The 71,878-nt window shown below is 44.8% G+C and overlaps 3 protein-coding genes across 3 annotated transcripts; all 3 read left to right on the top strand.

The window, feature by feature from the left end:
- Positions 1-21,499: 21,499 nt before the first annotated feature.
- On the top strand, positions 21,500-31,971 carry LOC116969396 (nuclear factor 7, brain-like). The gene is made up of 5 exons (XM_033016269.1): positions 21,500-21,547; positions 25,552-25,647; positions 25,737-25,970; positions 31,732-31,754; positions 31,836-31,971. Exons 1-5 carry the CDS (start codon positions 21,500-21,502, stop codon positions 31,969-31,971), a joined length of 537 nt encoding a protein of 178 aa, XP_032872160.1.
- A 6,624-nt stretch (positions 31,972-38,595) lies between these two features.
- Positions 38,596-45,191, top strand: LOC116969397 (nuclear factor 7, brain-like). The gene is made up of 4 exons (XM_033016270.1): positions 38,596-38,680; positions 38,770-39,003; positions 44,952-44,974; positions 45,056-45,191. The coding sequence occupies exons 1-4, from the start codon at positions 38,642-38,644 to the stop codon at positions 45,189-45,191; spliced, it is 432 nt and encodes a 143-aa protein (XP_032872161.1). The 5' UTR covers positions 38,596-38,641.
- A 6,626-nt stretch (positions 45,192-51,817) lies between these two features.
- Positions 51,818-52,278, top strand: LOC116969398 (nuclear factor 7, brain-like). The gene is made up of 2 exons (XM_033016271.1): positions 51,818-51,902; positions 51,991-52,278. The coding sequence occupies exons 1-2, from the start codon at positions 51,864-51,866 to the stop codon at positions 52,276-52,278; spliced, it is 327 nt and encodes a 108-aa protein (XP_032872162.1). The 5' UTR covers positions 51,818-51,863.
- Positions 52,279-71,878: the final 19,600 nt, after the last annotated feature.

Genomic DNA, 71,878 nt, shown 5'->3' on the forward strand with positions numbered 1-71,878 from the left:
TTGAGATCAGAGGAAAGTCAAGCGGTCAAAACTCACACAGAACTGACAGCTGATAAGCTTGTTGTTTTCATTGCATATGTAATCAACTGTACTGATCAGGTTAAACACAAAACAGAAAAAATAAAATCATTGTTAAGGGAGCAGAGAAGTTTTTGGGTTTAAAAGAAGTATCATGGGAGAGTATCAATAAAAAGCTTGAAGCAGATGGAAGGCAGGAAGGTTCTGGTGATAGGTCAAATTGATTATATTACAATGGAACGCAAGGAGCATAATAGCAAATGGACAAGAGTTTAAAGGATTCATTAAAGAGTTAAAGAAGAAACCAGACGTCATATGTATTCAAGAAACCAGGCTTAAGCCTTCATTAGACTTTGTCATCAAAGGTTATGATAGTATCCGTAGAGATAGGGGGGAAGGGAGTGGAGGGGTGTGTGTAATATTTATAAAGCAAGGAATACAGTGTAGATTGTTGGTGAAAGGAACAGAATTAGAATATTTAGTGGTTGAAATTTGGACAAGAGAAGGTAAGGTTAAAATTGTTAATTTTTATCATCCGTGTAAAAGGCTTTCAATGGAGTTGATGGATGAACTTGCTGGGTATTTAGGGGGGAAAGTTATATGTTGTGGAGATTTTAATGCTCATAGCACGTTGTGGGATGATTCTAATGATGAAAATGGGATGGTGATTGAGGATTTAATGGAGAATAAAAACCTTGTGTGTCTTAATGATGGAAGTGGGACACGAATCAACATCAGAACAGGGTCAGAATCAGCCATAGACCTCACACTAGTGTCAGACTCATTGGCGGGTGTTTGTTCATGGGAAGTAATTCGAAGAACAACGGTAGGAAGTGACCACTACCCGATAGAAATAGTAGTAGGAGTGAGTTTAGAGGAGTATAATACAGAGAGAATACAGAAGTGGTCTTTTAGTGGTGCTGATTGGGAGAAGTTTAAGATTATTAGTGATCAAGAAATGGGGAAAATTGATATTTATGAAGATGTGGATAATTTTAATATTTCTGTTTGTGAAGCCATTTTAGAGGCAGCAACGAAGTCCATTAAGAAGAAAGGAGGTAAGCACAACAAGAAGTGTGTACCATGGTGGACTAAGGAGTGTGACAAAGCAAATAAGTGTCGAAATAAAGCTTTTAAAATTTTGCAAAGAAATCACAATTTTCAGAATCTTATTGAATACAAAAGGTTGCAAGCAAGTGTAAGAAGAGTAATAAAAAATGCAAAGAGGGAATTTTTTTTAAATTTTTTATTTATTTATTTTTTTATTAGAAGTACGGTAAATTATAATAACACACAACACATATATCTTAATACATTTTTTGTACCGCTTCATTTTTTTTTTAAGCTTTAAGAAAAAGATAGAAGTAAGGAAAGTAAAGAAGGTGCGCAAGAGTCGTGAAGTGCAAGAGAGTGTTGGGAAAAGAAAGCCCCTTAGAAAAGAAGTTAGAGAAGGAAGTAAAGTAAGAAAGTAGACCCTAGAAAAGAAAGAAAAAGAAAGTAAGGACAATCGCTCTATTATAACATTAAACTCCGCAGAAAGACTACCAACCAAGTCTGTTTTTGTTGTTTTACCTCCCATTACCAGGTCCTGATACCATTTATTTATTTATTTATTTTTAAAATTACTATTGCACCTCATGCTTGTAATAGGTCCATAAACGTAGACCACGTCTTTTGGAATTGGTTTGCTTTTCCTACTAAGAGGAATCTCATCTCTTCCAGATGTAATGTTTCAAACATATTTGATGTCCACATTTTTATTGTTGGTGTGGGCGCATTTTTCCAGAATTTAAGTATGAGCTTTTTCCCCATTATTAGCCCGTAATTGAGTAAATTCTTCTGATACACGTTTAATTCAGGGATACCTTCCGATATCCCAAAAATGATCCATTCTGGTTTTGGTACCAGTTTTATTTTAGTTAATTTTGAAAAAATATCAAATATTCCATGCCAGAATTTTTGGATTTTTGTACAAAAAACAAAAGAATGCGCTATGGTAGCTTCTTGACACAGACATTTATCACAGATTAGTGAAACATTAGGAAAGATTTTATTTAATTTAGTTTTTGAATAATATAGTCTATGTAATGTTTTGAATTGGATAAGCGTATGTCGTACATTGATCGAGCATTTATGCACCTGTAGTAAATGATTATCCCAGCTCTCTTTTGAAATTTTTATAGCTAATTCTTGTTCCCAGTCTCTTCTAATTCCATCTGTTGTGGGTATTTCTATGTTTAAAATGATATTATATAAGTACGATATTAAATTAGCTGATTCCGCCTTTGTCTTCATTGCTTCATCCAGTAAGTCGGAAGGCATATTATGATAGTCTTTTGTGTATTTTTTCAAATAATCACAAATTTGAAGATATTTAAAATATTGGTTATTTTTCAAATTATATTTCAGTTGTAGTTGTTGAAATTATAGTAATTTTCCCACTTCATACAGATCTTCGAGCGTTTTGATTCCCATTCTTTCCCATTGTATAAATGATTTGTCTATGATTGATGGTTTAAACGATGTGTTATTGGCTATTGGTATTGAGAGAGATAGGTTTCTTAATTTTAGGTTCTGTTTTATTTGTTTCCATGTTCTAATTGTGCTATATATAATTGGGTTTTTATTATAATTTTTATTATTCAGATTTATTGGTGAGAGGATAATCGCTCCTATATTACTCGGGGAGCAGTCCCCTTTTTCCATTACAATCCAGTCCGCCTGCTGGGCAGAATTGTCCAGCAGGTGAATCATATTTTTAATATTTACTGCCCAATTATAATACATAAAGTTAGGGAGCGCTAGACCCCCCCACTCTTTTCGTTTATTAAGGTGTGTTCTTTGTATTCTATGGGGTTTATAATCCCATATGAAATTTGTAATATCTGAGTCCAATTTTTTGAAAAACTTTTTTGGGAGATATATAGGTATTGATTGAAATAGGTATAGAATTTGTGGTAAGAAAATCATTTTTATAGCGTTTATTCTGCCTATTAAGGACATCGGAAGTGTTTTCCAGAATTTAATCAAATTATTTAATTTCTTAAGTAAGGGATTATAATTGGCTTTAAACATATCCTGGTAATTTCTAGTAATTTCAATTCCCAAATATTTGAATTTTTCTGTAGCTATTTTAAAGGGGAATTTCCTGAGGTGTGTTGAGTCTTTTGGTTTTATCGACATAATTTCACTTTTGTTCCAATTTATTCTATATCCTGAAAAGGATCCAAAGTCCTCAATTAAATTTAATATATTCGGTATACTAATTTGTGGTTTTGTGATGTACAGTAGTACATCATCGGCATATAGGGATATTTTGTTATTTGAATATTTTGTATTGTAACCGTAAATATCCAGGTGTGTTCTTATTTTTTCAGGAAGGGGTTCAATTACCAAAGCAAATAACAGCGGAGATAATGAACAACCTTGTCTATTGCCCCTTGATAGTTCAAATTTCGAGGATAATATATTATTAGTTAGTATTCTAGCCGTAGGTTTGTTATATAATAGTTTTATCCATGCAATGAAGTTCTCTCCCAATTGGAATTTTTGCAATACTTTAATCATATAATCCCATACTACTTGATCAAACGCTTTTTCTGCGTCCAGTGAGATGATAGCTAACTCTTGGTCGTGAGATTTATGTGAGTGCATTATGTTAAGCAAACGTCTCAAGTTATTGAATGAATGTCTCTTAGGTATAAATCCTGTTTGATCCTCATTTATTAGTCTACTAACATACCTGCTTAGTCTACTGGCTAGTGTTTTCGCTATTATTTTTTGATCCGTATTTAACAAAGCGATAGCTCTATATGATCCTGGTTCTTCTATATTTTTATCTTTTTTAAGTATTAATATGATCGTTGATTCTGCTAGTGTTTCAGGTAAGCTTTGCTCTTTAAAAGCATATGTATACATTTTCTGTAATCGTGGAGTAACTATGTCATAAAATTTTTTATAAAATTCATTACTGAATCCATCTGGTCCTGGTGTTTTTCCATTCTTTAGTGTTTTTATTGTGTCTTCTATCTCCTTAGAAGTAATTTGTGCTCCCAGTTCCTCTTGTTCCCTCAGTTCTAATTGTGTTAGGTTACAGTTATCTAGAAATTCTGAAATTTTATTATTGTCTATTAACGTTTTAGATGTGTATAGATTCTGGTAAAATTGAGCGAATCTTTTATTGATATCCTTGGGTAGTGTTAATAATTCCCCTCTATCTGATTTAATCTTTAATATTGCATTCTCTTTTTCCCGTTTTTTCAGTTGGCGTGCTAAAAGTTTGTGGGGTTTATCCCCGAATTCGAAGTGTTCTTGTTTTGTGATTTGAAATAATGTTATAACTTTCTCTGACAGTAATTTATTTAGTTTGAATTTCAATAATAGGATTTTATTATGTTTATCCATAGTTGGATCTTTAGCATTATCTGTATCTAATTGTTTTATTTGTTCTTCTAAATGTCTTTGTTCATTCTTATTCTTTTTATTTTGATAAGCTTGAAATGAAATAATGACTCCTCTAATAAATGCTTTGAAGGATTCCCATAATAGCGTGGGGGATATATCTGGTGTATCATTTATCTCAAAAAATAGATCCATCTGTTTTTTTAGATATATACTCCCTTGTGGGTCTTTTAAAATTTGCGAGTTAAACCTCCAGAACGATTTATTCATAGACATTCCTTCTAGTTTTAAAACAAAAGTTAACGGAGAGTGGTCTGAGATCGCGTTAGTGTGGTATTTAGGGTTCATAGTGTGCGGAATTAATTTTGTATCCACAAGAAAATAGTCTATCCGTGAGTATGTTTTATGCACCGTTGAATAAAACGAATAATCCCTTCCCGTCGGGTTTGCAATCCTCCACACATCTACTATATTTGTGTTTTCCATATATGTATGTAAAAGTTCACTGGTTTTAGATTTCCTATTACCTTTTTGTTTTTGCATCGATTTATCTAGATAAGGGTCTAAAACACAGTTAAAGTCTCCTCCAATTATAACATTTTGATAATTACATTCTGCAATTATATTCAGAATTTTATTAAAAAATTGAGGGTTATCAAAATTGGGCGCATATATGTTTACCAGCGTAATTGGCATATTATTGATCTCTCCTGCTACTATAAGGTATCTCCCTTCCTTATCTGAAATAATATTCTTTGATTTAAATGGAATTCCTTTACGAATAATGATAGCAGTACCTCTAGATTTGGAAGTAAATGAAGAGTGAAATGTTTGGCCTATCCAGTTCGCCCTCAGTCTCGTCTGATCTTGATGTTTAAGATGCGTTTCCTGTAGAAACGAAATATCCGTGTTGTATGATTTCAACTGAGCTAGTATCTTGCCCCTTTTAATAGGTTCATTAATACCCCTTATATTCCAACTACATAGTGTGATTCCTCCCATTTTCTTTTGATTGTCGTCATACATTTCTACCTATTTTGATGACCTTATTTATTATGGTGCATTCATACCTCAGGACTCTGGTTATTTTGGGAGCATTTATAATATAGACTTCCTTGGTAGTTCCCCTCTGCGGTTGTCCTTGAAAAGAAAACACATAGATGTGACATATTGTGATAATTTAAAAAAAAAGTATATCAAATAAATTTACGGTGTCTGAGTTTCGGACACCGTAGTGAGTGGCCCACTCGTCTGTGGGGTACGACATCGATATCGCTTCCAGCGTAGATGTTATAAGGTTAGCCCCGCTGCCTTTATTACCCAAAACCTAGGGGGTCGGTACCGTTTCCAAATCAGTTCTATTTCGCCCACTTGCAGTATATATATATATGTTTCATTCCGACTTATCAAATCTAATCATGTATTTAGTTACATATATTCCTCACTCTTTATCTCTTAACTATTTGTAATCGGTTTTAGTATTGTTAAAAGTGAGTTGTTCGCTGAAAGGGTTAACCGAAGTCAGGCTCCTGGAATTATGCCAGGTGCCCGAGTCTCCTCCCCTCCCCACTCGAGCTGCGGAACATATGTGATTACGGTTGTCTGCGTTATAAAGCAGGCAACACATTTTTATCAGTTTCAGTTGCTATTTCTATATTAGTATTGTTAATTCTCAATATTTTGTAAAACTATATAGGGCATGTGATGTTTTTCGCTCTCAGCTCAGCAGATTCACTCCCATGTTATCAGTCTTTCCTCATTTGAGCACAGAATGTCCTTGAGTTAGATTCCGCAATGTTCAAGGCGAGATAATAATGTCTAGACACGTCTCGTGGAAAATCTGTTGCGTGTAGTAATTTTTAAAGATTGGTATTGTTCACTTATTTCACTTTTCTTGTGATATTCTTGTTGGGGGAATAAGCAAATTAATTTGTTCATGACGTCTTGGTGATCAATCTTCAGTTGTTGCTGCCTTGGCCACGATTTCTTGAGCATATTTAAGAGATTCTACCGAGTTAATGAATGTTTTTGAGATTCCCATGAAAGTAATACGCATTCTGGCCGGATAATACACTCCACATCTGACACCCTTGACACCGTAAAGAGCTTCTCTGGTCTGTGAGAACTTTCTTCTCTTTAGCACAATCTCGTGAGGGTAGTCCCGTAGGAGTTTAATAGAATCATTTCTGTACATCATGTTCTCTCCGTATTTGATCTTTTTCATCAGCGCTTCCATTGTTGGGATATCCCGGAGTTTGATTATGATCTGTCGTGGGTGGGCATGTTCTCCTTGAGATCTTGGTTTAAATCTGGGTAGTCGATGTGCTTCTTCAATTACAGGTGCCTCAGGTAGATTGAGTACGTGTTTGATTAGATTGGCAGTGTACTCACGAGCATTGTCCCCCTCAGCTCCCTCTTTTACTCCACGTATTCGTATATTTTGACGTCTTGAGCGAGCTTCTAGGTCAACATATTTATCAGAAACCTTTGTAAGTTGGCTCTTGAGGCTGTCTATTTCTAACTTCATCGTCTGCATCTCTCCAGCCATCTCTTCCACAACAGTTTTTATATCTTTCACTGCAGTTACATTTGCAGAAACAGTTTCATGCACAGCCTCAAACATCTTTGTGGACTCTTCTGCCACCTTATTAATTTTCTCCGTTAATTCTTCTTGCACATCATCAACTCTTTTTTGCAGAGCACCAATGCCCGCAAGTATTTTTTCATTACCGGCATTAATAGATTGTATGTTTTCCATCAAATTTAAGTTTCCAGCTTTCAAATCGTTTTTCAAATCTCTTACCGAGTTCTTTAACTCCTCCATTTCGGTTTTCTCTTTTGTGGTCATCTCAGTCTTAGATCGTGTAGCCATTCCAGAGACCACTCCAGAGGTCAGTTTTGCAGTTTCTTGATGTTCCAGAGTCTTCAGCAGTTGTTTTGTAACTTTCCTCTGTGGGCTCTGACCTGGTGACGTACTTTTCATTTAAAATGCCTTTCCCTCCTTTAAATTCTGCTAACAAAGCATGGCGCCACCGGAAGTCCAAAGAGGGAATTTTGGAGGACATTTTGTAACTCAGTGGGAAGGGAGATAAAAGTAGGTCAAGTTTGGGGAATGATAAGGAGAATGAAAGGAATTAAAAGAGAATACAAATATCCAATCCTAACTGACGGTGAAATTACAGCAGTGAAAGATGAAGAGAAAGCAGAGATGTTGGCAAAATCTTTTGCTAAAATTCACAGTTCAGACAATGTTAGTGAAGAATGAAGAAAAGGAAAAGAAAATACCATAGCGGAGAATAGACAGTTAATACAACATGAGGAAGACACTAACGATGTTCTTAACAAACCATTCACAAAGGCAGAATTCAACCGAGCTCTTAGAAAAACCAAGATGTCAGCACCAGGTAAAGATCAGATTTGTTACACCATGTTAAACCATCTCAGTGAAACATCCAATGATTTTTTGTTAGAATTTTATAATAAAGTGTGGGAGGGTGGGAAATTACCGTAAAGCTGGAAGGAGGCAGTAGTAATCCCAATAGGAAAGCCAGGTAAAGATCTGACAAACCCAGGGAATTATAGGCCTACTGCGTTAACATCCAACATATGTAAAGTAATGGAAAAAATGGTAAATGAAAGGTTAACATATTATGTAGAAAATAAAGGATATTTATCCAATTACCAGAGTGGTTTTAGGAAGGGGAGAAACACCATGGATCCAGCTATATGTTTAGAACATGAAATTAGGAGAGCACAAATTAACAGAGAAAGTGAAGTAGCTGTATTTTTTGATATTGAGAAAGCATATGATATGATGTGGGGAGAAGGGTTATTAGTGAAACTAGGTAAATTGGGGATTAAAGGTCGTATATTTAAATGGATTAAGGATTTTTTATTTGGGAGGTCAATACAAGTACGAGTTGGAAATCAATACTCAGGAACATTAGATATTGTAAATGGAACACCTCAAGGGAGCATAATAAGTCCTTTACTATTTTTAGTGATGATAAATGATGTATATGAAGAAATTGTAAATGAAATGGGAGTTTCACTGTTTGCGGATGATGGGGCAATCTGGAAAAGGGGGAGAAATGTGAAGTTTATTGTGCAGAAACTACAGAGGGCTATAATAAAGGTACAAGAGTGGTCATATAAATGGGGATTTAAATTTTCTGTGGAAAAGACAAAGATAATGTTTTTTACTAGGAAGAAAATTGGTAGTGAGGTTAAACTAAAATTATATAACCAGGAATTGGAGAGAGTAAAATACTATAAATTTTTAGGTTTATGGTTTGATGAGAGGATTACGTGGATGGTTCATATTCAGAAAGTAGTGGACAAATGTAAGAAGATACTTAATGTAATGAGATGTTTAGTTGGATGTGATTGGGGGCAGATAGAACAGCTTTGAAGGCTATATACACTGGGTTAATTAGATCTGTGTTAGATTATGGTTGTATGGTGTATGGGTCTGCATCAAGTACTTCTCTTAAGAAAATAGACAACATTCAATATCGGGCATTGAGAATATGTACAGGTGCAATAAAAACAACTCCAACAGCAGCATTACAGGTTGAAATGGGGAGATGCCTCTAGAGATGAGAAGGATACAGCTTTCATTGAATTACTGGATTAACCTACAGGGCCACAGTCAAGAACACCCAGCACAAGTTACTGTCAAACCATGCTGGGAAAAGGAGAAAAGGGAAACAAAATTTTTGGATGGACAGTGACCCAGAGAGCATTACAAATCAGCATAGCACAATTAAATGTGGTTCCAACGGTTCCATTACCTTCAATTCCACCTTGGATACTTCCAGATGCAACAGTAGACTTTACAATATTAGAACAGAAACACAAGGATAAACAACATATGTATAATTCAGTCATCATACAGGAATACATTGACAGATACAACAGTTTTGTCCAAATTTATACAGATGCATCAAAAGATTCAGCAGATAAAGTAGGAGTAGCATTTATTGTACCAGAATTTCACATCAAAGTAGGGAAGAGGATCAATAATGAGGTCTCAGTATACACAGGTGAAATGATTACAATATTGTTAGCGGTACAGTGGGTCGAGGATACTAGGCCTTTAAGGACAGTTCTTTGTTCAGATTCAAGTTTAGCAATAAAGAGTTTACAGCACAGCCATTCAAACAGTAGACCAGACATTTTGATTGAAATACAACAAACACTATTCAGAATTCAAATGATGGGGCTTACAGTCATATTTTTATGGGTACCAGCACACATTGGCATTAGAGGAAACGAAATGGCAGATAAGGTAGCAAAAGAGGTAACAAAAAGAAGTAAGATTGATTTAAGTATTAACATGGTAAAACTGAAATCAAAGACATTATTAAGCAAAGACTGAAGGAAAGATGGCAAAAGCAATGGGAGGAAGAGCGGAAAGGACAGTGGTTCTACAGAGTCCAGAGGAAAGTGGGAGAAATGAGATGTGCAGGAAAAAAACAGGAAAGAGGAGACAGTAATTTCAAGAATCAGATTTGGACACACTGGTCTGAACAGTACACTTTTTATAATAGGCAAGCATAATACAAGCAGATGTGAATACTGTGGGCAAGAAGAGACAATAGAGCATGTTATTGTACATTGTGAGAGGTATGAGGAGGAGAGAGAACGGATGAGTGAGCAGTTCAGAAAAGAAAGAGTACAATTTGATTTGGTAGATATTTTGCAAGGGAGTTCATATAAGTGCTATCAAATCCTGTTGCTTTTTCTTAGGGTAACCAATTTGTTCGGAAGGATATAGGTTATTAGTATATGTAATGGTGTTGTTTGATCCACACTCCATGCCAGTTGGTGGCGGTAATGCACCAAAAAAGTTGTTTGCCAACCGCCAAAAAACACTACATAGAAGAAGAAGAAGTAGAAGAAGACGACATGCTGGACATTTTGATAGACCAATGCAATTACCGAGAACAGCAATTGAGGATATAAAATGGTGGATTAAAAATGTGGATTGTTCCTACAGGAAAATAATGATTGAATCACCAGCTACCATTTTACAAACAGATGCAAGTGCACTGGAATGGGGTGCTGTGGATGTCAACTCAAGCTGTGGAGGTAGATGGAATGCAGAGGAAGAACCTTTTCTCGAGACACATGGCATTAATTATCTTGAATTACTTGGTGTATTGCATAGCTTGAAAGCTCTTTGCCGGAAAGTACAAAATTTGCATGTACAAGTTCAGATTGACAACACTACAGCAGTAGCATATATCAATCATATGGGTGGAATCAAGTCAGAAGCATGTGACAGATTGGCAAACAGGATTTGGCACTGGTGCATTGAGAAAGATATTTGGCTTTCTGCAGTTTACCTCCCGGGTAAATTCAACATAATTGCAGATACCAGATCAAGAAATTTCAATGACAATACAGAATGGATGTTAAATCGTGACGTTTTCCGAAAAATTGTTAAAAAATTTGGGAAACCAGAAATTGACTTGATTGCATCCAGATTGAATCACCAGTTACCTCAATATGTTTCTTGGGAACCAGATCCAGGTGCGACAGGGGTAGATGCGTTTACGCTAAATTGGGGTGGAATGTTTTTGTATGCATTTCCTCCCTGTAACTGGCGAATTTCATCCTTTACATGATCGTATTGATTTGCAGATTCTAAAGAGACTAAATGTTGGAAGAGGACTATCAGATTGCTCTATGGATATAATTACAGGATCATGGAGGGATAGCACCCAGAAGCAGTACATTTCTTACATTAAGAATTGGGAACAGTTTTGATCAACACAAAATATTTCTTACGAAACTGCAGACACTTCAGATGTTGTAGAATTTTTGTCATAATTACATTTTGATGATAACTTAAGCTATAGTGCGATCAATACAGCAAGAAGTGCTTTGTCGGCATACTTATCGAAACCATCGGAACGTGAAGTTCTAGGATCACACCCTTTGATTTGTAGATACATGAAGGGCATCTTTAATGCTAAACCTCCCAGACCAAGATATACGGAAATCTGGAATGTGAGGGATGTACTATCACTACTTAGGGACTGGGATCCCATCTCAAATTTGTCGCTAGACAAAATCACGATGAAAGTAGTCATGTTAATGGCTTTGGTCTCAGCTCAAAGAGTACAAACATTACACAAGTTAATGATGGACAGAATGGGAATGAAATCAGAGGAAATTACATTCTATGTCTATGACTTGCTAAAACAGAGCAGACCAGGAGTTTCGGGGTGTAAATTGTTTTTTTCAGCATATCCTTCAGATCAAAGGACTTTGTGTAGTTACATATTTAAAATACTACATTGAAACGACCAAACATCTTACAGGTGTAGAATCTGCATTATTCATCAGCCATAAAAAGTCACACAAAAAAGTGACAACACAAACAATTTCAAGATGGCTGAAGAAGGTGCTATTGGATGCAGGAATTGATACTGACAAATTTAAATCTCATTCCACCAGGGCGGCGGCAACATTGGCGGCCAAGGATTTGGACATTCCAATAGACCATATCCTCGCGGCCGCGGGATGGGCAAGTGAAAGGATGTTTCACAAGTATTATCACAAAGAAATTGCAGACCCTGGTGTATTTGGTGGTACTGTTTTGAATTCAGTATTAGATGTCCCTAATGAATGAAATGGGACACATAATGTTTATCATAAAATAAACCGTTAATTAATTAAGCATGTGTGATGGTTTGCATGTTATTGACTGTGTTCGCTCATAGAGTCAAGCAAAATGCAGTGATACGTCGGAACTCAATCTACAGCCTGAAATCACAGAAGCTTTAAAATCTTCACGTAGTCACTCACGTGACTCCGAAGTAAAATAGTAAGATTAAACGAGAACTTACCAGTTTGAAGGTTGACCTTTATTTTATGAGGAGTTACGTCGAGGGACTACGTGCCCTCCGCTCCCACCCTAATAAGATCAAAGGTAAGTTAAGTTTGTATCACGTAGCTTACTATTATGCTTCGGAGTAGACCATCTGTGATTTCACACCGCTGCTTTGAAGTTTGACGCGCATGCGCCTGGACGGCCTTCTTCACGTAGTCCCTCGACGTAACTCCTCATAAAATAAAGATCAAACTTCAAACTGGTAAGTTCTCGTTTAATTTTACTATTATATGAGTCGGCGGACTTTAGGACCCGGGGGAGCCCGGAGCTCAGGACCCGCCGCCCGCGGCTGCTGCTGAACCTGCGGGAAGGGAGATTGTTTCAATCATTATATTTTCACAAAAGTGATTTCTGTTCCGTTGCCGGACGCGGTTAATGTGTTAAAATAAACGGATCGACAGACAGACAACTCTGATTTCAGTTGCTGTTTATTTCACTCTTCCCACATTTACATTCCCCCTGGTTTTATTTCCGCGCTCACTGGGGTTTCACGACGCGGAATTTGGGGTTTAAATGGGAGCCGTTCATTCAGCGCCGACTGTTGTCCACCGGGTTTCTGCCCCACAGCCCCTGAGCCCCGCTCCCGACGCCGGTCCCGGGACCCGACCCTTTTACACACCCGGAGCGAAACCGGAGCAGATTCTCAGCCAGTTTTCATCACAAGGCCAGAAGAAAGGATAAAGTTTTTCCGTGAATTTATTCCCAGTGAAGCTGTGGAGATGGGACTTGGTGTCCGCGTCGTAAAATGAAACTGTCCCGAACTCGTAACTGAGATAAACTCCCACCCTCCCGGGGATGGGACGGGCGGGGAGAGGGGATGGAGGGGAGGTGAGTGCATCAAACTCGTCATCCCACCCCCACCGCCTGATCCTCCAGACTCCAGTCTCCGGGGTCTCTGTGACCCGTCCCTTCCTCTCCACAGACTCTGCGGCGACTCCCAGACTCCAGCACTCACTCCCCGCCACCTCCTCCTCCCAGTAATGTCTCCCCGATGTGAATCCCCCCGATCCCAGCACACACGCACTGTCTGTAAACCTCTTCCCGGTGTCAGGGAGAATCCTCTCGGTCCCGGTCAGTCTCACCCTCTTCCGATCCTCAGACACCTCGAGCTGCGCATGCGCTGTTTCCACATCCAGGGTGACGGAGACTGGGGGGAGAAGCAGAGAATCAGAGAGTCCCCGGGGGTCGGGGGGAGACTCGGGCACAGGCGGGCGGACAACTGGACCCTTGCCTGGGGCTTCAACGACAACAACATTCGATGCACAAGAGACATCTCTCCCGGAGTTTCTCAACCGGGCAGAAGAGGGGGAATTCCGCCGGTTATCGGGAACGGGAGGGGGCGGTGCGGGGGGAAAAAAAGTGGAAAATGTGGATGAACGAGATTGCGGGTGAGGATGGATAAATAAGGCGGGTATTCAAATATCCTGCCAGTAGATGGCGAGGGAGAGACAGATTGGAAGATGAGGGGACTGGTGTGAGTGGTGATTAGTAGTGGTTAAAGAGGATGTAGGGATGTGGGGTGGAGTTGCCGTGATCATACTGAACGGGAGTGGACTGGACGGGCGAGGCAATCTGCTACTGTTTACTTGCTTTCTTTAGTGGAGGTGGATTTCATGGTCTGTACAACCAAGAAGACTCTGATCTCATTGTGAAGTAATATATGAACTTCACCGAGGGAATTGACAATGATTTGCATGCAAGGCTGGTCCAGAAAGCAAAGGCAGGTGGGATCCAAGACGAGTTGGTAAAATGGACCCACAATTGGCTTGGTGGTTGGAGGTAGAAGGTAGCGTAGAAGGATGATTTTTCTGCTTGGAGATCTGTGACTGGTGGAGTGCAGCAGAGATCGGTGCTGCAACCTTTGCTGTTTATTTTATGTTTTCACGGCTTGGATATGAATGTAGGAGGTGTGACTACAAAGTTTGCAGAGAATGGGTAATGTTGTGGATTGCAAGGAAGTCTGTCAAAGTCTGCAGCAGGATAGAGGCTAGATCAGCGAAACGTCATTTTCATGCAGGGATATAAATACTGTAGGACAGTTTTCTTCACACAAAGAGTTGTTAAATCCCTGGAATATTTTGTCAGAGGAGGTGGTGGAATCAGATGTAATCGCTACATGTAAGAGGCATTGTGATTTAGGAAACGACGTGCGGAATAATACGGTTCTAATGTGGGTAAAAGGAATTTGCGTGGCTGGGAAAAAAGGTGGACATGGATGCGATGGGCCGAAGGGCCTGACTATGTAAAGTACTACCCTGGCTCTCTGGCTCCAAGAGCACTGAATGACTGATTATCCACAGGTGTGCGAGGAATTCCAAAGGTTGCCCAGTCTCTACGTGCAGTAATGTCTCCTTGTCTCTGTCCTAAATGGTTCAGCCCACATTCTGAGAGGGTGCCCGCTGGCTCTAGACTCTCAAACAGTGGAAACATCCTCCCATCATCCAGCCCACTGAGCAGTGGAGGAACTTTGTATTTCCCAGAGATCTCCTCAAATACATTTGGACTCTCGAGCACCCAGGCAGAGTCTACTCAATGTCCCCCACACAACAAATATCGTTACGGAACCAAGTATTGTCAATCGTTGCTACACTCGCTCTGTGCAGAGTTTATCTTTGTATAAGTAGAAAAAAAACATAATTCAGGAAGAAAACAGGTGCGGAGTAGGCTCCGCCTCTCAGGCCTATACTCAATGTGTTCAATGTGATAATGGCTGAACGAAGCTGGCTCCAGTTCCTCTTCAGTGTGATTGCCCCATCACCCTCAGTTTAATGATCTTTCCAATATCCAACTATTTTCCCTTCACCTATACCCAGAAACCTGGCCTGTCACCATCAATGACATCACACAATTCCAGATATTTACTGCTATGTTAGAGAAACAACTTCAACCGTCTGCATGGTACGTGGTCTGGATGTTTGGATCAGATCAAATCCCGGAAGAGTTACACAATGGAGCATAACCGTGGCCTGGAGGCAGGAGACAGAGGGTTGGTGGAGGAATGCTTTTCAGACTGGAGGCTCTCGCAAAGGGTGTGCAATAGAGCTCGACTCTATCTCCATTGTTGGTCGTTATTTATACGAACGCTTTGTATGAGTATGTGGGTGGCATGTTAGTAGGTTTGTGGAGGACACTAAAATTGGTGGCGTCATGGAGATTGAAGAAGGTGACCTGACATTAAATGTGACCTTAATTAGCAGGTGTAATGGGCTGAAGAATGGAAGACGGAATTTCTAAAGTCTATAGATTGAGGGCATCAGTTTAAGGTGAGATGGTAAAATTGGAAAAGGCATTGAAAGTCAATGTTTTCAGACAGTGGATGGTAGAGAGATAGAACGAGATACCAGAGGCGGAGGTGAGTACAGTTACTGCGTAATGTTTACATTTGTGGTACTTAAAGGTGTAATCAATAAGAAGAATGGAAACTGAACAAGTTTTACCTCGCTGAATGGCACAGATTTCTCTCCACAGCGTGTTCAACTCAAAGTGGTGATGAATCTTTTCAATCGGCAAGGCACCATCTGTCACTGACAATGTATGAACTTCATCACTAACCCTGCAAATATTTAACAGCTGGTTAGAATCTGATCTTCAACAATTTCGGAGCTGTTCTACAAAAACATGCAGAGTTTCAATCAAGAGCGTGTCCTACCTCGTTCTCCGACCAGCTGCCTCCTGAAAGAAATAAGGCACACGTCTGAATAACTGAGACAGAACATCCACATCCCGACAGCAGAAATGGCACGCAAATTGCCACAAGATTCATATTAACCAACTCTTATTGCGGCAGCCACACTGACATATAAATAATATTTCCCTCGGGACAAAGAACCACGGGGGAGAAACACAAGGAACGTACATGAAAATGATGCCATCATGGAGAGGGTGCAAGTTACGGGATAGAATGAGAAGGTGGTGGGTGTTATCTGAAGAAGATGTCAGGGAATGAAGGAATGGGGCGATTTAAGATTATCTGTGGATTTAAATGGGTGGGGGACAAATAGTATTGCTACTTTTAGGGGAATGGGAGATTGCAACCTGTTTCGATGAATGCAATCAACCTGGCGTGCACAATGAATTATGATCAAATAGAACAAGTTGTCCTACAACTTTAGGCTGTGCATGCCATACGCAAGAAGAAGCAGCTACTTTTAGGGAGACCAAAATTCAAAGATGAAATATGTGATGGCCTTTAATAAATCCCATTAGTCATGCAGCAAAGGGAATGTGGAACTAATTCGCACAAAAGTGGCCAAAGCCAATATTGGAGATACATTGAAGGGGGAGTAGGATAAGCACAAGATATTTCCCCCTGTTGCCCCATTCCCTGCATGTTCAATTCATGGATGACAGATGATAATTGAATTGAATTCCTTTTATTTGTCATCCAGACCGAAGTCTGAACGAAATTTAAGCAGTCATTACATATAATACACTACAATAAAAGACAACAATAAACACATATTAACATCCACCACAGTGAGTCCACCCAACATCTCCTCACTGTGATGGAGGCAAAAGTCTTAGGGCTGCAGTCTCTTCCCTCCTCTTCTCCTTCTGCGCTGAGGCGATACCCCCCGGGCGATGTTCCTCGCGGCTCAAACACCGCGGCCCGGGGTAGTCGAAGCTGCCGCTCACCAGACCTGCTGACGCAGCCGCTGACCCGCGGCCGAACCCCCGGTCTCAGGCCACCGCCACCAGAACTGCCGTCCCAGCCCCCGGATCATCGTTCCCGCCCCGAGCCGGATCGCCCTCACGTGAGTACTGCCACCGTCTCAGCCTCGCGCCAGGCCGCCGCTCCTCCCTCGCGCCAGGCCGCCCCGACCGGGCGCCGCTCCTCCCTCAGGCTGGGCCGCCCCGACCGGGCGCCGCTTCTCCCTCAGGCTGGGCCGCCCCGACTGGGCGCCGCTCCTCCCTCAGGCTGGGCCGCCCCGACCGGGCACCGCTTCTCCCTCAGGCTGGGAACGCCGTACCTCCCCGAGCTCGGCTACTCCGACGGGAGCACCGTTCCTTCCTCGGGCCGGCCGTCACAGCCCCTCACGAAAGCCCTGTTCCAGCCCCGAGCCGGGCCGTCCTCACGGGAGCGAGCTCAGTGCGAGTCCTGGCGGGCTCTGCCTCCTGAGCCTCGAGGTCGCCAGCTCCGCCACTAGGCCTCAGCGCAGACGGAGGCAGAGAAGGGGAATACGACAAAAAAGTCGCATTCCCCCGCAGGGAGAGACAGCAAGCCCCGTTTCAACCCCCCCCCCCCCCCAAAACACAAACTAAAAACCAAAACTAGACTAACCAAAACGAAAATAAACAAACCAAAAAAACACAAAACTAACAGGACTGCCGGAGAGCCGCTGCAGCCAGAGCCGCGCCGCCACATGATGATGTGTGCGCCACATTCCAGAATAATATTAATCCTCACAATGTGGTCATGCCTAATCTTGCCCATGACAGAACTCCCCCTTTTTTCCCCATTCCCCTTGTGTTCAATTCCTGGAATTTTCAAAAAAAAGTCTCTCCCTCTAGTTCAAATACGGCTAACAGTTTCAATCCCCAAAGTCTCTGGGTTGGAGAATTCCAGAGATTCACTGCTCTCTATCCAGTCATGGACATTGGGGACAATGGTGAAACGACTCTTCATTCTTTTAAACTGCAAGGAATCTCGATCCAACCTCGATAAACCCTGCTGATGAGACAAGCCCCTCATCCTGCAATTATCCTGGTGATTCAGTTTTGTGTTGCCTCCAATGCTGCAACATCATTTCATGGATGAGGTGATGAAATCTACGCAAAATGCTCTCGATGTGGATCGGATAATGGTGACAACCCCCCTACAAGATTCTACAAGTATATTACCAGCAGAAGAATAATCGGGGGAGAATATTCCCCTTTAAGAGCAAAAGGATAACTAGGGATAGAAATGGTCCAATTAAGTGCTGGTAAGGAGGACAAATTCCAATGTGTATCCTAGACTAAAACCATTAGACTGCCTTCACGGGGATGTTCTAACACCACAAACTCCTTTTCCTCTAATGCTGACCAAACAGAAGACTTTCCCCGTGGTCTTATGATTCCTGCAGATTTTCCTTCTTTTCGGGGAAATATTACACGTTCACTAACTCAGTGACAAGATCACAGCGACTCTTTCTCAAGGAGTTTGCAGCCTGTTCCGAGATCCCATAGTTTATGCAGGAGGCCACTTAGTTTGGGAATAACAGCAGCACATCGCTGGAATAGATGGAACATTGACCCAGCTCTGAATTACTGGTACATGATGCATTAATTTCAGAAATGTCACCCACCATGCTGTGAGTGTGCAGTTTCACTTCGCCTAACTTTAGTGTAACCCCTCACCTTCAGAAATATCCCGTTGTCTTTTTGATCTATCTGTTCCTGCAACGTTGAGAGTTCCTTTTGGATGGAATTTAAATTTGCTTGAATCTCTTGAAGCCGTTTCTCCATTGCGTTCCGAATTTTCTCCTCTTCTTCCCGGATATCTGCGAGTACACGCCGCTCTTTCTCAGTGAAAATCTGGTGCAGTTCAGCAAACTGGGATGTGATCTGTGACTGAAGGTTGTGTGACTCTTCCTGTGAAATGAATGGTGAAAATCAATATATAATGTCACTATATTGTGTTTCCTAACGATATGCAAGGGGGTAGTTGGCCAATCAACCTTGTGGCATGGAGCACAGAAATAGGCCATTTGGTCCAACATGTCCAATGAGTTCCATAGATTAATTACCCTCTGACAAAATAAGTTTAGGATGTCTTTTAGTTTAGAAATATTGCGGAAACAGGCCCTTCGGCCCATTGAGTCCGCGCCCACCAGCAATCCCCACACATTAACAATTTTTACATTTACCAAGGCAATTAACCTACAAACCTTTGGAGTGTGGGAGGAAACCGAAGATCTCGGAGAAAACGTCACGGGGAGAACGTAGAAACTCCATACAGACAGCACCCGTAGTGGGGATCCAACCCGGGTCTCCGGCGCTGCATTCGCTGTCAGGCAGCACCACCGTGACCGCTTTTCTAAGTTTCTCTTCACCTCCTTTCTAAAAGAGCGCCCTTTAATTCTGAGGCTGTAACCTCTGGTCCTACAGTCCCACCAGTGGAAACATCCTTTGCACATCCACTCTATCTACAGTCAGTACCTGCCCGCCCAGTCTCTATCTCTATAGCTCCAACCCTCAGCTCTTGTGCTGTATAGAGGTGTCCTGGCGTTACATGCATCACATTGATGAAAGCTACACAAGATCAGGAAATCGAAATTGGAAAACCTCACCAGAACAACGGAAATCTTCTCTTTCTGTTGCTGCTCCATTTGCTCGATCTCGGATTTCTTTTTTGTGAGAGATTCGAAGGAAGATTTCACCTGATCCTGGAGTTGGGTTTCAGATCAGAGAAGAAAAATGTCAGAAAATAAACAAAACATGACACAATGATGTGATCAGAATCGGTTTGCTTTTACCTTGTAGGTTTCAACAGCTTCTTCTATCGGCATGAAGCTGTGAGTCTTGTGTTCCCGCCCATCTCGACAAATCACACAGATCAGCTTCTTGTCAGTTTCACAAAACAGCTTCAGTTCTTCCTGATGTTCCTCGCAGTGAAGTTTGCTTTCCTTCTCTGTCTGATTCAGGCTCAGTGTTCGAGCTTTCTCAGACAGTCTCGCCAAGGCCCGATTCACCCTGAGGGTGCGGTCTGTAAATTCCTCTCTACATTCCGGGCAGGAGTTTCTCCCCTCCCTGTCCCAACTCTGTGTGATGCAGGAGCGGCAGAAGTTGTGCCCGCACTCCAGTGTCACCGGATCGGTGAAGAAATCCAGGCAGATGGGACAAACTATCTCCTCGGTTAAAGTCTCGAACCTGTCTTTCGAAGCCATTTTAACCTCCACTTCCTGGTTCAAAGTGTTTTCCACTGCGCGCGCTGCCGTCCCGGGCAATGAATGTTATTGGGCTGCAAGTGTTCAGTGTTCAGTGTCCTGGCCACTCCCAACTAATCTCACACGAGGGAGGGGTCAGTTAGGCATTAAACCCGCCTGAAGTGAGACGAAAGCGGAGACGAAAGATTGCCCTGGGATTGTCTAAGGCAGGGCAGAAAGGAACAGGGACCAGCGCTAAACAAAGATCCTATAGGATCTTTGGCGCTAAGGAGGTGTAACTGAGGAGGCGTTGCCCCTGTTGGGCAGTGGAACCCGCAGCCCGCATCTCCGTTCACAGCCCGGGATCAGCATGGAAGTAAACATATTTTAATCCACATCAGTGCACTCGTCTCTCACGCTCCAGTCTTCAGATGCATCTATATTTGGAGAAACCGTGCATCATTTCATATTAAGGATGGTCAGTTTGGAGTAACATGTTCAGTATTGTTCACTCTGCTGTGTGAAGAATGTGGATAAACTGGAAAGGGTGTAGACAATATTGATGAGGATGTTGCCTGGGCCTGAGGGCCTCACTAGAGGGAGAGGTTGGGCAGACTAGGACCTTATACCCTGGAACGCAGTGGGATGAGGGGTGATTTTATAGAGGTGTGGAAGATCATGACGGGAATAATCCCGGTTTTAACTCAAGGGCCGCAATCCAATAGGAAGTGGTGAACTCGAGGCATCAACTGGAGGTTGGGGCGCGGTGACGAGGCACGGATTTAGTTATCGAACGAGGAATCCACTGACACAAACCAGGGACACAATTTGAAGTATTTCCCCCCACCTTAAATACAGTTCATCACCTCACATTCTTGAAATAAATAAACTGTCTGAAATACAATGACCGCAAGCTTTGTTTAAGATTCATCTCGTTCAAAGTGGTTGAAGATCAAATGCCCTTGGAATTGTCCGAGCGATCAACTCAGAGGGCAATTAGTGATGTGCAATAAATGCTGGTCTTGCAGCGACATCTACATCCTGATACATTGATCACCTACTGACATTAATTCCTTAATAAGAAGGTTAAGTTTTGTTTATTAAGAACAGTTTTGTATTAACTCGTGAAGTTGATGAAAAACAATGTAAATAATAGCACAATGTATTACTCAAGTTAGACAACCCGGTAGCTCTTGAGGTCTCTCCTGTTCGTTTCTCTCGTCATGCCGGATTGTGTCTCAGTCACCGCCGCTGCTCCCACGTCGATGCCGGCCTCCAGCATCGCAATCTGTTCATTCTCTCTGCCCCAGATTCACCATCCCCACGGGCAATGGGTTCATATATCGGCCGATTCCGCAGTATCGGGTTTTACCAGCAGGTGGGGACCCTGCGCCGCGCAAGCATTTAGACAGCTCGGTGGTGGACACACATGCTGGAGAAACACAGCGGGTGAGGCAGTCTGAAGAAGGGTCTCGACCCGAAACGTCACCTATTCCTTCGCTCCATAGATGCTGCTCACCCGCTGAGTTTCTCCAGCATTTTTGTCTACCTTCGACTTTTCCAGCATCTGCAGTTCTTTCTTAAACATTTAGACAGCTCGGCATCAGTTGAAAGCGGCTCTGCAGCGAACTGGACTTCCTGACATGCATGAGGTTGCGTGCATGACATTTGTACTAAACCTTCTTGACGTGCTGCATATTTTTAAACCATATTCTGCTATTTGGAAGTTCTACGAGCATGCGATTTGTTTAATGTAATAATGGATAATGATTGGTTCATCGTTGTTGATGTCCAGAATTCACTGGGACACAAGAGTCAGCAGATGCCGCACATGCATGAGGTGGAATAGTGGAGAGACCCTCAATACAGGGGCCACACAGTTTAAGAATAAGGGGTAGGCCATTTAGAACGGAGATGAGGAAACATTTTTTTCACACAGAGAAACATAGAAACATAGAAATAGGTGCAGGAGTAGGCCATTCGGTCCTTCGAGCCTGCACCGCCATTCAATATGATCATGGCTGATCATCCAACTCAGTATCCTGTACCTGCCTTCTCTCCATACCCCCTGATCCCTTTAGCCACAAGGGCCACATCTAACTCCCTCTTAAATATAGCCAATGAACTGGCCTCAACTAACTTCTGTGACAGAGAATTCCACAGATTCACCACTCTCTATGTAAAAAATGATTTTCTCATCTCGGCCCTAAAATACTTCCCTCTTATCCTCAAACTGTGACCCCTTGTTCTGGACTTCCCCAACATCGGGAACAATTTTCCTGCATCTAGCCTGTCCAACCCCTTAAGAATATTGTAAGTTTCTATAAGATCCCCCCTCAATCTTCTAAATTATAGCGAGTACAAGCCGAGTCTATCGAGTCTTTCTTCATATGAAAGTCCTGACATCCCAGGAATCAGTCTGGCGAACCTTCTCTGTACTCGCTCTATGGCAAGAATGTCCTTCCTCAGATTAGGAGACCAAAACTGTACGCAATACTCCAGGTGTGGTCTCACCAAGACCCTGTACAACTGCAGTAGAACCTCCCAGCTCCTATACTCAAATCTGTGAGTTGTGAATCTGTGGAATTCTCTACCTCAGAAGGCAGTGGAGACTAATACAGGATCGAACCCGGGTCTCTGACGCTGTGAGGTAGTAACTACCGCTGCACCACCGTTCATTATGACTTTAAGATAGATTTGGACAGATATACAGAGACATTGTTGATGCAAACAGCATAAGCTTTATTGAAAGTTGTGCAGTGGAAGCAGAGTTTGGTCAGTATCGGGGGGCACGCGTTGGTCTTGAGAAGCCAATAGCGGCCGAAACGATCGAACCTCATTCCGCCCCAGAGGATCAAGCATGGTTAGTCTGCGCGCTGGCTGAGAAGGTCGTCCAACAATCTGCCGACTGCCCAGAGGTTCGGGGAGGACCCGTGCGGTCAGGCAGGGGGAGGTGGTGGTGGCACCTTAGTGGACCTCACGTCCCAGGTGGTGACAGGGTTGGGCCCAGGTTCCCATTGAAATCCAGGCGCCAAGGAGTGAAGTGTTACAGAGTCCAGGGGTGACGTCAGGAAAGTCCAAGCAATCTGGGAGAAATGGGAACGTCCAAGGAGCAATGTCCAAGGAATCGAGGAGGAATCTTCAGAAGGTCCAAGCAGTCTAAGAGGAAGGTTGGGAATGGCCAAGAAATCTCGGAGGAATGTTCTACTTCCAAGTAGTCTAAGAGGAAGTGTTTAAGAAGGAACTGCAGATGCTGGAAAATCGAAGGTACACAAATAAGCTGGAGAAACTCAGCGGGTGCAGCAGCATCTATGGAACGAAGGAAATAGGCAACGTTTCGGGCCGAAACCCTTCTTCAGACTGATCGGGAATTATCGCGTTTGCTCACTGCATTTCATCAAAACATCAATAATGCCTTAGTTTTGATGAAATGCAGTGAGCAAACGCGATAATTCCCTGTATTTTCGATCTTTATATCTGCCCGGCCAACAACTTCCGCTGTTGTTGCCCCTTCAGCTCCCTCTTGTCTTTACCTTCGTTTTTCTTTATCTTCTGGACTCTAAAGTAAGATAACTGTGCCTCGCGGTCACCCCGACTGGCACAGTTATTTACAGCTCAAAAACGGGCCGTTTTCGCGGTTTTGAATAGGTTTGAAAGTCTGCGTTTTCAGCATCAATAACATGTACTGGAAGTAACGCTTGTACCCCAGTTGGAATTTGCGGTCACGTGGGTGAGGATCTATGATCCAGTGACCTTTCGTGAAATCACCCTATTGTGTTGCACCATATGATTCTAAAAAGGAGGAGAACTTCAAAGTATTCAAAGGTAGACAAAAATGCTGGAGAAACTCAGTGTCCCTGTACCCCAGGGGGAGGGCGGCCATCTTTGTTAGGGGCACAAGTGTCCAGGGGAGGTCGGCCATCTTTGTTAGGGGCACTAATGTCCCGGGTGGAGGGCAGCCATCTTTGTTAGGGGCACGAATGTCCCGGGTGGAGGGCAGCCATCTTTGTTAGGGGCACTAGTGTCCCTGTACCCCAGGGGGAGGGCGGCCATCTTTGTTAAGGGCACTAATGTCCCTCGGGGGCGGCCATCTTTGTTAAGGGCACTAATGTCCCGGTACCCCAGGGGGAAGGCGGCCATCTTTGTTACGGGCAGCTCTGCCCATTCGTTCCCATTATCGCCGCTTCCCTCCGCCATTTTTGTTGCGGGCAGTGAAACAACTTAAAATAATTTTAAAAGAGGATGAAATCTTTGCAAAGGGAACATCTAATCTGTCTTGAAGTCGCCGTGGAGAGACATTTGTTTCTGTCTGGCGCTGGGATGTTGTGGTTAAAGGCAGGAGGAGGTCGTGAACCCTCTGGGTGGTGAAAGGTCATCTGTGGTTGCCTGGAGCTGGAGAGACTGAGTGAGAAGATAGAGAGATAGAGAGATAAAGAGAGAGACACACACACACAGGCAGAGACAGAGAGAGAGACAGAGATATCCAGGCTACGGTATGTGACTTTAAAAAAAAATTCACTTTGATTGCCATTACAGACTGAGGGGCTGAGGGCTCTTTTACTCTTATTTCCTTATGTTCTTTTTTCACAGTGTACATCATGTTAAGCTCATCACCGACACCGACATGATCAAGTTCAAGTGAGTTTATTGTCATGTGTCCCTGTATAGGACAATGAAATTCTTGCTTTGCTTCAGCACAACAGAACATAGTAGGCATTTGCTACAAAACAGATCAGTGTGTCCATATACCATAATATAAATATATACACACATGAATAAATAAACTGGTAAAGTGCAAATAACAGATAATGGGTTATTAATAATCAGAGTTTTGTCCGAGCCAGGTTTAATAGCCTGATGGCTGTGGGGAAGTAGCTATTCCTGAACCTGGTCGTTGCAGTCTTCAGGCTCCTATACCTTCTACCTGAAGGTAGCAGGGAGATGAGTGTGTGGCCAGGATGGTGTGGGTCTTTGATGATACTGCCAGCCTTTTTGAGGCAGCGACTGCGATAAATCCCCTCGATGGAAGGAAGGTCAGAGCCGATGATGGACTGGGCAGTGTTTACTACTTTTTGTAGTCTCTTCCTCTCCAGAGCGCTCAAATTGCCGAACCAAGCCACGATGCAACCGGTCAGCATGCTCTCTACTGTGCACCTGTAGAAGTTGGAGAGAGTCCTCCTTGACAAACCGACTCTCCGTAATCTTCTCAGGAAGTAGAGGCGCTGATGAGCTTTCTTGATAATTGCATTAGTGTTCTCGGACAAGGAGAGATCTTCAGAGATGTGCACGCCCAGGAATTTGAAGCTCTTGACCCTTTCATTGGTTCATTGGTTCTGTCTGGTCTAATTATTTTACTCGCTGAATCTGAATCTCAATCCACAGGAGCGGATTAAAACATCCTTAGAGACTCTCACAAAAGATAAATCAGCGGGGGAGCAAATGGAGCAGCAACAGAAACAGAAGATTTCTGGAGTTCGGGTAAGGTTTCCAGTTTCCCTTATCTGATCTTGTGCTATTGTCTTAGATTCCAGGCTCGATATTATTGATCTTCATCTTTCATTTGACAGGAACAGTCACAGAACCTGTTGACCCACATCACATCGGTATTTGCTGAACTGCGCCAGATTCTCAATGAGGAAGAGCAGCGCTTTCACAAGGAACTCCGGGAAGAAGAGGAGAGCGTTCTAAACCCAATGGAGAATAATCTACGAGAGATTCAAGAGAAGTTAAACTCTATTCAAGAGCAACTCCTAAAGCTGCAGGAGCGGATGAATCAAATGGACAGTTTGATATTTCTGAAGGTAAGGAGTTACATATTCACTTTGATTCAGTATAAGGGCACAATCACAAAATAGTGGGTAACAGTGTGCGATAAATGCAGAATTCCCCAATAATTCAGGGCTGATTCAAACAAATCAGTTGGTAGGGCAGACGAACACCTCATAGTTTGATCAGCCTACAACCCAACGGCATGTACATTGTATTCTCCAGTTACAGGTAAACCTTATCCCCTTCAGATCTCCCTGTTCATCCAATTGTCCCCCACAGGTATTTATTTTCATCCCCAATCCCCGTCACCATGTTGCTTCCCCTTCTCCAACCGCTGATCCCCAACCCATCCTACTTGGCACCCAGCACATTCTCTCTGTTCAGATTCCAATTCTGTTGCAAGTTTTCTCCCCGTCGCCATCAGCAGCGGGAATATCCATCGGTCTGCCATCCTCACCCAAATTCACGTATCTCTTGCCATTTATTGCCAGTTCCTTCCCCTTCGCCTCTATTTACCAGCACTCTCCCATCTATTCCATAAGATGGAAAGAGGCTCTTGTCCAGACCCGTCATGTGTACGTTACCAGACTGATTCCTGGGATGGCAGGGCTTTCATATGAAGAAAGACTGGATAGACTCGGTTTGTACTCGCTAGAATTTAGAAGATTGAGGGGGGATCTTATAGAAACGTACACAATTCTTAAGGGGTTGGACAGGCTAGATGCAGGAAGATTGTTCCCGATTTTGGGGAAGTCCAGAACTAGGGGTCACACAGTTTAAGGATAAGGGGGAAATCTTTTAGGACCGAGATGAGAAAAACATTTTTCACACAGTGAGTGGTGAATCTCTGGAATTCTCTGCCACAGAAGGTAGTTGAGGCCAGTTCATTGGCTATATTTAAGAGGGAGTTAGATGTGGCCCTTGTGGCTAAAGGGATCAGGGGGTATGGAGAGAAGGCAGGTACAGGATATTGAGTTGGATGATCAGCCATGATCATATTGAATGGCGGTGCAGGCTCGAAGGGCCGAATGGCCTACTCCTGCACCTATTTTCTATGTTTCTATGTTTCCCTCCTCAGATCCTGGCTGACATGATCATGATTCCGATCTAGTGTCTCCAAATAAATGGTTTATTTTCTCCGGTGCCATATTACTGCCTTACTCCCATTAACACACACCATTCCATGGCAGGACTGGCTGCATCTTTATCGGGCAGAGTAGTTGTACTTATTACATTGAGCATTGTCATAATTTCCATGATGTTCAAGCCAGATCCTCTCTTAGTCTGACATGAACATCTGGTCACAAGCTGGCAACATGATGTCTGTGGAGACAAAGATAATATGGTTCCCCTCTTGCTGACCTACAGGGAGCAAGAGGAACCAGGGGGTGTTTGAAGTGGCAATGTAGGATCATTGGCGAATAGGATAGAAGAAAATTCCAAGGCTTGTCACACAGATATTAAACGCAAGAGGGTAACAATGAATTTTGGTCGCCCAATTATAGGAAGGATGTCAACAAAATAGAGAGAGTACAGAGGAGATTTACTAGAATGTTGCCTGGGTTTCAGCAACTAAGTTACAGAGAAAGGTTGAATAAGTTAGGTCTTTATTCTCTGGAGCGCAGAAGGTTAAGGGGGGACTTGATAGAGGTCTTTAAAATGATGGGAGGGATAGACAGAGTTGACGTGGACAAGCTTTTCCCATTGAGAGTAGGGAAGATTCAAACAAGAGGACATGACTTCAGAATTAAGGGACAGAAGTTTAGGGGTAACATGAGGGGGAACTTCTTTACTCAGAGAGTGGTAGCTGTGTGGAATGAGCTTCCAGTGGAAGTAGTGGAGGCAGGTTCGATTTTATCATTTAAAAATAAATTGGATAGGTATATGGATGGGAAAGGAATGGAGGGTTATGGTCTGAGTGCAGGTAGATGGGACGTGGCAAATAATTGTTCGGCACGGATTTGTAGGGCCGAGATGGCCTGTTTCCGTGCTGTAATTGTTATATGGTTATTATATGGTTATAGGGCGACCCTTGCTGGACAAATGATGTAATTCACGACTGGAACCAGAGGACGTTGAATCGCCCCATAAGTCCAGTATTAAATATCAGGCCCGTACGAAGCTTTTCAAAAAGGGGGGTGGCATGACAGGATTACAAAAAACTTAATGTGGAATAGTGTGCGTGCTGCGCACATCATGAGCGCGAAGCATGAAGTCCCTCGATGCCAGGGTCCAGGGCCCGCTTAAGGGCCCTGGAAGCTCTGGGGTTTTAGATGCTCTCTGATCCATTCTGAGCCTTGTTTTGGAGCATTTTTGCACCAAATTTATGAGCAATATTTCAGAAATTAACAGGAATCTGAGGTAGCTTTTTCACACAAAGGGTGCTGGGTGTATGTAACGAGCTGCCAGAGGAGGTAGTTAAGGCTGGGACTATCCTAATGTTTAAGAGACATTTGGACACGTACATGGATAGGACAGATTTAGATCGATATGGGCCAAACGCGTGTGAGTGGGACTAGTTTAGATGGGACATGTCGGTCGGTGTGGGCAAGTTGGGCTGAAGGGCCTGTTTCCACACTGCATCATTCTATGACTAAAAAGTGAAGAAGAAAAATGCATGTAGATAAGTAGAGCAGATTTGAAAGAGGAGTGAAATGTAAAGGCAGAGAGAGGTTTATGGGTGGAAAGGAACATAGGAAAGGAGGGGGGAGAGTGGGTTTGGACAGATGCGTGAAGGGAAACTAGTCACAAAGTGCTGGAGTAACTCAGTGGGTCAGGCAGCATCTGCAGAGAATATGAATAGGCTGACGTTTCACAGAGTGCTGGAGTAACTCAGCGAGTCAGGCAGTATCTGTGGAGAACATGGATAGGTGACATGTCACAGAGTGCTGGAGTAACTCAGTGAGTCAGGCAGCATCACTGGAGAACATGGATAGGTGATATGTCACAGAGTGCTGGAGTAACTCAGTGGGTCAGGCAGCATCTCTGGAGAAAAGCTATAGATTATAGTTCGGGTCAAGACCGTTCTTCAGTAATATTCATGATGTGGCATGCATAAACATTCCTGAATGTTACCCAAACCATTGTGAGATACTTTGTTACGGTGCTTGCCCTCTCCTATAACGTCTCTGCTGCCTTGGGTGATGCAGGACAGGACACGAGCTTTGGGACACGGTGTGAAGCTGTTGCCGTCTGTCCCAGCCTGGTAAAAACCTGGATGGTGTGGATTTGGAGAGGATGTTTCCACTAGTGGGAGAGTCTAGGGCCAGTGGCCACAGCCTAAGAATTAAAAGACATTCCTTTAGGAAGGAGATGAGCAGGAATTTCTTAAGTCAGAGGGTGGTGAACTGTGGAATTCATTGCCACAGATAGCTGTGGAGGTCAAGTCAATGGACATTTTTCAGGAGGAGATTGATAGATTCTTGATTGATACGGGTGTCAGAGGTAATGGGGAGAAGGCAGGAGAATGGGTTTGAGAGGGAAAGATAGAGTCATAGAGTGATACAGTGTGGAAACAGACCCTTCGGCCCAGCATGTCCCATCTGCACTAGTTCCACCTGCCCACGTTTGATTCATATCCCTCCGAACCTGTCCTATCCATGTACCTGTATAACTGTTTCTTAAATGTTGCGATAGTCCCTGCCTCAACTACCTCCTCTGGCAGCTTGTTCCATACACCTACCACCCTTTGTGTGAAAAACATACCCCACAGATTCCTATTAAATCTTTTGCCCTTCACCTCTGCTCCTCGATTCACTTACTCTGGGCAAAAGACTCAACCATATCTATTCAAATCATGATTTTATACACCTCTATAAGATCATCCCTCATCCTCCTGTGCTCCATGAAATAGAGTCCCAGCCTACTCAACCTCTCCCTATAGCTCTGGCCCATCTAGTCCTGGCAACATCCTCATAAATCTTCACTGTACCCTTTCCAGTTTGATGACATCTTTCCTATAACATGGTGCCCAGAACTGAATACAATACTCTGAATGCGGCCTCACCACCTTCTTATGCAACTGCAACATGACCTCCCAACCTCCATACTCAGCCTGACCCGCTGAGTTACTCCAGCACTCTGTGAAACGTCACAGAACAGGGCAAGATTAGCAAGTTTGCTGATGATACAGAAGTGAGTGGTTTTGCAGATAGTGAAGATGGTTGTGAAAGATTGCAGCAGGATCTGGATCAATTAGCCAGATGGGCAGAGGAATGGTTGATGGTTGCATGGTTCCTTGAAGGTCGTGTCGCAGGTATATCAGGTGGTCAAAAAGTATTTTGGCACTTTGGCCCTCATCAGTCAGAGTATTGAGTATAGAAGTTGGGAGGTCATGTTGCAGTTGTATAAGACGTTGGTGAGACCGCATTTAGAATATTGTGTTCAGTTCTGGGCACCATGTTAAAGGAAATATGTCAAACTGAAAAGAGTACAGAGATCCCCATCCTGGATCAGTCCAACCAGGGTTGTGTCATCCGCAAACTTGAGAAGCTTGACAGAGGTGTCTGTGGAAGTGAAGTCATTTGGTGTGAAGTGGTGATTGGAGTGGGGGTGGGTGTAGAAGGGCCCAGTCTTTGCAGACTGAGGTCAGGCTGTGAGTGGGTGTGAAGTGTTGGTTGGGGTGGGAAAGCGTCCACTCTTTTCATACTGGAGTTTTGCCTTAAGTAGGTGCGAAGTGGTGAATGGGAAGCCCTCCCCCCCGATCTCAAAATGGAAATGTTACATCTGTATGTAATGATCCCATTAAAATGTGTATTTATGTCACAAACTATGGAATTCATATTTTTCTGTATTGTTATCAAGGAAAAGAAAGCAGTTCCAATTGTTTGATATTATTTATATGGAGGAGAAAATATAATAGCTCTAAAACCTACCTTAATTTTGCAATCTCACTCAAGATAATCCCTCTTTCCCTCTCCCCTCCCCCATCTCTCTCTCCTCTCCCTTCCCCTCTCTCTCTCCCTCCCCCCTCTCACATCCCCTCCTCTTTCTTGCAAAAGATGAAGGTGGTGCGGGCCCAGCGGGCGGGGGTGATGAAGGTGTTGTGGGCCCAGTGGGGGTGGCGGGGACCCAGCAGGTGTCAGGGGGGGTGGCATGGGCCCAGCGGGGGTGGAGGGAGCTCAGCGGGGGTCAGCGAGGGTGGCGTGGACCCAGCGGGGGTGGCGTGGTCCCAGCGGGGGTGGCATGAGCCAAGTGGGGGTATCGTGGGCCCAGCGTGGGTGGCGTAGGCCCAGCGGGGGTGGCGTGGTCCCAGCGGGGGTGGCATGAGCCAAGTGGGGGTATCGTGGGCCCAGCGTGGGTGGCGTAGGCCCAGCGGGGGTTGCGTGGGCCCAGCGGGGGTTGCGTGGGCCCAGCGGGGGTAAGCAGAGGTGGTGTGGGGGTAAGATGGCTTGGGCCCCGGCGGCGGGGGCAGGCGAGGGGAGCGGGCTCCGCCGCAGCGGCGTCTGGTGTTGGGGTTACAGCCGTTGGGTTCAGATTCAGCCACTCCCGCCCGGGGACGGGAGAACAGAGAACTGGCCGTTTCCAAAGTGGAAACGTTGATTTTTCCCCCGATTTTTTTTTCTTATGGGGGAGAAAAGGGGGGTGCGGTCGCACCCAACGCAACCCCCCTTCGGACGGCCATGAATATACTCTTTACATTGAATTAATACAATACCGGACTGATGGGGCGCTCCATCAGCAACGAGTGCAAAGATCTGTAGGAACATTGTAACAATTTGGATGAAATTCCTGCTGTCACGATGTGGTCGCTCTGTGTAAATTAATGGATCTTTCTGATGTTATATATTTCAGGAGGAAACTCGTCAGAAGAGGAGGTGAGACTCTCTGCACTGTTTTGGAAAGTGACCCAGAAATCGTTGATGCTGGTCTTATAACCGTGCGTTTAATTCATGCAGGGTGAGTGATGAAGAACGGATGCTGTTGGTAGCAGATGGTGCCTTGGCAATTGGAAAGTTCGATCACCCATTTTTGTTGAGCAAATTGACCGATGGCATTAAGAGAGGAAAAAACGTATTTGTTTTAAACCGTTAGAGTACTTGATGTATTAATTACATGCATGGTGTAGTCTAGTTTTTTGTAGTGGGTATACTGTGAAGATTCCCTCCTAGCCTCTTCCACACCCGTCCTATAAACACCGCCACACTCACTGTCGCATACAGTAGCCTACAACCACCATAAGTAATTGAGATTATTCAACACTCGATATTGTCATCAGTTTCTAGGACAATAAACAGTCAAATTAAAATCACCATTAGGCACTAGCATCAAATAAACTATAAAGCATCAATAAATAAATAACTGTTGGCTATATAAACACTGTACTACTGTATATGTAACCGGCCTGGCCTCAGTACTAATGTGCTAAGGAGACGACGGGATACTTGAGTCTTTTGCACAGGACATTTATTGCTGCTGCTGCTGCATGCTCTGTTTAGAGTTTTGAGACAAGAAAAAACAGAGTTAGTCATTTGTCAGAAACAATTACAACTCAATAAAATAAAATACCCTATATAAGAAACAATAAATGCAAAAATACAAAATAAAAACATCTTCTTTAGAATTATGTTTCCCATACAAAAATACTTAAATAATAAATTAAAATAAATAAAACATATCAGCAACTGTTCTAAGACGTCTCACACTCATACTTAATACAGCAATCACACAGCATCACAAAATACACGTTTTCAATCACAGTAAGTCCTATGCAAATAACATCTGTTCAGTGTTTAACAGAGAAGAAAAACAGTACATCCGCAAAAACGACCAGCGGAGGGCGCATGACCCATGCAAAATAAAACAAACACCACAATCCCTTCATTGTAAAAAAGTAACTAACAAAGGTGAATACACAGTTACATGAGGGATATTTAGTGGAATACAAACACTTTTCCATATCTGCTACTGTAGCAGGTATAGAAAAGTGTTTGTATTCCACTAAAAGGGATTTTGTCAACAATTGTTTTTCACTTTAAATGTAGTAGCCTGCTAGTTTACAAAACTTTCCAAATTTGCTTGTACTCAGGCATCTGAGGTGTGCTCTGCCTTCTTGCTTGCGTGGCAGAGCGATGGCTTCGTAACCATGTTGATACATATTTGCTTGGCTCAAAAAGGCTTACAGGGGGCCCATTGATGCTGATCATCATCAAATTGCTGACACTAGACAACAACATTCTAGATCTTTGGTCTGTGTACACAATATTCATCAGACTGAAGCCCCTTTCACACTCTGCAGTGCTGCAAGGGATGGTCTGCATGCAGTGGATGAGTGGTTTGAGGCATTCAGGTTCACTCTCTGGGTGCTCGATGAAATCTCTCATTCCATTGACAGCTTGTTCTTGACAAAGATTGAATCGCCTGCACAGTCGTTTTACCTGTGACTCACCGTGCCGTATGCCAGGTGTTGATGGCCAGGTGCTTGAATCCAGAATGCTGAGATCATGAAGAATTTCATCCTTAAATGAGAGCCGCTTCTCCATGTTATTGATCAGACTTTGTAGGAACTGCTTTGTATTGATCGGCATGAGCTTAGCATTTGACTCCAGGGACACTGATCCAAACTGTCCCAAAGCCTGTGCTTTCAATGCTTCCTCCAATTCTCTCCTGGAGAATCTTTAAATGATGGCAGCACTCGGATGGTGCGCTTCAGCAGCTGATCTGCTCTTAAAAGTGTGATTGAATGGGCCAGTAATTGCTGGGACAGGTTTGAAAGTTCAGATAGTGCATCATACATGAGTCCAAGGTCACAAAGAAATTCCTTGCTTTGCATACGATGTGCCAGGCCTCTGTAGGTTTGCCTCTCTTTGCCGTTTCTTGTTTGGTCTCCTGCAGCATTCTCAAAGTGTCTGTTAAGTTCTTCGTATGACCTCCACACAGCCTTTACAGAACGGAAACTGCTGGCAACCCATCGGGTGTTTAAAACTCTGCCAATCTTCAGGACTTGTGAGCCCTCTTCTTGTGCTGCTTCCATAAGTTCCCGTGAATTTTTATTGGACTGACTGTAGAGATTGTGGAGTTTGTCCATGAAAACTTTGAAGTGGTTGACTGCCTGAACCTCATCCACAGCATCATTTACAGCCAGTTCTAGACGGTGATTCATACAGTGCCATGTGAAGAGGTTAGGGTACCTTGCAGTCAGCCTGGTTGCCACACCAGAGTTTTTGCCTAACATAACACTGGCTCCATCAGAAACAAATGAGATCCAGTTGTTTTGAAGCCACTCTTCACTAAAGCCTGCAGTGTCCAAACAGTTTAATAGAGCTTCCTCTATAGACTCTGCCCTCTGGCTTTCCAGCTCCACCAGGTCCAAAAAAACAAATTCAGGAGTAGCTCCATCTAAAGAGGCCTTCACATTGACAATCATGGCTGATTTATGGCTGAGAGAAGTTGCCTCATCAATGAGAACAGACAGCTTGCTTGAAGATGACACAATGCTGTCAACTATTTTTGTCTGCATCTTTTTTGCTATGTGTTCCACAATTTTTGTTGAACTGAACCTTGAGTGCAGACTTGTGCCCATGTTGACACCGTTTTTTTCCTGAAGCTCAATGAGATCGTCATGGTCAGAGAAAGGTCGGTTCATCTTGGCAAGATAATATGCTGTTCTGAATACAGCATTTGTCTCAGCTAACACAGTGTCTGACACAGCTCTCACAAGATTCCCAAGTAAATCCTGTCCACACTTTTCAGTGAGCTCCTGAGCTATTTCGTGTGCCCTGGACATCTCATGCCGTCTGATCTTGTTTCTCAAGGAGGCCAGGGCTGTTTGTCTGCTTGAGCCTGATGACTGGATCTTAAACATCGCCCACTCCTCAGATATGGAAATTCTTTTCTCTGTTAAGACGCCAGTAGATTTTGTTGAGCTGCAAATAACACAACCTGGAAGTAAACAAAAACATGACTAATTAACATCATACAAGTAGTCTTTTTTGAATCTATATTAGCAATAACACCTTCTGAACTGGATAAGAATCTATTCAAAATAATTGAATGAACTGTAAATAAGCTTCACTGTGACAATATCATTATAATTTAATTGTATAAAAGTGAAATTAATGTATCTTTAAGATGAAAATAAACCAGCTATACTCTCATTTGCATAAAGTTGACAATGTGTTTATACCAGCTTTACAAGTTGGCTGATATTTACCTAACTTTCTGTCCTTCCATTCTAACCAAGAATGCCTGCTTTTAAACTCCCTAGCCTGACTCTCAGTCCATAGGGCTGGCCAGGAGTTATCATCTAGAAGGAACAAGGAGATATTCAGCACACTCACAGTCTCACAGTAAAATGTGTAATAACTACGTTATTTACTACTTTACTACAACAAGGTTGAGCTAGCAAGGCCGTTTAGTGAATATATGTGTGGTATTCATTCAAAAGGGTTCAAAGGTTATTTATTAGTCACATACACCTAGGTGTAGTGAAATGCTTCTTGCCAATGCAGCACATAAAGAAAGAATACAGACATAACATTAATAAGAAATTTAAACATAAAGAACATCCTGGTGGCGGCGCGACTCGTTGCAGAGGCTCCTACAGCCTGTCTGTCTTTTTTTAATTTTTTGTCTATCTAGTTAAATGTAGTGTTTGGTGTTTTTTAATACTGGTTTTTAAATGTGTATATGTGGGGGGCTGTGGGGGGCGGGGGAAACCGTTTAAATCTCTTCCCTGTCCGGGAGACCCGACCTTTTCCCTGTCGGGTCTCCGTTGTCGTTGGGGCCTAGCACCGTGGAGCGGCCTCCAACCTGAACGACCCGGGGGCTCGGGAGACTGCGGAGGTGCGGACTACTCACCATCGAGGGGCTGGCCGGCCTCGGTACGTGGGGAGCGGTGGTGACTCGCTGCTGCGACTCGACTCCTGGGGCTCGGAGGCTCCAGCAACGCAGCCGCAGGTCCGGTGGACTGTCGGGACATCGGGAGCTCGCGGGTCCGGGGGGAGAGAGAGACCGCTTCCCGGAGCTCCCGCAACGCGACTTCTCCAGCCCGTGTCGCGGGGTTTGGAACGACCCGGAGCGGGGTCATACATCGCCCGGCACGGCTTCATGGCCGTGGGACATTCCAGCGCCCGCCGGGGGCTCCAACTTCGAGACTTCTAGACCGGGAGCGGGGCCGTAAATCACCCGGCACGGCCTAAAATGGCCGTGGGACTTATCATCGTCCGCCTGGGGCTTCGACATCGGGAGAGACATGGAGAACAGGGGAGAGAAAAGACTTTTGCCTTCCATCACAGTAGGTTCACTGTGATGGATGTTTGTGTGAACTTAATTGTGTGTATGTCTGTAGGACATTGTTTTTGTTTGTATAGCTGTGGAAACAAAATTTCGTTTGAGTCTCACTGGGGCTCAAATGACAATAAATAAAATTTGTATTTGTATTTTGTATTTGTATCCCCCCACAATGGTTCCCACCATGAGGGAAGGCACAATGTCCAGTCCCCAACCCCAGTTCACCCATAGTCGGGCCCATTGAGGCCTCCACAGTTGCCTCTACGGAGGCCCGATGTTCCTGGCCGTTCTCGCCGGGTGATGTTGCTCCGGCGTCGGGAGAATCCTCGCAGCGGCCTGGGAACCCTGGAACGGCCGCTTCCGTACTGGAGGCCGGGGCTGCCGAAGCCAACAAGGCCGCGCCGGTTGGAGCTCCACAACTGGCGATCTCATCTAGAGATCCCAGGCTCCCGGTGTACAGTTCGGCGCCGCCGCCCGCGGCCGGCCGCTCCTCAAACCCGCAGCTCCGCGATGTTTTACTCGGCGGTCTTCAGCTCACCGGAGCTCCAGCGCGGCGACCCAGGCAAGGCATCGCCCGCTCCACGATAGCGCTCCAGCGCTGTGCCGCTGCCGAAGCCGTGGTTCTGGGCAGTGCCCGACAGGAAACTCCGCTCCAGGCCCGCTGGTAGGCCGCGAGGACGGGTCGAAGCTGCAGCCCGGAGAAAAGCTGCCTCTCCGACCAGGTAGGGACCCTGAAAGGTAGTTTCCCCCTTCCCCCCCCCCCACCCCCCACATAAAAAAGTCTAGAACTCCAGAAACAAAAACACTTTAACTAACTAAAAATAAAAAAAAGATGAAAAGACAGACAGCTGCAGGCTGGGCAGCCGCGCACAGGTCAGCGCCCCCTGTTGGTGTTCAGTTTGGGAAATCTCTTATAAGCTAGTAGCTAGTAGTCTAATATCTGCTAAAGTTCACTTGTATACGACTATCACTTACCCGATACACTGCTGGTATCAGGCTCCGCTGTAGTTCCCTCTTCTTCATCTAACGTCCTAGTGACTGCTGGAGTGTCGGCCGAGGCAGCAGCAGGCTTGTTTTTTGTTTAAATGGCTAAGGGTAGTTTGTTGTTTCCGCTTCATATTTACTGTTGAGCCGCTGGACATCACCTCGGCGCCGACCGTCTAGGTGACGTGACGTCAGGTCTAGGTCACGGGCGGTCACCACGGTCACGGGCACGGGCCATGGACGGAAGCCTCTGTATGGCTATTATAATGCTGCGTTCCATTGTACTCGGAACTCGGGACTTTCCCACTTCCGACAAGGAAAAGTGCGACTCTGACAGAGACACAGCGCACAGGTTGAATTTATGAATGAAAGTATGACAGTTCTGTGACAGAACTGTCATACTTTCATTCATAAAATAAACAGAACTTCTGTCACTATCGAAGTGGATACGTGTCATTGCGCATTTCTAAGTGGGCATACGGTAATGCTGGAGCTTTCTGAGTGGGTATACGGCGTATACCTGCGTATCACGTAGACTACACCTCTGCTTGCATCCATACAAGGACTCCAGCAATCATTCCAGGTGAGACAGCCTGCGGCTCTCCGTTGATTCGCTTCCTAACCCACTGAGTTCTCCAGCTGTCTTTGTAAATCTTTAATGTGCAGTTCCGTGTCTACAGTTCAAGTTCAAGTGAGTTTATTGTCATGTGTCCCTGATAGGACAATGAAATTCTTGCTTTGCTTCAGCACACAGAACATAGTAGGCATTTACTACAAAACAGATCAGTGTGTCCATATACCATAATATAAATATATACGCACATGAATAAATAAACTGATAAAGTGCAAATAACAGAAAATGGGTTATTAATAATCAGAGTTTTGTCCGAGCCAGGTTTAATAGCCTGATGGCTGTGGGGAAGTAGCTATTCCTGAACCTGGTTGTTGCAGTCTTCAGGCTCCTGTACCTTCTACCTGAAGGTAGCAGGGAGATGAGTGTGTGGCCAGGATGGTGTGGGTCTTTGATGATACTGCCAGCCTTTTTGAGGCAGCGACTGCGATAAATCCTCTCGATGGAAGGAAGGTCAGAGCCGATGATGGACTGGGCAGTGTTTACTACTTTTTGTAGTCTTTTCGCTCCAGGGCACTCAAATTGCCGAACCAAGCCACGATGCAACCGGTCAGCATGCTCTCTACTGTGCACCTGTAGAAATTAGAGAGAGTCTTCCTTGACAAACCGCCTCTCCGGAATCTTCTCAGGAAGTAGAGGCGCTGATGAGCTTTCTTGATAATTGCATTAGTGTTCTCGGACCAGGAGAGATCTTCAGAGATGTGCACGCCCAGGAATTTGAAGCTCTTGACCCTTTCATTGGTTCATTGGTTCTGTTTGGTCTAATTATTTTACTCGCTGAATCTGAATCTCAATCCACAGGTGCGGATTAAAACATCCTTAGAGACTCTCACAAAAGATAAATCAGCGGGGGAGCAAATGGAGCAGCAACAGAAACAGAAGATTTCTGGAGTTCGGGTAAGGCTTCCAGTTTCCCTTATCTGATCTTGTGCTATTGTCTTAGATTCCAGGCTCGATATTATTGATCTTCATCTTTCATTTGACAGGAACAGTCACAGAACCTGTTGACCCACATCACATCGGTATTTGCTGAACTGCGCCAGATTCTCAATGAGGAAGAGCAGCGCTTTCACAAGGAACTCCGGGAAGAAGAGGAGAGCGTTCTAAACCCAATGGAGAATAATCTACAAGAGATTCAAGAGAAGTTAAACTCTATTCAAGAGCAACTCCTAAAGCTGCAGGAGCGGATGAATCAAATGGACAGTTTGATATTTCTGAAGGTAAGGAGTTACATATTCACTTTGATTCAGTATAAGGGCACAATCACAAAATAGTGGGTAACAGTGTGCGATAAATGCAGAGTTCCCCAATAATTCAGGGCTGATTCAAACAAATCAGCTGGTAGGGCAGACGAACACCTCATAGTTTGATCAGCCTACAACCCAACGGCATGTACATTGTATTCTCCAGTTACAGGTAAACCTTATCCCCTTCAGATCTCCCTGTTCATCCAATTCTCCCCCACAGGTATTTATTTTCATCCCCAATCCCCGTCACCATGTTGCTTCCCCTTCTCCAACCGCTGATCCCCAACCCATCCTACTTGGCACCCAGCACATTCTCTCTGTTCAGATTCCAATTCTGTTGCAAGTTTTCTCCCCGTCGCCATCAGCAGCGGGAATATCCATCGGTCTGCCATCCTCACCCAAATTCACGTATCTCTTGCCATTTATTGCCCCAGTTCTTTCCCCTTCGCCTCTATTTACCAGCACTCTCCCATCTATTCCATAAGATGGAAAGAGGCTCTTGTCCAGACCCGTCATGTGTACGTTACCAGACTGATTCCTGGGATGTCAGGGCTTTCATAAGAAGAAAGACTGGATAGACTCGGTTTGTACTCGCTAGAATTTAGAAGATTGAGGGGGGATCTTATAGAAACGTCCACAATTCTTAAGGGGTTGGACAGGCTAGATGCAGGAAGATTGTTCCCGATGTTGGGGAAGTCCAGAACTAGGGGTCACAGTTTAAGGATAAGGGGGAAATCTTTTAGGACCGAGGTGAGAAAAACATTTTTCACACAGAGAGTGGTGAATCTCTGGAATTCTCTGCCACAGAAGGTAGTTGAGGCCAGTTCATTGGCTATATTTAAGAGGGAGTTAGATGTGGCCCTTGTGGCTAAAGGGATCAGGGGGTATGGAGAGAAGGCAGGTACAGGATACTGAGTTGGATGATCAGCCATGATCATAATGAATGGCGGTGCAGGCTCGAAGGGCCGAATGGCCTACTCCTGCACCTATTTTCTATGTTTCTATGTTTCCCTCCTCAGATCCTGGCTGACATGATCATGATTCCGATCTAGTGTAAATGGTTTATTTTCTCCAGTGCCATATTACTGCCTTACTCCCATTAACACACACCATTCCATGGCAGGACTGGCTGCATCTTTATCGGGCAGAGTAGTTGTACTTATCACATTGAGCATTGTAATAATTTCCATGATGTTCAAGACAGATCCTCTCTTAGTCTGACATGAACATCTGGTCACAAGCTGGCAACATGATGTCTGTGGAGACAAAGATAATATGGTTCCCCTCTTGCTGACCTACAGGGAGCTAGAGGAACCAGGGGGCGTTTGAAGTGGCAATGTAGGATCATTGGCGAATAGGATAGAAGAAAATCCCAAGGCTTGTCACACAGTTATTAAACGCAAGAGGGTAACAATGAATTTTGGTCGCCCAATTATAGGAAGGATGTCAACAAAATAGAGAGAGTACAGAGGAGATTTACTAGAATGTTGCCTGGGTTTCAGCAACTAAGTTACAGAGAAAGGTTGAATAAGTTAGGTCTTTATTCTCTGGAGCGCAGAAGGTTAAGGGGGGACTTGATAGAGGTCTTTAAAATGATGGGAGGGATAGACAGATTTGACGTGGACAAGCTTTTCCCATTGAGAGTAGGGAAGATTCAAACAAGAGGACATGACTTCAGAATTAAGGGACAGAAGTTTAGGGGTAACATGAGGGGGAACTTCTTTACTCAGAGAGTGGTAGCTGTGTGGAATGAGCTTCCAGTGGAAGTAGTGGAGGCAGGTTCGATTTTATCATTTAAAAATAAATTGGATAGGTATATGGATGGGAAAGGAATGGAGGGTTATGGTCTGAGTGCTGGTAGATGGGACTAGCGGAAAATAATTGTTCGGCACGGACGTGTAGGGCCGAGATGGCCTCTTTCCGTGCTGTAATTGTTATATGGTTATTATATGGTTATAGGGCGACCCTTGCTGGACAAATGATGTAATTCACGACTGGAACCAGAGGACGTTGAATCGCCCCATAAGTCCAGTGTTAAATATCAGGCCCGTACGAAGCTTTTCAAAAAAGGGGGGTGGCATGACAGGATTACAAAAAACTTAATGTGGAATAGTGTGCGTGCTGCGCACATCATGAGCGCGAAGCATGAAGTCCCTCGATGCCAGGGTCCAGGGCCCGCTTAAGGGTCCTGGAAGCTCTGGGGTTTTAGATGCTCTCTGATCCATTCTGAGCCTTGTTTTGGAGCATTTTTGCACCAAATTTATGACCAATATTTCAGAAATTAACAGGAATCTGAGGTAGCTTTTTCACACAAAGGGTGCTGGGTGTATGTAACGAGCTGCCAGAGGAGGTAGTTAAGGCTGGGACTATCCTAATGTTTAAGAGACATTTGGACACGTACATGGATAGGACAGATTTAGATCGATATGGGCCAAACGCGTGTGAGTGGGACTAGTTTAGATGGGACATGTCGGTCGGTGTGGGCAAGTTGGGCTGAAGGGCCTGTTTCCACACTGCATCATTCTATGACTAAAAAGTGAAGAAGAAAAATGCATGTAGATAAGTAGAGCAGATTTGAAAGAGGAGTGAAATGTAAAGGCAGAGAGAGGTTTATGGGTGGAAAGGAACATAGGAAAGGAGGGGGGAGAGTGGGTTTGGACAGATGCATGAAGGGAAACTAGTCACAAAGTGCTGGAGTAACTCAGTGGGTCAGGCAGCATCTGCAGAGAATATGAATAGGTGACGTTTCACAGAGTGCTGGAGTAACTCAGCGAGTCAGGCAGTATCTGTGGAGAACATGGATAGGTGACATGTCACAGAGTGCTGGAGTAACTCAGTGAGTCAGGCAGCATCACTGGAGAACATGGATAGGTGATATGTCACAGAGTGCTGGAGTAACTCAGTGGGTCAGGCAGCATCTCTGGAGAAAAGCTATAGATTATAGTTCGGGTCAAGACCGTTCTTCAGTAATATTCATGATGTGGCATGCATAAACATTCCTGAATGTTACCCAAACCATTGTGAGATACTTTGTTACGGTGCTTGCCCTCTCCTATAACGTCTCTGCTGCCTTGGGTGATGCAGGACAGGACACGAGCTTTGGGACACGGTGTGAAGCTGTTGCCGTCTGTCCCAGCCTGGTAAAAACCTGGATGGTGTGGATTTGGAGAGGATGTTTCCACTAGTGGGAGAGTCTAGGGCCAGTGGCCACGGCCGAAGAATTAAAAGACATTCCTTTAGGAAGGAGATGAGCAGGAATTTCTTAAGTCAGAGGGTGGTGAACTGTGGAATTCATTGCCACAGATAGCTGTGGAGGTCAAGTCAATGGACATTTTTCAGGAGGAGATTGATAGATTCTTGATTGATACGGGTGTCAGAGGTAATGGGGAGAAGGCAGGAGAATGGGTTTGAGAGGGAAAGATAGAGTCATAGAGTGATACAGTGTGGAAACAGACCCTTCGGCCCAGCATGTCCCATCTGCACTAGTTCCACCTGCCCACGTTTGATTCATATCCCTCCGAACCTGTCCTATCCATGTACCTGTATAACTGTTTCTTAAATGTTGCGATAGTCCCTGCCTCAACTACCTCCTCTGGCAGCTTGTTCCATACACCTACCACCCTTTGTGTGAAAAACATACCCCACAGATTCCTATTAAATCTTTTGCCCTTCACCTCTGCTCCTCGATTCACCTACTCTGGGCAAAAGGCTCCACCATATCTATTCAAATCATGATTTTATACACCTCTATAAGATCATCCCTCATCCTCCTGTGCTCCATGAAATAGAGTCCCAGCCTACTCAACCTCTCCCTATAGCTCTGGCCCATCTAGTCCTGACAACATCCTCATAAATCTTCACTGTACCCTTTCCAGTTTGATGACATCTTTCCTATAACATGGTGCCCAGAACTGAATACAATACTCTGAATGCGGCCTCACCACCTTCTTATGCAACTGCAACATGACCTCCCAACCTCCATACTCAGCCTGACCCGCTGAGTTACTCCAGCACTCTGTGAAACGTCACAGAACAGGGCAAGATTAGCAAGTTTGCTGATGATACAGAAGTGAGTGGTTTTGCAGATAGTGAAGATGGTTGTGAAAGATTGCAGCAGGATCTGGATCAATTAGCCAGATGGGCAGAGGAATGGTTGATGGTTGCATGGTTCCTTGAAGGTCGTGTCGCAGGTATATCAGGTGGTCAAAAAGTATTTTGGCACTTTGGCCCTCATCAGTCAGAGTATTGAGTATAGAAGTTGGGAGGTCATGTTGCAGTTGTATAAGACGTTGGTGAGACCGCATTTAGAATATTATGTTCAGTTCTGGGCACCATGTTAAAGGAAATATGTCAAACTGAAAAGAGTACAGAGATCCCCCATCCTGGATCAGTCCAACCAGGGTTGTGTCATCCGCAAACTTGAGAAGCTTGACAGAGGTGTCTGTGGAAGTGCAGTCATTTGGTGTGAAGTGGTGATTGGAGTGGGGGTGGGTGTAGAAGGGCCCAGTCTTTGCAGACTGAGGTCAGGCTGTGAGTGGGTGTGAAGTGTTGGTTGGGGTGGGAAAGCGTCCACTCTTTTCATACTGGAGTTTTGCCTTAAGTAGGTGCGAAGTGGTGAATGGGAAGCCCCCCCCCTCCCCCCCCCCCCCCCATCTCAAAATGGAAATGTTACATCTGTATGTAATGATCCCATTAAAAGGTGTATTTATGTCACAAACTATGGAATTCATATGTTTCTGTATTATTATCAAGGAAAAGAAAGCAGTTCCAATTGTTTGATATTATTTATATGGAGGAGAAAATATAATAGCTCTAAAACCTACCTTAATTTTGCAATCTCACTCAAGATAATCACCCTTTCCCTCTCCCCTCCCCCATCTCTCTCTCCTCTCCCTTCCCCTCTCTCTCTCCCTCCCCCCTCTCACATCCCCTCCTCTTTCTTGCAAAAGATGAAGGTGGTGCGGGCCCAGCGGGCGGGGGTGATGAAGGTGTTGTGGGCCCAGTGGGGGTGGCGGGGGCCCAGCGGGTGTCAGTGGGGGTGGCATGGGCCCAGCGGGGGTGGCGTGGGCTCAGCGGGGGTCAGCGAGGGTGGCGTGGACCTAGCGGGGGTCACCTGGGGTGGCGTGGGCCCAGCAGGGGTGGCGTGGGCCCAGCAGGGGTGGCGTGGGCCCATCGGGGGGTGGCGTGGTCCCATCAGGGGTCAGCGGGGGTGGCATGGGCCCAGCGGGGGTGGTGTAGACCCAGCGGGGGTGGCGTGGGCCCAGCGGGGGTCAGCGGGGTGGCGTGGGCCCAGCGAGGTTCAGCGGCGGGGGTGTGGGCCCAGCAATGGTGGCGTGGGCCCAACAGGGGTGGCGTGGACCCATTGGGGGTCAGCGGTGGTGGCATGGGCCCAGCGGGGGTGGCGTAGACCCAGCGGGGGTGGCGTGGGCCCAGCGGGGGTGGCATGATCCCAATGGGGGTGGCGTGGGCCCAGCGGGGGTAAGCGAGGGTGGTGTGGGGGTAAGATGGCTTGGGCCCCGGCAGCGGGGGCAGGCGAGGGGAGCGAGCTCCGCCGCAGCGGCGTCTGGTGTTGGGGTTACAGCCGTTGGGTTCAGATTCAGCCACTCCCTCCCGGGGACGAGAGAACAGAGAACTGGCCGTTTCCAAAGTGGAAACGTTGATTTTTCCCCCCGATTTTTTTTCTTTTTTTTCTTAGGGGGGAGAAAAGGGGGGTACGGTCGTACCCAACGCAACCCCCCTTCGGACGGCCATGAATATACTCTTTACATTGAATTAATACAATACCGGACTGATGGGGCGCTCCATCAGCAACGAGTGCAAAGATCTGTAGGAACATTGTAACAATTTGGATGAAATTCCTGCTGTCACGATGTGGACACTCTGTGTAAATTAATGGATCTTTCTGATGTTATATATTTCAGGAGGAAACTCGTCAGAAGAGGAGGTGAGACTCTCTGCACTGTTTTGGAAAGTGACCCAGAAATCGTTGATGCTGGTCTTATAACCGGGTGTTTAATTCATGCAGGGTGAGTGATGAAGAACGGACGCTGTCGGTAGCAGACGGTGCCTTGGCAATTGGAAAGTTCGATCACCCATTTTTGTTGAGCAAATTGACCGATGGCATTAAGAGAGGAAAAAACGTATTTGGTTTAAACCGTTAGAGTACTTGATGTATTAATTACATGCAGTGGTGTAGTCTAGTTTTTTGTAGTGGGTATACTGTGATGATTCCCTCCTAGCCTCTTCCACACCCGTCCTATAAACACCGCCACACTCACTGTCGCATACAGTAGCCTACAACCACCATAAGTAATTGAGATTATTCAACACTCGATATTGTCATCAGTTTCTAGGACAATAAACAGTCAAATTAAAATCACCATTAGGCACTAGAATCAAATAAACTATAAAGCATCAATAAATAAATAACTGTTGGCTATATAAACACTGTACTACTGTATATGTAACCGGCCTGGCCTCAGTACTAATGTGCTAAGGAGACGACGGGATACTTGAGTCTTTTGCACAGGACATTTATTGCTGCTGCTGCTGCATGCTCTGTTTAGAGTTTTGAGACAAGAAAAAACAGAGTTAGTCATTTGTCAGAAACAATTACAACTCAATAAAATAAAATACCCTATATAAGAAACAATAAATGCAAAAATACAAAATAAAAACATCTTCTTTAGAATTATGTTTCCCATACAAAAATACTTAAATAATAAATTAAAATAAATAAAACATATCAGCAACTGTTCTAAGACGTCTCACACTCATACTTAATACAGCAATCACACAGCATCACAAAATACACGTTTTCAATCACAGTAAGTCCTATGCAAATAACATCTGTTCAGTGTTTAACAGAGAAGAAAAACAGTACATCCGCAAAAACGACCAGCGGAGGGCGCATGACCCATGCAAAATAAAACAAACACCACAATCCCTTCATTGTAAAAAAGTAACAAACAAAGGTGAATACACAGTTACATGAGGGATATTTAGTGGAATACAAACACTTTTCCATATCTGCTACTGTAGCAGGTATAGAAAAGTGTTTGTATTCCACTAAAAGGGATTTTGACAACAATTGTTTTTCACTTTAAATGTAGTAGCCTGCTAGTTTACAAAACTTTCCAAACATGCTTGTACTCATGCATCTGAGGTGTGCTCTGCCTTCTTGCTTGCGTGGCAGAGCGATGGCTTCGTAACCATGTTGATACATATTTGCTTGGCTCAAAAAGGCTTACAGGGGGCCCATTGATGCTGATCATCATCAAATTGCTAACACTAGACAACAACATTCTAGGTCTTTGGTCTGTGTACACAATATTCATCAGACTGAAGCCCCTTTCACACTCTGCAGTGCTGCAAGGGATGGTCTGCATGCAGTGGATGAGTGGTTTGAGGCATTCAGGTTCGCTCTCTGGGTGCTCGATGAAATCTCTCATTCCATTGACAGCTTGTTCTTGACAAAGATTGAATCGCCTGCACAGTCGTTTTACCTGTGACTCACCGTGCCCTATGCCAGGTGTTAATGGCCAGGTGCTTGAATCCAGAATGCTGAGATCATGAAGAATTTCATCCTTAAATGAGAGCCGCTTCTCCATGTTGTTGATCAGACTTTGTAGGAACTGCTTTGTATTGATCGGCATGAGCTTAGCATTTGACTCCAGGGACACTGATCCAAACTGTCCCAAAGCCTGTGCTTTCAATGCTTCCTCCAATTTCTCTCCTGGAGAATCTTTAAATGATGGCAGCACTCGGATGGTGCGCTTCAGCAGCTGTTCTGCTCTTAAAAGTGTGATTGAATGGGCCTGTAATTGCTGGGACAGGTTTGAAAGTTCAGATAGTGCATCATACATGAGTCCAAGGTCACAAAGAAATTCCTTGCTTTGCATACGATGTGCCAGGCCTCTAGGTTTGCCTCTCTTTGCCGTTTCTTGTTTGGTCTCCTGCAGCATTCTCAAAGTGTCTGCTAAGTGCTTCGTATGACCTCCACACAACCTTTACAGAACGGAAACTGCTGGCAACCCATCGGGTGTTTAAAACTCTGCCAATCTTCAAGACTTGTGAGCCCACTTCTTGTGCTGCTTCCATAAGTTCCCATGAATTTTTATTGGACTGACTGTAGAGATTGTGGAGTTTGTCCTTGAAAACTTTGAAGTGGTTGACTGCCTGAACCTCATCCACAGCATCATTTACAGCCAGTTCTAGACGGTGGTTCATACAGTGCCATGTGAAGAGGTTAGGGTACCTTGCAGTCAGCCTGGTTGCCACACCAGAGTTTTTGCCTAACATAACACTGGCTCCATCAGAAACAAATGAGATCCAGTTGTTTTGAAGCCACTCTTCACTAAAGCCTGCAGTGTCCAAACAGTTTAATAGAGCTTCCTCTATAGACTCTGCCCTCTGGCTTTCCAGCTCCACCAGGTCCAAAAAAACAAATTCAGGAGTAGCTCCATCTAAAGAGGCCTTCACATTGACAATCATGGCTGATTTATGGCTGAGAGAAGTTGCCTCATCAATGAGAACAGACAGCTTGCTTGAAGATGACACAATGCTGTCAACTATTTTTGTCTGCATCTTTTTTGCTATGTGTTCCAAAATTTTTGTTGAACTGAACCTTGAGTGCAGACTTGTGCCCTTGTTGACAACGTTTTTTTCCTGAAGCTCAATGAGATCGTCATGGTCAGAGAAAGGTCGGTTCATCTTGGCAAGATAATATGCTGTTCTGAATACAGCATTTGTCTCAGCTAACACAGTGTCTGACACAGTTCTCACAAGATTCCCAAGTAAATCCTGTCCACACTTTTCAGTGAGCTCCTGAGCTATTTCGTGTGCCCTGGACATTTCATGCCATCTGATCTTGTTTCTCAAGGAGGCCAGGGCTGTTGGTCTGCTTGAGCCTGATGACTGGATCTTAAACATCGCCCACTCCTCAGATATGGAAATTATTTTCTCTGTTAAGACGCCAGTAGATGTTGTTGAGCTGCAAAAAGCACAACCTGGAAGTAAACAAAAACATGACTAATTAACATCATACACGTAGCCTTTTTTTTAATCTATATTAGCAATAACACCTTCTGAACTGGATAAGAATCTATTCAAAATAATTGAATGAACTGTAAATAAGCTTCACTGTGACAATATCATTATAATTTAATTGTATAAAAGTGAAATTAATGTATCTTTAAGATGAAAATAAACCAGCTATACTCTCATTTGCATAAAGTTGACTTCATGTGTTTATACCAGCTTTACAAGTTGGCTGATATTTACCTAACTTTCTGTCCTTCCATTCTAACCAAGAATGCCTGCTTTTAAACTCCCTAGCCTGACTCTCAGTCCATAGGGCTGGCCAGGAGTTATCATCTAGAAGGAACAAGGAGATATTCAGCACACTCACAGTCTCACAGTAAAATGTGTAATAACTACGTTATTTACTACTTTACTACAACAAGGTTGAGCTAGCAAGGCCGTTTAGTGAATATATGTGTGGTATTCATTCAAAAGGGTTCAAAGGTTATTTATTAGTCACATACACCTAGGTGTAGTGAAATGCTTCTTGCCAATGCAGCACATAAAGAAAGAATACAGACATAACATTAATAAGAAATTTAAACATAAAGAACATCCTGGTGGCGGCGCGACTCGTTGCAGAGGCTCCTACAGCCTGTCTGTCTTTTTTTAATTTTTTGTCTAGTTAAATGTAGTGTTTGGTGTTTTTTAATACTGGTTTTTAAATGTGTATATGTGGGGGGCTGTGGGGGGCGGGGGAAACCGTTTAAATCTCTTCCCTGTCCGGGAGACCCGACCTTTTCCCTGTCGGGTCTCCGTTGTCGTTGGGGCCTAGCACCGTGGAGCGGCCTCCAACCTGAACGACCCGGGGGCTCGGGAGACTGCGGAGGTGCGGACTACTCACCATCGAGGGGCTGGCCGGCCTCGGTACGTGGGGAGCGGTGGTGACTCGCTGCTGCGACTCGACTCCTGGGGCTCGGAGGCTCCAGCAACGCAGCCGCAGGTCCGGTGGACTGTCGGGACATCGGGAGCTCGCGGGTCCGGGGGGAGAGAGAGACCGCTTCCCGGAGCTCCCGCAACGCGACTTCTCCAGCCCGTGTCGCGGGGTTTGGAACGACCCGGAGCGGGGTCATACATCGCCCGGCACGGCTTCATGGCCGTGGGACATTCCAGCGCCCGCCGGGGGCTCCAACTTCGAGACTTCTAGACCGGGAGCGGGGCCGTAAATCACCCGGCACGGCCTAAAATGGCCGTGGGACTTATCATCGTCCGCCTGGGGCTTCGACATCGGGAGAGACATGGAGAACAGGGGAGAGAAAAGACTTTTGCCTTCCATCACAGTAGGTTCACTGTGATGGATGTTTGTGTGAACTTAATTGTGTGTATGTCTGTAGGACATTGTTTTTGTTTGTATAGCTGTGGAAACAAAATTTCGTTTGAGTCTCACTGGGGCTCAAATGACAATAAATAAAATTTGTATTTGTATTTTGTATTTGTATCCCCCCACAATGGTTCCCACCATGAGGGAAGGCACAATGTCCAGTCCCCAACCCCAGTTCACCCATAGTCGGGCCCATTGAGGCCTCCACAGTTGCCTCTACGGAGGCCCGATGTTCCTGGCCGTTCTCGCCGGGTGATGTTGCTCCGGCGTCGGGAGAATCCTCGCAGCGGCCTGGGAACCCTGGAACGGCCGCTTCCGTACTGGAGGCCGGGGCTGCCGAAGCCAACAAGGCCGCGCCGGTTGGAGCTCCACAACTGGCGATCTCATCTAGAGATCCCAGGCTCCCGGTGTAAAGTCAGCGCCGCCGCCCGCAGCTGGCCGCTCCTCAAACCCGCAGCTCCGTGATGTTTTACTCGGCGGTCTTCAGCTCACCGGAGCTCCAGCGCGGCGACCCGGGCAAGGCATCGCCCGCTCCACGATAGCGCTCCAGCGCTGTGCCGCTGCCGAAGCCGTGGTTCTGGGCAGTGCCCGACAGGAAACTCCGCTCCAGGCCCGCTGGTAGGCCGCGAGGACGGGTCGAAGCTGCAGCCCGGAGAAAAGCTGCCTCTCCGACCAGGTAGGGACCCTGAAAGGTAGTTTCCCCCTTCCCCCTTCCCCCCCCACCCCCCACATAAAAAAGTCTAGAACTCCAGAAACAAAAACACTTTAACTAACTAAAAATAAAAAAAAGATGAAAAGACAGACAGCTGCAGGCTGGGCAGCCGCGCACAGGTCAGCGCCCCCTGTTGGTGTTCAGTTTGGGAAATCTCTTATAAGCTAGTAGCTAGTAGTCTAATATCTGCTAAAGTTCACTTGTATACGACTTTCACTTACCCGATACACTGCTGGCATCAGGCTCCGCTGTAGTTCCCTCTTCTTCATCTAACGTCCTAGTGACTGCTGGAGTGTCGGCCGAGGCAGCAGCAGGCTTGTTTTTTGTTTAAATGGCTAAGGGTAGTTTGTTGCTTCCGCTTCATATTTACTGTTGAGCCGCTGGACATCACCTCGGCGCCGACCGTCTAGGTGACGTGACGTCAGGTCTAGGTCGCGGGCAGTCACCACGGTCACGGGCACGGGCCATGGACGGAAGCCTCTGCATGGCTATTATAATGCTGCGTTCCATTGTACTCGGAACTCGGGACTTTCCCACTTCCGACAAGGAAAAGTGCGACTCTGACAGAGACACAGCGCACAGGTTGAATTTATGAATGAAAGTATGACAGTTCTGTGACAGAACTGTCATACTTTCATTCATAAAATAAACAGAACTTCTGTCACTATCGAAGTGGATACGTGTCATTGCGCATTTCTAAGTGGGCATACGGAAATGCTGGAGCTTTCTTAGTGGGTATACGGCGTATACCTGCGTATCACGTAGACTACACCTCTGCTTGCATCCATACAAGGACTCCAGCAATCATTCCAGGTGAGACAGCCTGCCGCTCTCCGTTGATTCGCTTCCTAACCCACTGAGTTCTCCAGCTGTCTTTGTAAATCTTTAATGTGCAGTTCCGTGTCTACAGTTCAAGTTCAAGTGAGTTTATTGTCATGTGTCCCTGATAGGACAATGAAATTCTTGCTTTGCTTAAGCACACAGAACATAGTAGGCATTTACTACAAAACAGATCAGTGTGTCCATATACCATTATATAAATATATACACACATGAATAAATAAACTGATAAAGTGCAAATAACAGAAAATGGGTTATTAATAATCAGAGTTTTGTCCGAGCCAGGTTTAATAGCCTGATGGCTGTGGGGAAGTAGCTATTCCGGAACCTGGTCGTTGCAGTCTTCAGGCTCCTGTACCTTCTACCTGAAGGTAGCAGGGAGATGAGTGTGTGGCCAGGATGGTGTGGGTCTTTGATGATACTGCCAGCCTTTTTGAGGCAGCGACTGCGATAAATCCTCTCGATGGAAGGAAGGTCAGAGCCGATGATGGACTGGGCAGTGTTTACTACTTTTTGTAGTCTTTTCGCTCCAGGGCACTCAAATTGCCGAACCAAGCCACGATGCAACCGGTCAGCATGCTCTCTGCTGTGCACCTGTAGAAGTTAGAGAGAGTCTTCCTTGACAAACCGCCTCTCCGTAAACTTCTCAGGAAGTAGAGGCGCTGATGAGCTTTCTTGATAATTGCATTAGTGTTCTCGGACCAGGAGAGATCTTCAGAGATGTGCACGCCCAGGAATTTGAAGCTCTTGACCCTTTCATTGGTTCATTAGTTCTGTTTGGTCTAATTATTTTACTCGCTGAATCTGAATCTCAATCCACAAGGGCGGATTAAAACATCCTTAGAGACTCTCACAAAAGATAAATCAGCGGGGGAGCAAATGGAGCAGCAACAGAAACAGAAGATTTCTGGAGTTCGGGTAAGGTTTCCAGTTTCCCTTATCTGATCTTGTGCTATTGATATCTGACCAGGCTCGATATTATTGATCTTCATCTTTCATTCGACAGGAACAGTCACAGAACCTGTTGACCCACATCACATCGGTATTTGCTGAACTGCGCCAGATTCTCAATGAGGAAGAGCAGCGCTTTCACAAGGAACTCCGGGAAGAAGAGGAGAGCGTTCTAAACCCAATGGAGAATAATCTACGAGAGATTCAAGAGAAGTTAAACTCTATTCAAGAGCAACTCCTAAAGCTGCAGGAGCGGATGAATCAAATGGACAGTTTGATATTTCTGAAGGTAAGGAGTTACATATTCACTTTGATTCAGTATAAGGGCACAATCACAAAATAGTGGGTAACAGTGTGCGATAAATGCAGAATTCCCCAATAATTCAGGGCTGATTCAAACAAATCAGTTGGTAGGGCAGACGAACACCTCATAGTTTGATCAGCCTACAACCCAACGGCATGTACATTGTATTCTCCAGTTACAGGTAAACCTTATCCCCTTCAGATCTCCCTGTTCATCCAATTGTCCCCCACATGTATTTATTTTCATCCCCAATCCCCGTCACCATGTTGCTTCCCCTTCTCCAACCGCTGATCCCCAACCCATCCTACTTGGCACCCAGCACATTCTCTCTGTTCAGATTCCAATTCTGTTGCAAGTTTTCTCCCCGTCGCCATCAGCAGCGGGAATATCCATCGGTCTGCCATCCTCACCCAAATTCACGTATCTCTTGCCATTTATTGCCCCAGTTCCTTCCCCTTCGCCTCTATTTACCAGCACTCACCCATCTATTCCATAAGATGGAAAGAGGTTCTTGTCCAGACCCGTCATGTGTACGTTACCAGACTGATTCCTGGGATGGCAGGACTTTCATATGATGAAAGACTGGATAGACTCGGTTTGTACTCGCTAGAATTTAGAAGATTGAGGGGGGATCTTATAGAAACGTACACAATTCTTAAGGGGTTAGACAGGCTAGATGCAGGAAGATTGTTCCCGATGTTGGGGAAGTCCAGAACTAGGGGTCATAGTTTAAGGATAAGGGGGAAATCTTTTAGGACCGAGATGAGAAAAACATTTTTCACACAGTGAGTGGTGAATCTCTGGAATTCTCTGCCACAGAAGGTAGTTGAGGCCAGTTCATTGGCTATATTTAAGAGGGAGTTAGATGTGGCCCTTGTGGCTAAAGGGGTCAGGGGGTATGGAGAGAAGGATATTGTGTTGGATGATCAGCCATGATCATATTGAATGGCGGTGCAGGTTCGAAGGGCCGAAAGGCCTACTCCTGCACCTATTTTCTATGTTTCTATGTTTCCCTCCTCAAGTGAGTTTATTGTCATGTGTCCCTGTATAGGACAATGAAATTCTTGCTTTGCTTAAGCACACAGAAAATAGTAGGCATTTACTACAAAACAGATAAATGTGTCCATATACCATGATATAAATATATACACACATGAATAAATAAACTGATAGTGCAAATAACAGAAAGTGGTTGGTAATAATCAGAGTTTTGTCCGAGCCAGGTTTAATAGCCTGATGGCTGAGGGGAAGTAACTATTCCTGAACCTGGTTGTTGCAGTCTTCAGGCTCCTGTACCTTCTACCTGAAGGTAGCAGGGAGATGAGTGTGTGGCCAGGATGGTGTGGGTCTTTGATGATACTGCCAGCCTTTTTGAGGCAGCGACTGCGATAAATCCCCTCGATGGAAGGAAGGTCAGAGCCGATGATGGACTGGGCAGTGTTTACTACTTTTTGTAGTCTTTTCCTTTCCAGGGCGCTCAAATTGCCGAACCAAGCCACGATGCAACCGGTCAGCATGCTCTCGACTGTGCACCTGTAGAAGTTAGAGAGAGTCTTCCTTGACAATCCGACTCTCCGTAATCTTCTCAGGAAGTAGAGGCGCTGATGTGCTTTTTTGATGATTGCATTAGTGTTCTCGGACCAGGAAAGATCTTCAGAGATGTGCACGCCCAGGAATTTGAAGCTCTTGACCCTTTCAACCATCGACCCGTTGATATAAATGGGGGTGTTTGAATTGATCCTGGCTGACATGATCATGATTCCGATCTAGTGTCTCCAAATAAATGGTTTGTTTTCTCCGGTGCCATATTACTGCCTTACTCCCATAAACACACACCATTCCATGGCAGGACTGGCTGCATCTTTATCGGGCAGAGTAGTTGTACTTATCACATTGAGCATTGTCATAATTTCCATGATGTTCAAGCCAGATCCTCTCTTAGTCTGACATGAACATCTGGTCACAAGCTGGCAACATGATGTCTGTGGAGACAAAGATAATATGGTTCCCCTCTTGCTGACCTACAGGGAGCAAGAGGAACCAGGGGGTGTTTGAATTGGCAATGTATGATCATTGGCGAATAGGATAGAAGAAAATTCCAAGGCTTGTCACACAGATATTAAACGCAAGAGGGTAACAATGAATTTTGCTCGCCCAATTATAGGAAGGATGTCAACAAGGAGTACAGAGGAGATTTACTAGAATGTTGCCTGGGTTTCAGCAACTAAGTTACAGAGAAAGGTTGAATAAGTTAGGTCTTTATTCTCTGGAGCGCAGAAGGTTAAGGGGGGACTTGATAGAGGGGGAACTTCTTTACTCAGAGAGTGGTAGCTATGTGGAATGTGCTTCCAGTGGAAGTAGTGGCGGCAGGTTCGATTTTATCATTTAAAAATAAATTGGATAGGTATATGGATGGGAAAGGAATGGAGGGTTATGGTCTGAGTGCAGGTAGATGGGACTAGGGGAAAATAATTGTTCGGCACGGACTTGTAGGGCCGAGATGGCCTGTTTCCGTGCTGTAATTGTTATATGGTTATTATATGGTTATATGGCGACTCTTGCTGGACAAATGATGTAATTCACGACTGGAACCAGAGGACGTTGAATCGCCCCATAAGTCCAGTATTAAATATCAGGCCCGTACGAAGCTTTTCAAAAAGGGGGGTGGCATGACAGGATTACAAAAAACTTAATGTGGAATAGTGTGCGTGCTGCGCACATCATGAGCGCGAAGCATGAAGTCCCTCGATGCCAGGGTCCAGGGCCCGCTTAAGGGCCCTGTAAGCTCTGGGGTTTTAGATGCTCTCTGGTCCATTCTGAGCCTTGTTTTGGAGCATTTTTGCACCAAATCTATGAGCAATATTTCAGAAATTAACAGGAATCTGAGGTAGCTTTTTCACACAAAGGGTGTTGGGTGTATGTAACGAGCTGCCAGAGGAGGTAGTTAAGGCTGGGACTATCCTAATGTTTAAGAGACATTTGGACACGTACATGGATAGGACAGATTTAGATCGATATGGGCCAAACGCGTGTGAGTGGGACTAGTTTAGATGGGACATGTCGGTCGGTGTGGGCAAGTTGGGCTGAAGGGCCTGTTTCCACACTGCATCATTCTATGACTAAAAAGTGAAGAAGAAAAATGCATGTAGATAAGTAGAGCAGATTTGAAAGAGGAGTGAAATGTAAAGGCAGAGAGAGGTTTATGGGTGGAAAGGAACATAGGAAAGGAGGGGGGAGAGTGGGTTTGGACAGATGCGTGAAGGGAAAATAGTCACAAAGTGCTGGAGTAACTCAGTGGGTCAGGCAGCATCTGCAGAGAATATGAATAGGCGACGTTTCACAGAGTGCTGGAGTAACTCAGCGAGTCAGGCAGTATCTGTGGAGAACATGGAAAGGTGACATGTCACAGAGTGCTGGAGTAACTCAGTGGGTCAGGCAGCATCTCTGGAGAAAAGCTATAGATTATAGTTCGGGTCAAGATCGTTCTTCAGTAATATTCATGATGTGGCATGCATAAACATTCCTGAATGTTACCCAAACCATTGTGAGATACTTTGTTACGGTGCTTGCCCTCTCCTATAACGTCTCTGCTGCCTTGGGTGATGCAGGTCAGGACACGAGCTTTGGGACACGGTGTGAAGCTGTTGCCGTCTGTCCCAGCCTGGTAAAAACCTGGATGGTGTGGATTTGGAGAGGATGTTTCCACTAGTGGGAGAGTCTAGGGCCAGTGGCCACAGCCTAAGAATTAAAAGACATTCCTTTAGGAAGGAGATGAGCAGGAATTTCTTAAGTCAGAGGGTGGTGAACTGTGGAATTCATTGCCACAGATAGCTGTGGAGGTCAAGTCAATAGACATTTTTCAGGAGGAGATTGATAGATTCTTGATTGATACGGGTGTCAGAGGTAATGGGGAGAAGGCAGGAGAATGGGTTTGAGAGGGAAAGATAGAGTCATAGAGTGATACAGTGTGGAAACAGACCCTTCGACCCAGCATGTCCCATCTGCACTAGTTCCACCTGCCCACGTTTGATTCATATCCCTCCGAACCTGTCCTATCCATGTACCTGTATAACTGTTTCTTAAATGTTGCGATAGTCCCTGCCTCAACTACCTCCTCTGGCAGCTTGTTCCATACACCTACCACCCTTTGTGTGAAAAACATACCCCACAGATTCCTATTGAATCTTTTGCCCTTCACCTCTGCTCCTCGATTCACTTACTCTGGGCAAAAGACTCAACCATATCTATTCAAATCATGATTTTATACAGCTCTATAAGATCATCCCTCATCCTCCTGTGCTCCATGAAATAGAGTCCCAGCCTACTCAACCTCTCCCTATAGCTCTGGCCCATCTAGTCCTGGCAACATCCTCATAAATCTTCACTGTACCCTTTCCAGTTTGATGATATCTTTCCTATAACATGGTGCCCAGAACTGAATACAATACTCTGAATGCGGCCTCACCACCTTCTTATGCAACTGCAACATGACCTCCCAACCTCCATACTCAGCCTGACCCGCTGAGTTACTCCAGCACTCTGTGAAACGTCACAGAACAGGGCAAGATTAGCAAGTTTGCTGATGATACAGAAGTGAGTGGTTTTGCAGATAGTGAAGATGGTTGTGAAAGATTGCAGCAGGATCTGGATCAATTAGCCAGATGGGCAGAGGAATGGTTGATGGTTGCATGGTTCCTTGAAGGTCGTGTTGCAGGTATATCAGGTGGTCAAAAAGTATTTTGGCACTTTGGCCCTCATCAGTCAGAGTATTGAGTATAGAAGTTGGGAGGTCATGTTGCAGTTGTATAAGACGTTGGTGTGACCGCATTTAGAATATTGTGTTCAGTTCTGGGCACCATGTTAAAGGAAATATGTCAAACTGAAAAGAGTACAGAGATCCCCATCCTGGATCAGTCCAACCAGTGTTGTGTCATCCGCAAACTTAAGAAGCTTGACAGAGGTGTCTGTGGAAGTGCAGTCATTTGGTGTGAAGTGGTGATTGGAGTGGGGCGGGTGTAGAAGGGCCCAATCTTTGCAGACTGAGGTCAGGCTGTGAGTGGGTGTGAAGTGTTGGTTGGGGTGGGAAAGCGTCCACTCTTTTCATACTGGAGTTTTGCCTTAAGTAGGTGCGAAGTGGTGAATGGGAAGCCCTCCCCCCCGATCTCAAAATGGAAATGTTACATCTGTATGTAATGATCCCATTAAAATGTGTATTTATGTCACAAACTATGGAATTCATATTTTTCTGTATTGTTATCAAGGAAAAGAAAGCAGTTCCAATTGTTTGATATTATTTATATGGAGGAGAAAATATAATAGCTCTAAAACCTACCTTAATTTTGCAATCTCACTCAAGATAATCCCCCTTTCCCTCTCCCCTCCCCCATCTCTCTCTCCTCTCCCTTCCCCTCTCTCTCTCCCTCCCCCCTCTCACATCCCCTCCTCTTTCTTGCAAAAGATGAAGGTGGTGCGGGCCCAGCGGGCGGGGGTGGTGAAGGTGTTGTGGGCCCAGTGGGGGTGGCGGGGGCCCAGCGGGTGTCAGTGGGGGTTGCATGGGCCCAGCGGGAGTGGCATGCGCCCAGCGGGGATGTCATGGGCCCAGCGGGGGTTGCGTGGGCCCAGCGGGGGTGGCGTAGGCCCAGCGGGGGTTGCGTGGGCCCAGCGGGGGTGGCATGAGCCCAGCGGGGGTTGCGTGGGCCCAGCGGGGGTTGCGTGGGCCCAGCGGGGGTAAGCGAGGGTGGTGTGGTGGTAAGATGGCTTGGGCCCCGGCGGCGGGGGCAGGCGAGGGGAGCGGGCTCCGCCGCAGCGGCGTCTGATGTTGGGGTTACAGCCGTTGGGTTCATATTCAGCCACTCCCGCCCGGGGACGGGAGAACAGAGAACTGGCCGTTTCCAAAGTGGAAACGTTGATTTTTACCCCGATTTTTTTTTTTGTCTTTTTTTTCTTAGGGGGGAGAAAAGGGGGGTGCGGTCGCACCCAACGCAACCCCCCTTCGGACGGCCATGAATATACTCTTTACATTGAATTAATACAATACCGGACTGATGGGGCGCTCCATCAGCAACGAGTGCAAAGATCTGTAGGAACATTGTAACAATTTGGATGAAATTCCTGCTGTCACGATGTGGTCGCTCTGTGTAAATTAATGGATCTTTCTGATGTTTGTGACCGCGTCGGATTCCTTCCACGTCCCCAATACACGCTGGTTCAATGGCCAATCGGTGACTGTTATAATCCCTGGGAAAGTGGGTGATGGACGGATGAATGGGTATTAATGGGCACGTGAAAAGGAACAGGCAGTGGGGAATTGTATTGGGGGTAGAGGATTGATGAGTTATAACATTACCCTCACGACATTTCAATACACAATAGGTGCAGGAGTAGGCCCTTGGAGCCAGCACCGCCATTCAATGTGATCATGGCTGATCATCCACAATCAGTACCCCGTTCCTGCCTTCTCCCCATATCCCCTGACTCCGCTATTTTTAAGAGCACTATCTAGCTCTCTTGAAAGCATCCAGAGAACCGGCCTCCACCGCCCTCTGAGGCAGAGAACTCCACAGACTCACCACTCTCTGTGAGAAAAAGTGTTTCCTCGTCTCCGTTCTAAATGGCTTGCTCCTTATTCTTAAACTGTGTGGCCCCTGGTTCTGGAAGTATCAGAAGCATTTAGACAAATAATTGCATTTCCAAAGCAAATAAAAAATGCCCGGGACAAATGTCACTGTTAAAGTCGTGAAGAAACACAACCAGTGACATCATATATTGATCTTCACCTTTTATTTCACAGGAACAGTCACACAACCTTCAGTCACAGATCACATCCCAGTTTGCTGAAATGCACCAGATTCTCACTGAGAAAGAGCAGCGCACACTGGCAGATATCCGGGAGCAAGAGAAGAAGATTCTAAATACAATGGAGACAAATCTTGGAGAGATTCAAGAGAATTTAAAATCTATTCAGGAGGAACTTTTAAAGTTGCAGCAACAGATGGATCAAAAAGACAGTGTGGTGTTTCTGAAGGTGAGGGGTTACACTACAGTTTGGTGAAGTGAAAGTGCACAGTCACAAAATGGTGGGTGACATTTCCGAATAAATGCTGATTTACCAGTAATTCAGAACTAGGTAAATGTTTAATCTGTTTCAGCTGTTGTTGTTCACAAACTAATAGGCCTCCCGCATAATCTATGGGATCTCAGGAATACCTGGCCGGAATGTAGAGAGGTGTTTGTATTCTGTAGCGTTTAGAACAACGACGGGTGATCCTATATCTGATCCCAAGGACCACGAATGGACAGAGGGCAGTAAATCTCTCGGATTCTCCAACCAAGAGACTCTGAGAGGTTTAACATGTTAAACGTATTTAAACCAGAGGAGGATACATTTTTGAAAATTTGGGGATTGTAATTGGGGCAAAGAGGAGGAGTTCAGTCCTGGGCTAGATCAGCCATGACCACATAGTGGGGATTAACATTGAAATCTAGAACGTGGCGCACACATCAGATTGATCATCTATATCCGGTTCCCATCAGCAGTGGGTGGTCACCTTGGGGGAATTTGCTCTGTTTGTTTTGTCCACCTTGTTTCACCATAGAATGACATCCCATTCTACATCATAGACAGGCCATTTGGCCCATCCTATCCAGTCATGTTTTCTGCTCCACTCATCATCCCTCCCATCTACTCTCCACATCCGGTAACAATACCCCAAATCCAGGAGCCCTAATGTGTTTATCCCGCTTGCATTTAAATTTATCTCTGCTGTTGGTTTCAGTCCCTTCAATGCAAGTGAGGCCATAGAAACAAAGGAACATAGACAATAGGTACAGGAGGAGGCCATTCAGCCCTTCGAGCCATCACCGCCATTCATTGTGATCATGGCTGATCGCCCCAATCAATAACCCGTGCCTGCCTTCTCCCGATATCCCTTGATTCCACTAGCCTCTAGAGCTCTATCTAACTCTCTCTTAAATCCATCCAGCGACTTGGCCTCCACTGCCCTCTGTGGTGGGGAATTCTACAAATTCACAACTCTCTGGGTGAAAACGTGTTTTCATACCTCAGTCTTAAATGGCTTCCCCTTTATTCTAAGACTGTGGCCCCGGGTTCTGGACTCGCCCAACATTGGGAACATTTTTCCTGCATCTAGCTTGACCAGTCCTTTTATAATTTTATATGTTTCTATAAGATGCCCCTTCATCCTTCCAAACTCCTGTGAATACAAGCCTAGTCTTTTCAATCTTTCCTCATATGACAATCGCGCCATCCCAGGGATCAAACTCGTGAACCTACGCTGCACTGCCTCAATCACAAGGATGTCCTTCCTCAAATTAGGAGACCAAAACTGTACACAATACTCCAGATGTGGTCTCACAGTCCATGTTCTCATGACTGCATTTCTTTCAGTATTTATTGAAGACCACGTTACATTTCAGCTTTATTTATTGGTCTCCCCTTCGATTTGAGATATTATTTCATCCCCACACATTTAAATCCACCGATATTCCCTCTCATCATTCCTGACATCTTCTCCAGATGAAATCCCACGACCTGCCCAGTCTTTTCATTAAGTTCCATCCTCTCAGTTATGACGTCATTCTCATGAACATTCCTTGTGCTTTCCCCCATCGTTCTACATCTCTGCGACAATATCCGCTTTCTGTCTGCATGTCAGTGGTGATAAGAGTTGGGAAATGGGAATTATCAGAGGGTTGTAGAAATTTGGTGAAATTCCCGCTGTCGGGATGAGGACGGTCCATCTCAGTCAATTGAGATTTGTGTTTTATTTCTTTCAGGAGGAAGCTGGTCGCAAGCGAAGGTAGGACATTGTCTTGATGGAAACATTGTAAGTTTTTGTGGAACAACTCAAAACATTTCTAATGCTCAGTTTATAACCAGCTGTTAAATATTTGCAGGGTTCGTGATGAAGCAAAACCACTGTAGGTGGTAGATGAAGCCTTGCCGATTGAAAAGTTTCATTGCCCTGTTTCGTTCAATACCACATTCAAAGAAATTCCTGAGGACTTCAAGCGAGGTAGAGCTTATACATTTTCCATTACTCTTCTTTCTGATATCTTTAAGCCGTACCCCTGACACGTAACACCTTATAATTTCCCAGCCTAGCACAGCCCGGTTTGAACTTCCCCACAAAATCTGAAGGGAAATTGGAGATTTGATCTACCACTAAACTCATCAGCTGGGAAGCATCATAAAGTCAGAGGTTTAGACTCACCTGCCTTGGGTAAAATACTGTGGCTATTCACATTATCTGTGCACCTTATATAGATCTTATACACATCTATAAAATCCTAATCTGAGGAAAGACATTCTTGCCATAGAGGGAGTACAGAGAAGGTTCACCAGACTGATTCCTGGGATGTCAGGACTTTCATATGAAGAAAGACTGGATAGACTCGGTTTGTACTCGCTAGAATTTAGAAGATTGAGGGGGGATCTTATAGAAACTTACAAAATTCTTAAGGGGTTGGACAGGCTAGATGCAGGAAGATTGTTCCCGATGTTGGGGAAGTCCAGGACAAGGGGTCACAGTTTAAGGATAAGGGGGAAATCTTTTAGGACCAAGATGAGGAAAACATTTTTCACACAGAGAGTGGTGAATCTCTGAAATTCTCTGCCACAGAAGATAGTTGAGGCCAGTTCATTGGCTATATTTAAGAGGGAGTTAGATGTGGCCCTTGTGGCTAAAGGGATCAGGGGGTATGGAGAGAGGCAGGTACAGGATACTGAGTTGGATGATCAGCCATGATCATATTGAATGGCAGTGCAGGCTCGAAGGGCCGAATGGCCTACTCCTGCACCTATTTTCTATGTTTCTATCCTGATGGGATCCAAAGAAATATGTCCTTGCCTGTCCATCGTCTCCTTATAACCCGGTCCTTCAGACAATGAAATTATCATAAATCCTTTTGCACCCTCTCTAATTTGCTAACAACCTTATTGTATCAAATGCTGTAATTAATATCCTGACCTATGAAAGCATGAGTGACAAACACATTCTTCACCACCCTGCCTGTCACTGTTGCATCTTCCATGGCACTGTATACCTGCAGCCCGCAATCTCTCAGTTCTATAAAGTTCCCCGTTTACTGTGTATGTCCTGCCCTGGTTTGTCTCAGCAAAGTGCATCACCTCACCTTCACATGAATAAATCCCACCTGCCGTTCCTGAGCCCATTGGCCCAGTTCACAGGGATCCCATTTACTCTCAGATAACCTTCTTCACTCTCCACAATGTCACCAATTTTAGTTCCATCTGCAAACTGACTACCGTGCAACCTACATACACACCCAATCGTGTATATAAATAAGGAACAACAGTGGACTCTGTCTCCAGTCTATCCACAATTTTTGAGTCCTCCACAGACTTACTAATCACACCTCCTACATTCACATCCAAGCCATGAACATATAACATAAACAGCAAAGGTTGCAGCACCGATCTCTGCTGCACTCCACCAGTCACAGACCTCCAAGCAGAAAACTCATCCTTCTACCGCTACCTTCTACCTCCAACCACCAAGCCAATTGTGGATCCATTTCACCGGCTCGCCTTGGATCCCACCTGCCTTCACTTTCTGGACCAGCCTTACATGCGCAACATTGTCAAGTCCCTCAGTGAAGTTCATATATTGGTTCACAATGAGATCAGTGTGTTCTTGGTTGTACACACCCATCAAATCCACCCGTGAATCCCCTCTTTCAGCTACGCCACAACCACAAGTATCCACCTATTCTGTTCAACACCCGAACATTCAACCTCTGCTTCCTTCCATGGTCCAAACCACCCCTCTCCCTCTCTCTCACCCTCCATTGAAAGTAACAGGGGCAGGTCATCTGGCCCCTCATGTCTCCCCCCCATTCACTATGATCATGGTGATTCCTCCCCACACCTCTATCTCCTCTTTAACAACCTCAAATTTCCACATTACCATTGGGGGTCCTTGTTCATCAGTCAATGAAAGTAATCATGCAGGTACAGCAGGCAGTGAAGAAAGTGAATGGCATGTTGGCCTTTATAACAAGAGGAGTTGAGTATAGGAGCAAAGAGGTCCTTCTGCAGTTGTACAGAGCTCTCGTGAGACCGCACCTGGAATATTGTGTGCAGTTTTGGTCCCCTAATTTGAGGAAGGACATTCTTGCTATTGAGGGAGTGCAGCGTAGGTTTACAAGGTTAATTCCCGGGATGGCGGGACTGTCATATGCTGAGAGAATGGAGCGGCTGGACTTGTATATTATGGAGTTTAGAAGGATGAGAGGAAACCTTATCGAAACATGTAAGATTATTATGTGTTTGGACACACTAGAGGCAGGAAACATGTTCCCGATGTTGGGGGAGTCCAGAACCAGGGGCTGCAGTTTAAGAATAAAGGGTCGGCCATTTAGAACGGAGATGAGGAAACACTTTTTCTCACAGATAGTTGTGAGTCTGTGGAATTCTCTGCCTCAGCGGGTGGTGGAGGCCGATTCTCTGGATACTTTCAAGAGAGAGCTAGATAGGGCTCTTAAATATAGCAGAGTCAGGGGTTATGGGGAGAAGGCAGGAATAGGGTACTGAATGTGGATGATCAGCCACGATCACATTGAATGGCGGTGCTGGCCCGAATGGCCCGAATGGCCTCTACTCCTGCACCTATTGTCTATTGTCACCCGTCCTCCCCGTCCACCCTGCCCGCCTCGTGAAATTCCCCTCTCCATCCCGTTGTTGGGCAAGGGTTCAGTTGGCCGCCCGCCTGTGCCCGAGTCCCATCTCCACACCTTCACTGGGAATAAATTCACGGGGAAACTTTATCCTTTCTTCCGGCTTCAGGATGAAAACTGGCTGAGAATCTGCTCCGGTTCCGCTCCGGGTGTGTAAAAGGGTCGGGTCCCGGGACCGGCGTCAGGAGCGGGGCTCAGGGGCTGTGGGGCAGAAACCAAGTTGGACAACAAGTCGGCGCTGAATGAACGGCTCCCATTTAATCCCCAAATTCCGTGTCGTAAAACCCCAGTGAGCGCGGAAATAAAACCAGGGGGAATGTAAATGTGGGAAGAGTGAAATAAACAGCAACTGAAATCAGAGCTGTCTGTCTGTCGATCCGTTCATTTTAACGCGTTAACCGCGTCCGGCAACGGAACAGAAATTACTTTTGTGAAAATATAAAGATTGAAACAATCTCCCTTCCCGGTTCATCAGCAGCCGCGGGCGGCGGGTCCTGAGCTCCGGGCACCACCGGGTTCTAAAGTCCGCCGACTCTACAAATTTAAAGTGTGTTTGCAGCATTTGCTTTCCACACAACAGATTTGTTTACTGTGGAACGGATCTTTGGAAGAATGGGTTCAAACCCAAGGAGGGAAGAAATTGGTATAAACTTCGCATTGACAGCCAATGAGTGAATCCTTCGAGTTGCCCACGACTAACATCATTTAATGATTTCAAGGCGGTAATGCAACAGTCGGTGCAAGGTGGGACAGCGGTAGAGTTGCTGCCTCACAGCGCCAGAGACCCGGGTTCGGTCCCGACTACAGGTGCTGTCTGTACGGAGTTTGTACGTTCTCCCCGTGAACTGCGTGGTTTTTCTCCGAGATCTTCGGTTTTTTAACATATTATATTCAATTGTGCTGCAGCAAGTCATTGTTCTATCCGGGACATATGACAATAAAACACTCTTGACTCTTGATGTACAGGTTTGTAGTTTAAGTAGCCTTGGTGTAAATGTAAATTGTCCCTCGTGTGTGTAGGATAGTGTTAATGTGCGGGGATCGCTGGTCGGCGCGGACTTGGTGGGCCGAAGGGCCTGTTTCTCATAATCATAATCATACTATATTAGCCATGTATGTTTTGCAACATACAATGAATTTGATTACCATACAGTCATACTAATAAAAAGCAACAGAACACACAAAACACATTTTAACATAAACATCCACCACAGTGACTCCTCCACTTTCCGCACTGTGATGGAAGGTGAAATATAGTTCAATCTCTTCCCTTCTTTGTCTAAACAAAATATTGGAGTCAAGAGTGATTTGTTGCCATATGTCCCCAAACAGTACAAAGAAATAACTGCTTGCAGCAGCACACGGCTCTGTAAAACCCAGGATACACACAAAAAAAAATCAGTGTATATAAAAACAAACACACATAAATAAATAGTTCATGGTAGTGCAAAGACAAAAAATAATTCCCCCTCTTTTATATATTTTGGAGTGCATTTGTAGGTTGGAGAGTTTAATGGATGTATGGCTGATGCAGTTTTCAGGCTCCTGTACCTACTTCCCGGTGGCAGAAGCGAGATGAGAGCGTGGCCAGGGTGGTGCTGGCTCGAAGGGCCGAATGGCCTACTCTTGCACCTGTTGTCTAGTGACTACAGATGCTGCCTCACCCGCTGAGTTTCTCCAGCATTTTGTGTCTACCTTCTATTTTACCAGCATCTGCGGTTCTTTCTTAAACACTATGCGGCGACCTCCTCTTTGGAAAAGTCCATGGCTGCAGGATATCCCAGAAAAAATATAGAAAATTAGGCGCAGGAGTAGGCCATTCGACCCTTCAATATAATCATGGCTGATCATCCAAAATTAGTACCCTGTTCCTGCTTTTTCCCCACATCTCTTCTCTCTCTCCCCCTGTCTTCCTCCACCCTCTCCCTTCCCTCTCTCTCCCTGTGTCTCTCTCTGCAGTACCAGTGTAGAACCTGCACTGATGTAAAGCACTTTGGTCAACGAGAGTTATTTTGAATTGTGCTATAGAAATAAAATTGACTTGATTTCCCCCACCCTCTCCACCCCTCCTTCTTCCTCAGCTGCTGTACTCTCTCCCCCACACTCTCCATCTCTCCCTCTCTCCCTCTCACCCTCTCTCCACTCTCCTCCACATTCTCCCTCCTCCACACTCTGCCTCTCACCACTTTCCCACCCTCTCTCTCCCCCACACTCCACAGGCACCTCCGTTGCCATGCTGTGAGAACGGAGAGGTTGAGAAGGAGTTTCTTCCCAGAGGCCATTCGGACTGTAAACTCCTATCTCACCAGGGACTAACTTTACTGAACGTTTTTCCTTCCAATATTTAATATGTAAAAGAATATGTGTGTGTTTATGATTGTGTTTATAGTTTGTTTGGTTGTTTGTTTGTCTTTTTGCACAAAGTCCGCGGGCATTGCCACTTTTCATTTCACTGCACATCTCGTATGTGTACGTGACGAATAAACTTGACTTGACTTGACTCTCTCTAACTTCTACAGGTGCACAGTAGAGAGCATGCTGACCGGTTGCATCGTGGCTTGGTTCGGCAACTTGAGCGCCCTGGAGAGGAAGAGACTACAAAAAGTAGTGACCACTGCCCAGTCCATCATCGGCTCTGACCTTCCTTGCATCGAGGGGATTTATCGAACTCGCTGCCTCAAAAAGGCTGGCAGTATCATCAAAGACCCACACCATCCTGGCCACACACTCATCTCCCTGCTACCTTCAGGTAGAAGGTACAGGAGCCTGAAGACTGCAACGACCAGGTTCAGGAATAGCTACTTCCCCACAGCCATCAGGCTATTAAACCTGGCTCGGACAAAACTCTGAACATTAATAACCCATTATCTGTCATTTTGCACGTGATCAGTTTATTTATTCATGTGTGTATATATTTATACAATTCTCCTCCCATCCCCCAGCCCTCGGGCTCCTCCTCCTCCCTTTTTCCTTCCTTCTCCCCCCCCCCCACCACCCCCTATCAGTCTGAAGAAGGGTTTCGGCCCGAAACGTCGCCGATTTCCTTCGCTCCATAGATGCTGCTGCACCCGCTGAGTTTCTCCAGCATTTTGTGTGCCATTTATATAATGATATATGGACACACTGATCTGTTTTGTAGTAAATGCCTACTATGTTCTGTGTGCTGAAGCAAAGCAAGAATTTCATTGTCCTATACAGGGACACATGACAGTAAACTCTCTTGAACTTCAACTTGATCATGTCGGTGTCGGTCATGAGCTTAATAGAATAGAATAGAATAGAATTACCTTTATTGTCATTCAGACCTTACGGTCTGAACGAAATTTTGTGCCTGCAGTCATACATACAATAATACAATAATAAACAACAATAAACACAACTTAACATCCACCACAGTGAGTCCTCCAAGCACCTCCTCACTGTGGTGGAGGCAGTAACATGATGTACACTGTGAAAAAAGAACATAAGGAAATAAGAGTAAAAGAGCCCTCAGCCCCTCAGTCTGTAATGGCAATCAATGTGACATTTTTTTTTTAAAGTCACATACCGTAGCCTGGATATCTCTGTCCCTCTCTCTGTCTCTGCCTGCGTGTGTGTCTATCTCTCTCTCTCTCTATCTCTCTATTTTCTCACTCAGTCTCTCCAGCTCCAGGCAACCACAGATGACCTTTCACCCCCCAGAGGGTTCACGACCTCCTCCTGCCTTTAACCACAACATCCCAGCGCCAGACAGAAACAAACGTCTCTCCACGGCGACTTCAAGACAGATTAGATGTTCCCTTTGCAAAGATTTCATCCTCTTTTAAAATTATTTTAAGTTGTTTCACTGCCCACAACAAAAATGGCGGAGGGAAGCGGCGATAATGGGAACGAATGGGCAGAGCTGCCCGTAACAAAGATGGCCGCCCTCCCCCTGGGGTACCGGGACATTAGTGCCCTTAACAAAGATGGCCGCACTCCCCGGGACATTAGTGCCCCTAACAAAGATGGCCGCCCTCCCGGGACATTAGTGCCCCTAACAAAGATGGCCGCCTCCCCGGGACATTAGTGCCCCTAACAAAGATGGCCGCCCTTCATCAAGGTTGCCTACTTTGAATGCAAGAAGGAACTGCAGATGCTGGAAAATCGAAGGGACACAAAAATGCTGGAGAAACTCAGCTGGTGCAGCAGCATCTATGGAGCGAAGGAACTGTAAAATAATAATAATAATACATTTTATTTATGGGCGCCTTTCAAGAGTCTCAAGGATACCTTACAAAAATTTAGCAGGTAGAGGAAAAACATGTAAGGGGAATGAAATAAATAGTAGAGACATGACTAGTACACAAAGTAAAGACAGAATACAATTCAAAACAAAATATGAGGCAATTAATGCACAGATGAAAAGGGAGGGGGACGTGGGGCTAAGGATAGGCATTGTAAAAGCTAACTGTTTCAGGACTGGACGAGGGATGGTCAAGATTATAAACAATGATCTCCTTACCTTTATTTTTATTTTTTTATGTCTTATTCTCTTTTTTCTATTTTATTTTCCTCAACTTTCTTCACTCATTCGTCTTTTTTCTTTTTCTTCACACACTATATATCTCACGCCTTTCTATCCTTTACAATCTAATTTATTTTTCTTATTCTTATTTTTCTTTATTATAACAAAAAAAAATAAGAAGCTGTACATAAAATGTATTATGAAAATATATATTAATCACTTTGGTGCCATGTGATTGTACTTGCTTCTAATAAATAAAATATTTTAAAAAAGTAATACTTTGAAGTTCTCCTCCTACTGCGAAATCCCCATCAGTTCAGTGACATTAGTGCCTGTACCAAAGATGGCCGCCCTCCATGAGGCGTGCCCGCTACAAAGATGGCCGCCCCATGGGTGACGTCATCGGGGGAGCGGAGGAGCAGCGATGGGGGATTCCCCCGGGGCGCTGAGCGAGGAGGAGGAGGAGGCGCTGCACAGAAAGTACAGCAAGATGAGGAAGAAGGAGGGGTGGAGAGGGTGGGGAGAGACACGGGGAGACAGTGGAGGAGGGTGGGGGAGAGAGAGGGTGGAGGAGAGTGGAGAGAGGGTGGAGGTGAGTGAGGGGGAGAGAAGAGGGAGAGAGGAGGAGAGAGGGGGCCTGGGAGGAGGGTGAGGGGGAGAGAGGGTGGAGGAGAGTGGAGAGAGAGAGAAAGAGGGGGTGGGGGAGAGAGAGGAGAGAAGATGGAGGAGAGAGGGGAGAAGAGAGGGGGAGGGAGAGAGGAGATAGAGGGGGGTGAGAGAGGGGAGGGGAGAGGGGGGCAGAGGAGAGGGTTGGGGGGTCATTTCACTGCACAGACAGAGAGAGAGAGAGAGAGAGAGAGAGGGGGGGAAAGACAAAGCTCATGCTGTTCACTAAAGCTAAATCAAAGCCCTCGGACCTCCCTCCTATCACCACTTTGCAGGGCTCTGTGGTTGAATCTGTGTCTCAATATAAATATCTGGGAATTATAATTGACGATTCTCTCTCTTTTAAACCTCATATCCAGCAACTTGTGAAAAAACTAAAGATAAAATTAGGTTTTTACTTTAGAAACAAATCTTGTTTTTCTTTTGAAGCCAAAAAAAGACTTGTTGCTGCAACGTTTATGTCTGTGTTGGACTATGGTGATGTTTTATATATGAATGCATCTTCAAAATGCCTACAGTCTTTGGACACGGTCTACCACGGAGCACTGAGATTTGTTACTGATTTTAAAACCCTCACGCACCACTGCTCTTTGTATGCTCAAGTTGGATGGTTTGCCCTGCCCACCTGCAGACTCCATCATTGGCATATCCTTATTTATAAGACTATCCTCGGTGTTCTTCCTTCATACCTGCAGAAGTATGTAATTCGAAAAAGCACAGGAACTTATCAGCACCGCTCTGAGGACTTGTTCTTACTAACTGTACCTAAAGTCTGTACTGAACTGGGGAAAAGGGCATTTAGTTATGCTGCTCCCTTCGCATGGAACCAGCTGCAGAATGAACTGAAACTTAAGGAGCTGGTTTCTATAAACAGATTTAAATCCCTTCTTAATGATGTTGAAGCGGGCTCTTCTGTCTGTATATGCTTTGTTTGATGACTGTGACTCTATTTATATGTTCTCTGTTGTTATATGTTCTCTGTTTATAAATCGCTGTTTGTCCCCTAGGGGCTTCATCCGCAGGATTTTCCTTTGTATTAACATATCTCCATTGAGAAACATTAGTAGCTCCTAGTACAAAGGAAACTCTATTTGCAACAAATGTCATAAAACGTTTGTTTTCATTGTTAATGTATTTCAAAACCGTAGTGCTATCGGTCCAGAAGGTAGATTCTTCCAGTTGAAATTGCAGTTCCTTTCTCAGCATTATGTCAATTTTAACAGCTAAGACTGCTGCTGTAAGTTCTATTCTGGGAATCGTCATTTGCTTCAATGGTGCTACTCTGGCTTTTCCCATTAAGAATGCAACATGCACTCTTTTGTTTACATTTTGTAGTCTTAAGTATGAAACAGTCCCATAACCACTTTCGCTGGCATCCGAAAAGTGATGCAGTTGTGCATTTCCGATTTTACCAAAGGTTTTAGGCTTTATACACCGATCTACCTTAAACTTTGACATTTTGTGGAGGTCTTTTAACCATTCTGTCCAACTGTGCGAGGATGTTTGAGTTATACTCTCATCCCAACCAAGTTTTTCTCTACACAGATTCTGTAAAATTAACTTGGCTAGCAGTGTAAATGGTGCAAGAAATCCCAAAGGATCATATACTGAACCAATCACAGATAAGATACCCCTTCTTGTGCATGGTCGTTCCTGAATCGACAATTTAAACTTAAACACATCCGTTTCCACGCACCAGTGCAGTCCCAGTGCCCTTTCCATTGGCAAGTTGTCTTTGTCTAAATCCAACTCCTTGGTTTCTTCCGCTCTGTCATCTGGTGGAATGCTTTCCAAAACAGCACGACTGTTGCTGACCCACTTGGTAAGTACAAATCCTCCCTTATTGCAGAGAGAGGTTAGGTGTTTCACCATTTGAATTGCCTCTAACTCAGTAGATGTGGATTTTAGGCAATCGTCCACGTAAAAATTATTTATCAAAGTGGAAATTACCTCCTGTGGGAAATAATCTTTATTATCCTCTGCGGTTTTCCTCAAAGCGAAATTCGCACAACTTGGAGATGCCACTGCTCCGAAAAGATGTACTTTCATTCGGTAATCAACAAGGTCTTGTTGCACATCCCCTTCAGGCCACCATAAGAATCGCAGATAATCAATATGTTTACCAGTTACTTTCACTTGATGAAACATTGATCTGATATCAGCCGTCAAAGCTATCGGTTCTTGCCTAAATTTGATGTGAACTCCAATGAGCGAGTTAGTAAGGTCTGGACCTTGCAGTAGTTCACTGTTAAGCGATGTCCCTTTAAAGACTGCCGCGCAGTCAAAGACCACCCTCAATGTCCCTTTCTTCGAGTGGTACACCCCATGGTGCGGAATATACCAGATCTCTCCATCATCTCGATATAGTTGATTCGTTGGTATCCTTTCGGCATAATCATTATTAATCATATTCTGTAAGAAGGATGTATATTCCTCTTGAAATTTCGTGTTCTTAACAAACTTACGTTTCAAACCTTGAATACGCTGTTCAGCCATATAACGATTATTCGGTAAATTAACACTTTCTTGCTTGAAAGGTAAATCCAAACAATAATGTCATTTTTCATCTTAACTGAATGGTTCATAATATCTAAGAATTTTAATTCTTCTCTAGACATTTCTTCATGTTCCTGGCTGGTACTTTCATTGAAGTCATGGTTATATTGCTTCATTAACAGCTTTTCCAATTTACCTGTAGATATTTGGTTAACAGCAACAGCACGGCAATTCATTTTGCTGGTGCTTTCCTTATTCTTACACAAGGAGCCA

This window comes from Amblyraja radiata, unplaced genomic scaffold (genome assembly GCF_010909765.2).
Source record: "Amblyraja radiata isolate CabotCenter1 unplaced genomic scaffold, sAmbRad1.1.pri S36, whole genome shotgun sequence".
Classification (NCBI taxonomy): Eukaryota; Metazoa; Chordata; class Chondrichthyes; order Rajiformes; family Rajidae; genus Amblyraja; species Amblyraja radiata.

Bases quoted from the DNA above. Each gene is read 5' to 3' on its own strand.
- LOC116969396 (XM_033016269.1), top strand. From the start codon at position 21,500: ATGGGTTCATATATCGGCCGATTCCGCAGTATCGGGTTTTACCAGCAG. The intron at 25,971-31,731 runs GTAAGGAGTTAC...TATATATTTCAG, and splicing joins ACAGTTTGATATTTCTGAAG to GAGGAAACTCGTCAGAAGAG. The intron at 31,755-31,835 runs GTGAGACTCTCT...TAATTCATGCAG, and splicing joins GAAACTCGTCAGAAGAGGAG to GGTGAGTGATGAAGAACGGA.
- LOC116969397 (XM_033016270.1), top strand. From the start codon at position 38,642: ATGGAGCAGCAACAGAAACAGAAGATTTCTGGAGTTCGG. The intron at 39,004-44,951 runs GTAAGGAGTTAC...TATATATTTCAG, and splicing joins ACAGTTTGATATTTCTGAAG to GAGGAAACTCGTCAGAAGAG. The intron at 44,975-45,055 runs GTGAGACTCTCT...TAATTCATGCAG, and splicing joins GAAACTCGTCAGAAGAGGAG to GGTGAGTGATGAAGAACGGA.
- LOC116969398 (XM_033016271.1), top strand. From the start codon at position 51,864: ATGGAGCAGCAACAGAAACAGAAGATTTCTGGAGTTCGG. The intron at 51,903-51,990 runs GTAAGGTTTCCA...TTCATTCGACAG, and splicing joins AGAAGATTTCTGGAGTTCGG to GAACAGTCACAGAACCTGTT.